Source organism: Leguminivora glycinivorella, chromosome 2, assembly GCF_023078275.1.
Source record: "Leguminivora glycinivorella isolate SPB_JAAS2020 chromosome 2, LegGlyc_1.1, whole genome shotgun sequence".
Classification (NCBI taxonomy): Eukaryota; Metazoa; Arthropoda; class Insecta; order Lepidoptera; family Tortricidae; genus Leguminivora; species Leguminivora glycinivorella.
Genome location: NC_062972.1, coordinates 3,935,318 through 4,007,406, shown reverse-complemented (window position 1 = coordinate 4,007,406; position 72,089 = coordinate 3,935,318). Strand labels below are relative to the sequence as shown.

Genomic DNA, 72,089 nt, shown 5'->3' with positions numbered 1-72,089 from the left:
TAATAAAATTATATGATGAAATTAAGTCAAAATGTGCACATTTATATTTTCGCTATATGCAACTCTGAGGCAAAAATTTACCAAAGAGTGGCAAAAATGAAAACTTTAAAATTTCAGAAAAAAAAAACGAGTTTCAATAGCTCTTTTATTCTTTTTCCCAAATAATTCACTAATACTTAGTGAAACAATTTTAAATTTGGAAATATTAACCTATTCATAAATTCAGTACAAATGACTGGTAGAAATCCGGAAAACATAAATCAGTTTATTTTGTTTATGGGTTAATTAAGTATTGTTAGTGCGAAATTGGTTCAGTATAGGTAAATATTGTGACTGTGCACGGGAAAACGTCCCATTTCGTCGATTGATATAAAGCCGCTTCGTCAGTTAATTCATATACAGATACAAGTAAATCTCGCCTTAATGGTAACCGACAAAGTGGGACGTTTTACTAAACACACTCATATTATCACAGGGCATGGAAGTTGAAAGGTTGCGTTTTACAAAGACCACTGAGCCTCGACCACGAGTTTTGAAGTTAGAATACGTTACTCGTAGGCTTGTAGGCTTAATTTTATTTCGCGGACACGTTTAACTAATATGAAATCGGGGCAGGCAAGCATGGTCGCGTGATAAACGATACAACGTCAGACCGTCCTTTTCACACTATTTGTAATATGTGCGATAGGGACGTACCGATGGAGATGGATGGATGGCTACGCCCGCAGGAGAAATATTTAAAGTTTCAATGTTTCTGGACTCCAGTAGGCCTAGCACATGATGGCCGCGGGAGTATGTCGCCGCGAGATAGATGGCACGTCTTCTTCTAACTGTATTAATGACATAAGGACGGGTAGTCTATCTCGCGGCGACATACTCCCGCGGCCATCATGTGCTAGGCCTACAGAAACATTCAACCTTTAAATATTTCTCCAGAATCTGGAGCTAATAGATTTAAATCATAAAATAAATTCTCACGTTAAACTACAATATATTTTGTAGAAAAGTATCCAGTTTTCATAACAGAAACGTTTTTTAAAATAACAATAAGGTTTACTTGCACGCGATTCTGAAAACAACGGTAACGCTTGAGTAAAGACGAGAACAGTTTTTGTTTATTCTGCAACGGGGGATAATACGCGGGTATTGTTTGACGTGATGTAAGCGGGCACAGCAGAATATGGATGGAACTTCAGGGGCTACACGGGTGTTACTGCGTTTTCACATTATCCGCTCCGATATCGGATGTAGGACCAATTTACCATTTTTTCCATTAAAATCATTTCGACAGCCGATATCGGATCGGATAATGTGAAAACGGACTTAGTCAGTGTCCCGTTTACATTTCGTTCCATAAATACACATTTTTATTTTGATAATATCATTAGATTATCATGTCCTAGGTTACTGGCTATATGCAGAGATTGATTATGAACATCATTCGCCTAATGCTGGTGCTATCATGGATCCGGCTTTCCTGAGACTGACAACTGGCTTTAGGTGTAAAAGAGAAAATGGCCTCGAAAAGACATAAATATTAGGTGTACCACGATCACCACGTAGTGAATTAAACTCGTAAAATACTAGCTCAAACTATACAGTTTTCTGTTTCATTCACTATTGTATCCTGTTTTCCAAATAATTCACTGAAAGTGAAACAATTTTAAATTTACCTTTTCATAAATTCAGTACAAATGGCTGGTTTGCGTAATAAAACACAAAATTGCTACAGAAAGGATGTTTATGGGTTAATGAAGTATCGCTACTGCTAGTACAAAATTCGTTTAGGGTAGGTAAATATTTTTCACCACACCAACTGATAAAGGCTTACTTTGCTATTCGAAAATAGATAGCAAAATTGCATTTTATCCACAAGATTGCAAAGTCATTTCATACAAATTTTAACTTGATATAAATTGTCTATAAATGATGATTTTGAATTATAAATATTGAACAAATTGATAGATTGCTGCTGATTGCTTTTGATTTAGTTTGATGTTTTATAGTCAGTATTTTGTTCGTGTTGGTGTGGTGAAAAATTTTGTGTTTCACTCGGCGGCAAAGTTTGTTTAACCTCGTGCATTGAAACCCTCGCAACGCTCAAGATTCCACTTTTTGAACCACTCGCTACGCTCGCGGTTCAATATTGGAATCTTTCACTTGCTCGGGCTTCAATATTGGCACGTGCGGTTAAACATCAACTTTGCCCCCTTGTAAAACAAATAACTGTAAAATAAATAAATAAATAAATATTGCTGACATATTGTATAGTTGAAATCTTAATTATTGCTAAAACCTTGAATGTATATTTAGTATTTAATAATTTTTTTTCTTTCTCTTTTTAATGCATGATAATGATAATATTTATATTTATATAAACTTAGTATTTAGGATGTTTTTGCAATGCCCTGACAGGGTATCATGTACCTCCTACTTTACAAATAACAACTATGTATTGTAATGTACCTGATAAAGCAAATAAATGAAACTGAAATGAAACTGAAACTAACTATTATAGAGAGGCACTTAAACGCAAGGGTTGCGTTTCTACCGTTTTCTACAGAGATCAGAGATCACCGTCAGGGAGAAGGCTCTTCAATTCACAAAACAGATTCTTTTTGGCTCATTTGTGACATTATCTGGGTAAAGGAACCTTATTGTCGATGGCGCTTACGGCGTTATGAACGATGTTCGTATACAAATACGACGCCGCGAGACGTAAATGCCGTCGGCATTAGGTATTGCCGATGGCATTTACGTCTCGCGGCGTCGTATTTGATAAGGTCCCTTTACCCAGATAACGTCTCATTTAATCTTGTCCCGACCGTTTTTCTAAACATCTTAAATCATAAATAATCCAAGCATTTCAAATCTCAAGCTATGAGGGTCATAAATGATCTTCATAATAACGATTTGGCATTTCTTAGTTAAGCTAGAAAATACAGTAAAAACTTGCTTATTATAGTATACTATACATACCTAATAATGCATTCGCACACCAGCACATTTGCCAGGTTCTGCCTCGTTCTCTCTTACATGCACAAAGCGCTTGAATACCTATGCACAAAATAGGTATTTTTTCATATCCATAATTCTTTCTAATTCCCGACTTCATACAAAGCGTACCCTTTAGTTTAATCGCTTAACACGCGTTAAGCCGAAAGTCAATAAATTAACTCGACACCACGCAATTTCTCGCTTTAAATGAAACGTACACATGCCTGAAAAATGTGACCCCGCTTATTGTGTTTGCGAATTTCACGCTTGAACGTGGCAATAAAGTTGCGAGTGGTGGTTTACGCTCGACAGCGCCGAGTGTCCAGAAGATGGGTGTTTTGGTCGAAAATTTGGTCTACTTTTTAGCTCATTGCATAGTTTTCGAATAAATTTTAAAGTGGAAAATGACTTCCTTTGGATCGATTCTACAGCGCTCTGCCGACTAAACCACCAAGACCTTTGCCAAGCCAGCGAAATTTTCCACCATATTGGTGAATAGGATCTGAAGCGACATCTACCGTAAGATAGTTTCGTTAAAATATTTAGTTACATTACATAGTAAGGTGTACTCGGGTAATTCCGAACGTCGAAAACCGTCGGCAAATTCCGAAAAGGGACCCTTATTAAATACTATGGAATCACGGGTGATTATCATTTGAATTTCGGAATTTTCCGACGGTTTTCGACGTTCGGAATTACCCGAGTACACCTTATGCCTGTTGTTTACCTCTGTAATAAAATTTATTGTAATGTGTGTGTTCCTATGTACTATCAGCTGCAAAAGTGGATGGCGAATTTATCAATGAATTCATTCATAATTTCTCCGTGCACTTTTGCAGCTGATAGTACATTTCTGAGGTTGTGCAATAAAGTGGATTTGTATTGTATTGTATTGTATTGTATAGTATGAGTCACAAAATATTTTATATTGCCATTCATGCCATGGCAAAAATCAAGAAATCAGCCTGTCTTGCAATAAACGGTCTCGCTTACCGCTCACCTTATAGACGATGAATACACATGAGAGCCAAACCAAGATGTCAAGCCAGGCACATTGTGCATTTTGTAACATTTGTTTTCGTATTAGACTCAGCGCATTTTTTGATAAAAGCTAAGTAGTTTCTTCTGTTCACGAGAATGTTCTTTACAAGTAAATGCCGAGTCTATAACATTTTGTCTATTTCTTACCCAACCTTTGTAACCATTTCTCCCGAAATTTCACTATGACCCCGTTCGGTTGAGTTTGAAGAGTTGGGCATTACCGTTTCTACTTCGGCAGAGTTTGGCTCGGCCACGCTTTGCGAAGGTGTTTCCGAGTCAATAATATTTGGCGATGACGAATCGGAACAATCGTAATCAGTACTGATCGGTGCATAATAACGTCTTAATTGATCGACATGGCGTTGACATATGCCGAGTCTGTTCACAAATACTGTATACATTCTATTTCCTAACTTATTAACAATCCTACCTAATAGCCAAGTAGGTCTTTGGGATATGTAACAACGAACCCAGACATCATCTCCCGGCTCAAACAATCTACATTTTTTTGTGGCAACGTCCGAAATTGGTATATCCAGTTTTTGTTTTGGTAAAATTAAATGCAAACGTGTACGCAAATCTCGACCAAACATCAATCTAGCCGGCGAGTCACCGGCCGCGCAGTGCGGCGTAGTACGGTATTCAAATAAGTACCTAGATAATTGCTTATTTATTTCGGTGATCGTCGAGTTAAAATTATTATGGAATATGCACTTTAACATCCGCTTACATAATTTAACATACGACTCCGCCTGGCCGTTGCTACAACTGTGATAGATAGGGAAGTTAAATGTTTTATTCCATTACACAGGCAGAATTTTTTAAATTCCTCATTACTAATCTTTGGGTCGTTATCTGATACAATTAACAGCGGAAACCCGAAAACGTAGAATAACGCAGCTAGTTTGCTGATCAAAGTCTTTGTGGATAAATCATTCATGTATATGCACTCCACCCACTTACTATAACTATCTACTACAATAAGGAACACTTTCTGTTCGTATTGACCGTAATCGATGTGTATGCGCTCCCACGGACCGGACGCGCGCGGCCAGGGGCGGATCTCGGCGCGCGCGGGCGCGGCGCGTAGCGTGCTGCACGTACTACATGCGAGAACCATGCGTTCGATTTCAGAATCGATACCCGGGAACCAAAAAATACTTCGAGCTAAATTTTTTGTTTTTACTACGCCAAAATGACCCTTATGTAACTCCCTAGTCAATTGTTCCCGATATATTTGTGGGATAACAATTCTATGCCCACGTAAGATACAACCGTCCTCTACATCCAAATCGTTTCTACAATTATAATATGGTAAAATATTTTTACACTTTATTTTACGCGGCCATCCAAAACGAATGTATTTGGATACCATCTGCAGTACTTTATCTTCCAATGTGGCCTTCTTAATATCTTCGAATAGAATCGGCAGTGTACTATCTGTAATGTGATTTAGGTATGACCCGCCCCTGCAGATATCCTGTTCGTTATCTAAGTCAACAGGTGACCTTGAGAAGTAGTCCGCGATGGCATTCTTTTCACTCGTTATATATTGGATTTTATAATTATATGCAGACAAGAAAATTGCATATCGCTGTAACCGCGAAGCCGCCATAACAGGAATCCCATTTTTTTCCAAATATGGCTAACAAGGGTTGATGGTCGGTCCTGAGAATAAAAGGTATATCGCGACCATATAGGTATTGGTGGAAATGCCTTACACCAAACACTATAGCCGCGGCCTCTTTATTGATTTGGCTATAGTTTTTTTCACTCGCCGATAAGGACCTCGAGGCAAATGCGAGCGGTCTCTCATGGCCCTCGGCGCCCTGCGCCAGCCAAGCGCCGAGGCCCCCGGGGCCCGCGTCGACTGTGAGCACCAGGCGGGCCTCGGGGTCAAAATGAGTCAGCACCCTATCAGAAGCTAATTCTCGCTTTATCGTATTAAACGCATTCTCGTGCCTATCATTCCATACCCAGGGAACGTCTTTACGAAGCAATTCGAATAACGGACTCAGTGTGGATGCAGCGCTAGGTATAAAATTACGATAATAATTTATAACTCCCAGGAACTTTTGTACATCCATTACATTTTTAGGTGTAGGCGAACCTAAAATTGCTTTAGTTTTTATTGGACACGTCCTAATACCATGCCTGTCGATGACGTAACCTAGGTACGTAACACTTGGGCGAAAAAATTCACATTTGTCTTTTTTTAACCTTAGGCCAGCGTTCCGTAATCTATTTAGCACCTCACGTAATCTAGCCATGTGTTGTTCCCTAGTGCTGCCCGTGACACACACATCGTCGATCCAACAAGACACTCCTTCGATACCGGCTAACAACGTCTCCATAGTTCTTTGGAAAATGGCCGGCGCATTGGCCAAACCATAGACGAGTCGAGTGTACTTAAATAGTCCCCGAGACGTATTTATGGTAGTTAACTCCTGAGACCGATCATCGATAGGAAACTGGTTGTATGCGTCACTGAGATCAATCTTAGTATAAGACTGGCCTCCTCCTATTTTCGCAAAAACTTCCTCGATTCGCGGCATTGGGTACCTATCCACATGCATATCTTTATTCAAGGTTACCGAGTAATCTCCTGCTATACGCACTTTGCCATTAGGTTTTAAAACGGGAACTATGGGTGTAGCATAGTTTGAAAAATGTACGGGTACCAAAATACCTAACTTAGCTAACCGTTCAATTTCGTCTTCTACCTTACTTTTTATGGCGAAAGGTACAGTTCGAGCCTTAAAAAACTTGGGTTTAGTATTTTCCTTAAGACTCAATTTAATTTTAAATTGATTGAACGTACCTAAACCATCTTCCCATAATTCGGCATACTCATTAATCAAGCTCTTTATATCAAGGTCATCATTATGCACCGACAGGTTATTTGTTTGTATTTGACGCAATTCAAAACCAAATTTGAACATAAAATCACGACCTAATAGTGGTGGCCCTCCGTTTTCAACAACATAAATATTAATCTTATTTGTAATCCCTTGATAATTAATATCAACTGTAAAATACCCTAAGGGCGCGATTTTGTGTCCATTATACACACATAACCTAATAAATGTTTCCATTAGAGGTAACTTAGAAAATTGAGCCAGATACATTTTTTTTGAAATCACAGATAGTCCAGAACCGGAATCGAGCTCCATACTAACAGCTTTATCATTTATGTTTACGCGCAAAATAATAGGAGCATAATTTTCATACCTTAGGTTAAAGAGTTCACATTCCTTACAGTCTTGACAGGTATCCGAATCTGGTCCTTGAGCTTCCACACAATTTACCCGCACTTTGCACACTTTCTTTAAATGCCCTTTTTCACCACACTTTTGGCACCGCAAGCTTTTATAGCGACACTTATCACTATCATGATTTTTCATTCCACAAACAACGCAACGAGGAACATCGCCATCGCGCTGATATCTCGAAGTGGAGCCCGCGGTCGCGCGGCCTTGCGCTCGGCGGTCGGCCCTGTCGCCACCTACCCGAAACACCGGCTCCTGCTTCACTATCACATCAGCGCCAGATGTGTCCACCTTTTTTGCCTCCCGTGCACATGCAGCCTTCTCAGCAATTTCCAGTGCTTTCGCAAACGTCAAGCCTTTATAATCTTGTTCAAATAGCTTGTCCCTTTCAGGGCCCATGCCCAACCCAAGGACGAAACGATCCAGTAGAACCATGTCTAGGGCGGTACCGAATTCGCAATAACATGCGAGACCCCTTAATCGCGCCGCCCAGTCACCTAGGGTTTCACCGGGACTTGTAGCACTATAGAACTTTGCTTTCTCGACGAACGAGCACTGCTTGGGTTTAAAATGCTTATCGAGTACTTCCACCAGTTCTTTGTAAGTTTTTTGCTCAATATCATGTGGATACACGAGGTTACGTAACAACCGGTACGACTCATCCGAAAAGTACGTTAACAGCACTGCACTTTTATTGTTATCCTCGATAGAATTCAAAGACAGGAATTTTGTTAACTTTCCCTTGAAAATCAACCAATCACCCGTTTTGTGGTCAAAAACCGATAACTTGCCTAAAATCGACATATTTTTTTACTCGCGGGTAGACTTCGCAACTCGTCCGCCAATGTTGTATTTAGGAGCGAATGATACGACCGGCTTGCTTCAGAACTGGTTTATTACTGACTGACATCTTACATACATAGAATCTATGACCGACAAATTGAAGCAAACATGACGTTTCCTTCATTTCACACGCTGCTCACGTACCGCCTAGCACGCTGCAGCAGATATTGTGAGGAATTGTGGAACTCGACGCGAATATGCTTAGCTTAAAGGGCAACCCGAGATATGCATAATTTGATTATGTGTACCGTGTTTGTATTTATCCTTTAAGGGTTGTGTTGGCAATTTTGTTTGCATGCTTATATTGAAAAATAAATTTACTACTAACAATAAGAATGAGAGAGAGACAAATCTGTTTGTCCTCCCATTTATCTTTATATTTAATGTCGTTGAACTGATTTTATCTTACTATATTAATAGTTTGTGAAAACAGATCTGGATCTATGCTATCCTGAAAATTGTCCTAAAACTAAAAGTTTATAAATAACTTCTGAATTTGTGAAAGTTAGATGATTAATTTGCTTACTTCTTATCTTTTGGGGCCCGTTTCTCGAAAGGTACAAGCTTCTGTTCTACTTATTTTTTAATGGGCCCCTGTCAAAACGTATGGGTGGTCATGGAAACACACTTGTTGCCGTTGGCGTTGTCATTCTATTATGTATTTTATTGTATTTATTCATTTATAATAATTAATAATTATCGAAATTGGTATGAACTATGCACTATTGAAATTTTTAAATCCGCAGAAATTCGTACTTTCTGGTCTTTCGTGGACACGTTGTGTAATGTAACTAAGTAGAAAAGCTCCAACAGACTACCGTAACCTACATGTGAGAGCGAGAAAAATATATTTAATTCTCGCTCTCACTTATGGGTTACCTGGCGGTCTAGCACAACTTGCGCTCTCGCCCGTGAGTCCATACTTGAAGTCGCGCTTGATGTATGGACTCGCGCGCGACAACTCACTCACACCCCAACAGGGGTGTCGAACGAAGACTCACTACAACCCCTAACTCAGGTTGTGCTAAACCGCCTGGTGTGATGAGATATGTCTGTTAGTCGCTATATAAGCTAGTCGAACTATAAAACAAGTTGAGATGTTGAAACTTGATTGCCGCTCCAAGAAAGTCTTCTAGAATTCGATACTCGTTTAATCCTCTACTCTCTTTCTGCTAGTGTATATTTTATTTTACATCGAAGAGTTACATTGTATTATTGTAGAAATGGGAACGCAACAAGACAGACAAATTAGTTCTGATGCTACGAATACGTTGCGAGTATACTTGCAGCAAATTAGATTGTTCCAAGTGCAGAGCAAAATACTTGCTTGGCTTTTAAGAAAAATACCTAAGTTTAGTCTTGTTATATAAAAGCTAAGAAGTTTCATGCTTAATATATTAGGTACCAACATACTTAGTGAAATGCAAAGCCAGTTATTTTTAAATTAAATGTAAGACATTTTTTATTTAGACAGTTTAAAAAAATGCTGTAAGTAAATATAACAAAAAAGATCTGAAACTATGTAAATATAACTTTTGTTTACTACAGAAAGCGTCACTTTAATCACTTGTCATAGAAAATAAATGGCCAAAAAGCTTCACCTAGAACCTAGACCGTCCTAGCGTGAGTCGCCTTAAAACTAGGTCTCCTATAAACGACACCGAATAGATGCCTACAACTAAGTCACAATCGTACGATGTGTCACAATGTTTACTACAGAGAAGTGCTGTTGTGTTCTTCGTCAGACGTCAACGGTAACGTCTGGACTTCTTACAAACTTTGACGTTAAGGCAGCGTTCCCACTTAAGCGTCGCGTGTCTCGGGGCGCGCGCCACGCCGCCGCCACGCCGCCTGGGGCGCGTCTTACGTCCTTCCTATACAAAAAAGGTTTAAAAAATATGAAAAAAATCACAAAGGTAGACTGAGGAGACGTTTTTTTTTTTGAATTACATTCAGGCGGCGTGGCGCGGACGTCCGTGCCGCACCTCAGGACATGCGTCTCTTAGATGTGGCCGGTCCCTAAGGTACCGTATATAAAGAGTACCTACTATCGTCCAGTACGGCCACTCCCGCCCACCCGATCTCGGTTATCACACAGTTACCCCCTGTCAAAAACGCGACCAGTCAGCCAGTTATATCTCACTCATACAAGCATGGTACTGTTATAGGGCAGCTTCCGGGGGAGTCTCTTCCAAACAAAACTCAAAATTCAATTTACACCACTTATTTATTATACCGTTCAACACCACTAAATATTACAAGGATTTTAAGAGCTAATTAAACAGCTAGACGTTACTCACTAGACTAGACTAATTTTCTTAGATACATGCTTTTATAAAATAATGCAATGACGTAAACGATGCGGCGTAAGTAGTTCACGCGTGTTACCTACATTCTAATGCTGGCGCTGAGTACAAAGGAAACTTCTGTCGTTTCGATGGAGTTAACATTATTATGAGGTTTAATTTTGCTTTCCTTATTACGCTGGTTAAATATTTGAATACAATAGTTAGATGCTGATGAACGCTTATAATTACCATTAATATAATAACACTTAAAACACTTAAATATAAAGCTTAGCATCATAAAACCAACTAAAGATAAGGTAACACTAGAATAGTATGTATCTAACCATATTTCATAAGGTGAGATTGCTGCTGTAAGTTATCTATGTCGTTTTCTAAACTGTCTAGTTTATGAGATGCGGATTTTAAATAGTCGAGATTTATAATTATTACTGAGGGAGATGGGTGTTAGTACAGGTACTGTATTATTGAACTTTCCTTTCTTACCTTACAGCAGTCATCTTCTATGATATTGAAATTTGATCGCATATTATTGGGATCAATACATTTTTAGAGGTACTGATAGCTTTGGAGTATCCAATACAAATCGTATCTTAATTTTAAAATACCAGTGCCAAATATATCATTTTTTTTATATTATCATTTATCATTACATTTTACATTAAGGTGAGGTTTTGGTTATGTAAATACATTTATTGTTATTTAGGACATGCCAAATCAATTTAATAACAATTCAATCAATTTAGAATCACATTCTTTGGGTAAAGATACTTCAGTATTTCACAACATGGGTTGTTTATGCTAGAGTAAATAGTTATTATCGGGCAAATGGAATATTCGCTACTGACTGTGGTACATGTATCTAGATTTTCAAATAGTGCGTAATGTAACTTATCATCGGTTATCGCCATGAAAGAACTAGTAGGGTGTATGAGAGAGAAGGTGTTAGGATTTTCTACTTCGTGAGGTATAGGCAGAGGGAGAGCTTTATAAACGGTGTATTTTTCGGGATAAATCAATGGGATATTTAAAACAGAAACTAGCTTTCGGTTATTTCGGTTATAGTTATTGGAACAGGAAAATCCAAGTTATGATTTAAAATTGATATAATTTTTTAATAATTCCTTATATAAAGGGTGAGAGGACTGAGGGGTGCAAAATATTCGTTTTGGAAAATAGAATTGCATTCAAGACAGAATCTAGGTAATTGGATGCCGCAATCAATGAACTCTATTACATTTACTAGGTTGTTGACGCGCGACATATAAGTCAGCTGTTCATTTATCATTGTAACTTGAGCCGGTAAGGCACGGTTCATATGCTCGAGTTTAATGTTTATTTTAAATTGGTTTGCATTTAGAGTTGAATGTATTTATGCTGAGTAGAAGTGATCGTTTAATTAGGGATGAGCGGGTTTTATTTCATTGACATGATACTTGGCATGACGGCGGTTAAGAGGGGGTAGAGCAGGGAGAATTTTCAGAATCTGTCAAATTACCCCATTACACACACAAACACCCTTCACTCACACTACCTCAATTTACTGTGAAAGGTCAGTGACCCTTAATTTTTTTCAAGAATGTTATTTTGAGTTTGTAGTCAACTACTGACCTCCTTCGAGAAATTAAAACTCTAAAAAGGGTAGCATACAAGAAGACAGAGAAAGAATACGCGTCATCTAGCTTTCCTTCTCTGTTCATGTAGATAACGTTCCTTACCCAGTTGATTGTTTACCTAGGTGTATTTCAAATTACTTTGCACTTCATTTTGCGTTACTTTTCTACATTTAGATAAAAAATCGTCAGCCTGCCTATCTCTGCAAAACATTAATCAAAGACGCGTGTGAAGGCCGATACCTCCAGGCAGACAATTATGGTCGCGTGATAAATGATAAAACATCAGGGTGTTTTATCATTTATCGCGCGACCATGATTGCCCTGCAGGTCTTCAGAGGCCTGTACGGGAAGCATGGTCGCGCGATAGACGATAAAATATCAGGCCGTCCCTATCGCACTTAGAAATAGTACGATAGGGACGGCCTGCTATTTTATCACTTATCGCGCGACCATAATTGCCTGCCTGTGCTGCGCATTACGTATATACGGGTTGTATTAAAGACTATCAGATATTTTTTCATTACTTCAATACTTTAGTTATAACATTACGTGATTCTAAAAGCCAGATAAATGGACTAGAAGTTTTGAGGTTTTTTATATTTTTCCTCTCAAAGGCAACACAGAAATTTTACCTTAAATTTAAACTATCGTAAAATTTCCATACATTCGCCATTGCTGTCAGAATTATCCTTTCGATTAGACGCCGTGAGCGGCTCATCGGAGGCAGACGTGTCGCCGGTCGCTCCGTGTTGACAATTAAATTTGACAAATATTTTGACAGAAAATAGTGTACGTACACGAAAAACCATACCAGTGTAAAACTGTGCTCAAAATAAATAGGGTAAATCAAATATGTCAGGTGGAGATCCAATCTCATTTAAAGTTTAAAGGTGCATGGCTTGTGCATAAAAAATAAATAAAAATATATCACATTATTAAAGAAAATAACGAACACAACCGAATGAGTATAAATTATTTCATTCTAGTTCGGTTAAATTGAAAAAAGTTTCATGTTTTCTTTTACTCATTGGAATACATTTTCATTACGCTGGTATTAACAGTACGTCATTTTAAAAATATATATGACAGCACCTACGTCAAATTTTGTCAACCAAACTTCACAGGTTGTATGTAAACAATTACAATTTAATTTATCCATACATATTTAGATACTTATTAATCGATTCTTACTTAGAATAGAAAAAAAGGGAATGCGAGCGGGTATAGGTATAGTGCTTCTGGTTCAAATTTAATTGTATATATAAAACAATGTCTCAATTTCATTAAAGATTTACTCTGTGCATACCGCGAACACGTAACCGTAAGTTGAAAACAATAATAAATTATAAAGTACCTAAATACATCGTTTAGAAAGCGCTTGTTTTGAATGGCACTTCTCCACTCAACTAGACCAAATATTCATGGAATACCAGCTGGTGACCAGCATAAAATGACTATGAACGGCAGTGCAAAAATATCTGATTTTCTATAGGGGGCCATAAGTATATGACGACATGTTCCCGGCAAAAATTGGTGATGCTCCGTGACCGTCAAAAACATCGTCTCTCTTTCTAGCGTCTCGCGAGCGTAGCGTCAGGCCAACTGTATGGAAAAAGCCGCCGCGTCAGCCCGGCTTAGTCATACAGTTGGCCCTACGCTACGATCGCAAGACGGTAGATGTGAGAGGGTCCTTATCCGGATAAATATCTGATCGGGTCGCTTAAAATTTTTTGATTTGATTCCTTATAAAAACCTAAATTACACTCTCATCCCCATAAATATCTATCCATTGTTAAAGCAAATATATATCTTACGGGCTAGAAATCATTAATATGTAATTAATTTGCAATAACAAACCCTACTTAGTTGCCTTACAGCCGTAAGTTGTATGAGGTGATTTGACAGTTCATGAAAACGGTGTAGACTTATTGTCATTGGATATGTCTGTCTCATCTGTTTTTAAATTATGACAAGTAAACTTATTATATTAGTCATACTTGTTATGGAGAATTTTTGGCCAAAAGCTGCACTTCTGGATGGAAGCAAGCCGCTTTGCATGGTGATAGTAGACATCATAGTAAACGATTTTTTCCGAGGATATCGAAATTTCATCCCTTAGGAAACCGAGCGTAGTGAGGTGTTTTATGAAAATAAAAAAATTCTATCTTTTTATTGTATCGTCCGATTTTGACAAAACGTATCTCAAATGAAATATATTGCTTTATATAATTAAAAAAAAAATGAAACAAAAATTATTTTAAAAAAGTAAGAAAAAATTTAAAAAAGTAAATTTACGTCTCGCACTGAATAACTTCAAATAATGACAGACAAAATGTACAATGTCGATATATGAGTTTTTTTAAATCAAAGACAGATAAATTCATAGTTGAAAACTAAAGACCACATCGAAATCGGATTAGCATTTCTTAAGATACAAGTTGCCAAAGTTGGGAAAATTTGCTTTATATGGCCACTTTGAAATTCCTTTGCCAGAAAGTCAGAAATAATATATTTTTCTTACACAGAAAAGTACATAGTGATAGTAGAACTCAAAATAATGTAAAAAATTCCGAGGATATCATAATTTCATCCCTTAGGACGACGAGCGTAGCGAGGTCTGTTACGAAAACCGAAAAAAAAATCTAATTTTTTTGTGCGTCGTCCGCTTTTGACAAAACATATTTCAATTGAAAGGTATTGCTCATATAACTTAAAAAAAAATATTGAAAAAAATTGGGAAAAAAATGTAAAAGTTTAAAAAAAAACTTAAATTTTCGTATCACACTGAATAACTGCAAAAAACGGTAGACACGATGTATAATATCGATATATGAATTTTTTAAATTTAAGACAAATAGATTCATGATTATAAACTAAAAACCGAATCGAAATGTCTATTACCAATGCATACTTATAACTGTAAGAAAAATAGAATGTTTCTGACTTTCTAGCTAAGGAATTTATAAGCGACCATAGCTGGGCACCGTTAATCAAATAGTTAACTTCGTTAATCGCTAATCCGTTACTAAAAAAGTTAACTTCGTTAATCGTTAAAGCGATACATTTCGACAAATTTAACGTAAGTTAAAGTTAATCGTTAATCCGTTAACACGTGAAAAACATGAACTTTTCTTTAAATATTTAGTTGCATCAGTATCCACTATAACGTATTATATTTCTGTAAAAGGCCGAAGTACAGCTAGCCTATTGAACTCTAGGCTGCACGTGGAAGGCAGTGATCGCCTGAGCTACTGCCAAGAGCTGTGTCAGGAGAGATGCTGGCGGTGACGGGACTGTTGTGGCACTTTGGGCGGTAGAGGCTAGGGAAGCGAATGTGGTCGTAAATAGGGCTCGAATTTGCTGCCCTATCACTACAACAGTCGCCATGGTAAAGCTTAGGATTCACCGAATCGAAGTTAGTAATAAGCAAATCCACGTGAAGAATACTTTTTTAGGCAATATTTCGGACTTTTAGCAATCGACATCGGTAAAACCTAGGATTTACCGGCAAATCATAGGATTTGCCGTACTTCGGGCTTTTATAGTAGCGTTCAGAACGTGTTTTTCGCAGCGCAGATGGCGCCTGTGCCCTACTAGATTAACGATTAACGGACTCGGAGAAATTTAACGGAAGTTAACGAGTCCGTTAACATTTTTCAAGTTAACTTAAAAGTTAATCCGTTAATCGAAATGTTAACTTCGTTAATTAACGATTAACGGATTAACGAGTTAATGCCCAGCTATCTAAGCGACCATATAAACAAACTAAGCCAACTTTGACAACTCGTATCTTAAAAACTACTGATCCGATTTCAATTCGGTTTTTAGTTTATAATCATGAATCTATTTGTCTTTAATTTAAAAAATTCATATATCGAGATTATACATCGTGTCTACCGTTTTTTGCAGTTATTCAGTGTGATACGCAAATTGAAGTTTTTTTTCAATATTTTTTTTAAGTTACATAAAGCAATACCTTTCAATTGAAATATGTTTTGTCAAAATCGGACGACGTACAAAAAAAATTGATTTTTTTTCGGTTTTCGTAACAGACCTCGCTACGCTCGTCGTCCTAAGGGATGAAATTATGATATCCTCGGAATTTTTTATTTTATTTTGAGTTCTGCTGTCACTATGTAATTTTCTGTGTAAGAAAAATATATTATTTCTGAGTTTCTGGCAAAGGAATTTCAAAGTGGCCATATAAAGCAAATTTTCCCAACTTTGGCAACTTGTATCTTAAAAAATGCTAATCCGATTTCGATGCGGTTTTTAGTTTTCAACTACGAATTTATCTGTCTTTGATTTAAGAAAACTCATATATCGACATTGTACATTTCGTCTGTCATTCTTTGAAGTTATTCAGTGCGAGACGTAAATTTACTTTTTTTATTTTTTTTTCTTACTTTTTATAATTTTTTTTTTAATTTTTTTTTAATTACATAAAGCCAAGCAATTACATTACCTTTCATTTGAGACACGTTTTGTCAAAATCGGACGATACAATAAAAAGATAGAATTTTTTTCATTTTCATAAAACACCTCGCTACGCTCGGCTTCCTAAGGAATGAAATTTCGATTTCCTCGGAAAATATCGTTTACTAAGACGTCTACTATCACCATGCAAAGCGGCTTGCTTCCATCTAAAAGTGCAGCTTTTTTTTTTTTAACTAGTATGAGTATATTGCAAATCTAGTATCAGAAGCCTTTATACAAGTTTTTATTCAACGTGCCTTGTTAGTAGGTATGTTAGTTTGAGTCAAAACGTAGAAGCTAAATTTGACCCACTTTCCGGTTTCCGATTGAGCTGAAATTTTGCACACATATGTAAATCAAGTGACAATGCAATATTATGGTATCATGGAGCTAATCTGATGATGGAGCAGAAAGGTGATCATAGGAACTCTGTTATGAAACGTCGTATCCCCATTGAGTCAGGATTTTTAGAAATGTCTCGGAGAGCAATAGATGATTGTTGAATGAAAGGTAAAGTCGGCGATAATAGCTTGTGCCAAAAATGAAATTTTTGCAAAAAAAACTTATTATAAATTGGGAGGTGTAATTTTTTATTATCTCTTAAATAGCATTAAGAAGAAAAACCGATCAAGAACGCGTCAGTGTAGGGTTCCGTAGTTTCCGACATTTTACATAATGACAATTTAATAAATACCGTAATTTGGGGTGAAAAGGGTTCCGGGGGTATATAATGTTATTATATTTCTAATGTATATAATGTTACATATTCCTTCTATTTTCCGCAATCAAAGTAGGAAAATAATATATTTACAGTTTCATGTCTGTCAAAGTTGACGTTCAAATTTATTGGATTTTTACTTATTTTAATCGTTCATTATCCTTTTGAATGTGTATACACTTCTAAAGTTTATGTATAACAGAAAATCATAAGACATATTTTCATTTTTATAATGGTTCTCATGAAGAAAGCGATGCAACTGTGTTGGGTAATTTTTACGGGATGAATAAATATCCGCGGCCTGAGGGGTGAATGGGATCAGGAATGGGGGGAATCGGGTCGCAAAGGGGGTGAATAGGTTTACGAAGGGGGGGATTAGGGTCGGATGAGGGGTGAATTGGGATGTATGGTATGGTCAATGCTTGTCACATTGTATAAAAGATATATAACTTGTTACCTAAAGTGATATTTTTATGAATGACCTCTCTGTATATGGACGCAATTTATACGTCAATGTATTGCTTCGTAGTTAGACTAGATACAATAAATTAACACTTAGAAATATTAATCACACTTCTGTCAACCTCAACGTTTCTACTTAAGTCCGCAAAAATCACCCATGGTTGCTATAATATAAACGGATTACTTTAAAATAAAAATCATAAGTATGAAACTATACAACTAGGGAAGAAATAAAATTATTTTTAACCGATTTCAAAAAAGGAGGAGGTTCTCAATTCGACTGAATGTTTTTTTTTTGTATGTATGTTACTCGATATCTCCGAGAATTGTGGACCGATTTGCAAAATTTTTTTTTTGATCGTACGGGTATAATCCCGAGATGGTCCTATTGGCACCAAGTCGGGGTCTGATGATGGGATCCTGGAGAAATCGAGGGAAATCTTCAAATGTTATAGGCACATGTAATGTTTTTAGTGTATTTTTCAAAGGTACACTAGTATTTACGCCTGATGGTAATAATTTTATGTGGCTGAGCTGATGATGGAAGGTCAACTCCTCAATGGCTAGGAGTTAAAGGATAATTCTTTCACTAGTGTGCATATATTCGGACTGATACATATAATATCAATAGGAACCACTAAAAATCAACAAATAAATAAACTTTTTACCAAAAAAAAATAAAACCGCCTTCAAAAATAAGCGTGTTACAAAACACGTAGAAACTAAAAAGCCAAAAATAATAAACCTTTGAATTCAGATTTCTTATCGTATTGCAATAATCTAAACATCCAAATTATAAACAAATCAATTATTTTTGGAGTCGGTACCAGCCTGTGTATGGTTGGGTGGGGCAAACAGGCAATAGCAAGGCGACGAACAGGTCTGGTACCGACTACAAAAATAATTGATTTGTTTATAATTTGGATGTTTAGATTATTGCAATACGATAAGAAATCTGATTTCAAAGGTTTATTATTTTTTGCTTTTTAGTTTCTCCGTGTTTTGTAACGCGCTTATTTTTGAAGGCGGTTTTTTTTTGTTAAAAAGTTTATTTTATTGAATAATTTTTGATTTGTTCTTTTTCAAGTTCATATAAATAATAAATTTTAAATTCGCTCAAAGGTTGGATGAGATCCCTTATAGGGATAAGATCGCCTTTGTACGTCATAACTATACTGTATTTTTATGTCCTAACTTGTCTTATGTACAATAAAGTGTCCACATACATACATACATATATTTAAATAGATATCATACACGAAAGAAAAAAACGACAAGGCCCACGGTGGCTGAGCCGGAAATCGAACCCGGGCCTTCAGCTTACGCAGCTAACGTTATTACCACTAGGCCACCAGGCCTGGTTAAAAAAACCGGCCAAATGAGAATCTATTTTCGCACAATTGTAAAACTAAATTATTTTTACTAGTTACCTCCAAAATACCAATTAAAATTGGGCTACATAGTACATCGTTTTCTGAAGATTTTGGGTTCATGGGGTCGGAACGGGTATAAACTAACGTAATTTATAGTGAATATGGCCAAAACCGACTTTTGAACGTCGATAGCAGTTTTTTTATATGTGCCATGCTAATTTTTTACACAAAAAAATCTTCCGACAGTGTGAACTTTGGTTTGTCTTTGAAAATATGACGTTTTATTTAGTCATTTTCGCTCACCCTAACGTTGGGGTGAATAGGGTCGGGAAGGGGGTGAATAGGGAAAAGTGCTAGGGTTGACTCTTTCGGATTGCGAACAAAATATCACGTGTCATATGTCACGAGCATATTATATTTATTTGACCAAAAAAATAAAGGATTTAATATGTTATGAGTAGTCGGTAATGACTCATCTCTCTCACTCTACACATATCATAACGCTTAACCAACCTCTATAGTTCATGGTGCTCTGAAGCGGTGAATAAGTAAGTATGATCGTGGGCAGTGCGGATAACGTGTCAAAATAAAAGCATAGTTTGTTGCTATTTTTCATGTTTAAATAAACTTCTAAACTAACGAAGTGGGTATTAAAGTAAAAGGTTCACAGTGAATATTAGCTTGCCAGAAATGTGTTTATCTATACCATTGTATTGAATTTTGTATCATAAAGTCAAACTAGGTATTTACTACTAATGATTTACTCTGATCACTTGCATGGGGTAACATTGACCATAATGATACATAGTTGATTATTGTCTGATTATGTCACGGTACTTGTTGAGTTGAGGCTGATAATTGGATCTCTTCTTATGATAAATATTGAAACAATTGCAAATAAAGTTGGTTTTTTGAAGATGGTAATTTTTATTCTTGATCAAAGTAACCTCAAAATAGCGTTAAAGAGTTGTAATATTTGACTTTGCGAACCATTTTTTTTATCTTTTCTTGAGATAAAATACTTTTGTAAGGAATTACATTCGATTATCATTAAAAAAAATATAGTGTATCAAAGTAACCCCAATGTCAGTTTAAGTTTGATCACATCTTTTTTTTTTCTGCGTACATTATTTTATTTATTTATTTATTCTTCATTGCACATAAAACACTAAGTACAAATAGTGGACTTAATGCCTTAAGGCCTTCTCTACCAGTCAACCACTGGGTTAAAAAGAAACATTTGATACGTGCAGGCATCATGACAGAAAACAATAATCCTGATATCACTTATTTTGTTACCTTTTTAGATTTTTAGCAGGAAAAGACTTAAAAAGTTGATGGTCCCATTTTTTTTCTTTCTTAGTTACGTTACGTTGACCAATTTTGGAATTTATAGTTCTCTTACTCCTACATTTAATGGGTAAAAATACCCATTAAATGTAGAAACTAGAGAAGTTTAAATTCCCAAATCGGTCAATGTAACCCCAGTTTACGGTAGACACCGTCAACCTATTCTAATAATTATCTTTTTATTTGAAAGAAAATTCGTTACGATACTAAAATATGCAATCTAAGATAAAAATGCTTTTCATATAGTTAGAAACTTAGTTCAGATTTTTTTTGTACAACTTTTAAAAATTGTTCTACATATCAAGTTCAAAATAATTTTCCTAGAAAGTCTTATTAAAATTCTGCTTTTGAGATTTTTTCATATTTGAGAAAATAGCCCTTATGGCCTGAAATACGGCATACGGCAGTGATATTGACATTGACATATGCTTTTTCGTATTTTGATGGTATTTTGACTGCACTGTATGTTTTGCCATGCTAATTTGAACCTTATCTTTGAGCGATGTTTTTTAATTTTCAGTTACATCACAGATGTTTATGACATGACATCTAGGTATTTAGCCATTTAAAAGAAACTACAAGGGGCTTTACAGACGTGGCGACTGCAACTGGTACAGGGCCTAAGCCATAATTTAAAATTATATTGTGATTTTTATATGTATTTGTGTTTTATTTAATACTAAGTATGAGTTTCAACATTTTCAACTCAAGGAACTGAAATTAAGAGAAGAGACTCGGAAATTGGGTAAGATCAAGAGTCTGATGCAGATGGCGATGGCGGTATCGGTATTGGATAAGATATGCGATACTAGCTCTGTACTCTATTCATTAGGTTTAATTTTATACACATGCTTTATTTTTGTATTAAAATAAATGATAAAAAACCTAACGACCAAAAAGAATAAAGAAAATATCTGATAGTCTTTAATACAACCCGTATATACGTAATGCGCAGCACAGGCAGGCAATTATGGTCGCGCGATAAGTGATAAAATATCAGGCCGTCCCTATCGCACTTAGAAATAGTACGATAGGGACGGCCTGCTATTTTATCACTTATCGCGCGACCATAATTGCCTGCCTGTGCTGCGCATTACGTATATACGGGTTGTATTAAAGACTATCAGATATTTTCTTTATTCTTTTTGGTCGTTAGGTTTTTTATCATTTATTTTAATACAAAAATAAAGCATGTGTATAAAATTAAACCTAATGAATAGAGTACAGAGCTAGTATCGCATATCTTATCCAATACCGATACCGCCATCGCCATCTGCATCAGACTCTTGATCTTACCCAATTTCCGAGTCTCTTCTCTTAATTTCAGTTCCTTGAGTTGAAAATGTTGAAACTCATACTTAGTATTAAATAAAACACAAATACATATAAAAATCACAATATAATTTTAAATTATGGCTTAGGCCCTGTACCAGTTGCAGTCGCCACGTCTGTAAAGCCCCTTGTAGTTTCTTTTAAATGGCTAAATACCTAGATGTCATGTCATAAACATCTGTGATGTAACTGAAAATTAAAAAACATCGCTCAAAGATAAGGTTCAAATTAGCATGGCAAAACATACAGTGCAGTCAAAATACCATCAAAATACGAAAAAGCATATGTCAATGTCAATATCACTGCCGTATGCCGTATTTCAGGCCATAAGGGCTATTTTCTCAAATATGAAAAAATCTCAAAAGCAGAATTTTAATAAGACTTTCTAGGAAAATTATTTTGAACTTGATATGTAGAACAATTTTTAAAAGTTGTACAAAAAAAATCTGAACTAAGTTTCTAACTATATGAAAAGCATTTTTATCTTAGATTGCATATTTTAGTATCGTAACGAATTTTCTTTCAAATAAAAAGATAATTATTAGAATAGGTTGACGGTGTCTACCGTAAACTGGGGTTACATTGACCGATTTGGGAATTTAAACTTCTCTAGTTTCTACATTTAATGGGTATTTTTACCCATTAAATGTAGGAGTAAGAGAACTATAAATTCCAAAATTGGTCAACGTAACGTAACTAAGAAAAAAAAAAATGGGACCATCAACTTTTTAAGTCTTTTCCTGCTAAAAATCTAAAAAGGTAACAAAATAAGTGATATCAGGATTATTGTTTTCTGTCATGATGCCTGCACGTATCAAATGTTTCTTTTTAACCCAGTGGTTGACTGGTAGAGAAGGCCTTAAGGCATTAAGTCCACTATTTGTACTTAGTGTTTTATGTGCAATGAAGAATAAATAAATAAATAAAATAATGTACGCAGAAAAAAAAAAAAAGATGTGATCAAACTTAAACTGACATTGGGGTTACTTTGATACACTATATTTTTTTTAATGATAATCGAATGTAATTCCTTACAAAAGTATTTTATCTCAAGAAAATATAAAAAAAATGGTTCGCAAAGTCAAATATTACAACTCTTTAACGCTATTTTGAGGTTACTTTGATCAAGAATAAAAATTACCATCTTCAAAAAACCAACTTTATTTGCAATTGTTTCAATATTTATCATAAGAAGAGATCCAATTATCAGCCTCAACTCAACAAGTACCGTGACATAATCAGACAATAATCAACTATGTATCATTATGGTCAATGTTACCCCATGCAAGTGATCAGAGTAAATCATTAGTAGTAAATACCTAGTTTGACTTTATGATACAAAATTCAATACAATGGTATAGATAAACACATTTCTGGCAAGCTAATATTCACTGTGAACCTTTTACTTTAATACCCACTTCGTTAGTTTAGAAGTTTATTTAAACATGAAAAATAGCAACAAACTATGCTTTTATTTTGACACGTTATCCGCACTGCCCACGATCATACTTACTTATTCACCGCTTCAGAGCACCATGAACTATAGAGGTTGGTTAAGCGTTATGATATGTGTAGAGTGAGAGAGATGAGTCATTACCGACTACTCATAACATATTAAATCCTTATTTTTTTGGTCAAATAAATATAATATGCTCGTGACATATGACACGTGATATTTTGTTCGCAATCCGAAAGAGTCAACCCTAGCACTTTTCCCTATTCACCCCCTTCCCGACCCTATTCACCCCAACGTTAGGGTGAGCGAAAATGACTAAATAAAACGTCATATTTTCAAAGACAAACCAAAGTTCACACTGTCGGAAGATTTTTTTGTGTAAAAAATTAGCATGGCACATATAAAAAAACTGCTATCGACGTTCAAAAGTCGGTTTTGGCCATATTCACTATAAATTACGTTAGTTTATACCCGTTCCGACCCCATGAACCCAAAATCTTCAGAAAACGATGTACTATGTAGCCCAATTTTAATTGGTATTTTGGAGGTAACTAGTAAAAATAATTTAGTTTTACAATTGTGCGAAAATAGATTCTCATTTGGCCGGTTTTTTTAACCAGGCCTGGTGGCCTAGTGGTAATAACGTTAGCTGCGTAAGCTGAAGGCCCGGGTTCGATTTCCGGCTCAGCCACCGTGGGCCTTGTCGTTTTTTTCTTTCGTGTATGATATCTATTTAAATATATGTATGTATGTATGTGGACACTTTATTGTACATAAGACAAGTTAGGACATAAAAATACAGTATAGTTATGACGTACAAAGGCGATCTTATCCCTATAAGGGATCTCATCCAACCTTTGAGCGAATTTAAAATTTATTATTTATATGAACTTGAAAAAGAACAAATCAAAAATTATTCAATAAAATAAACTTTTTAACAAAAAAAAACCGCCTTCAAAAATAAGCGCGTTACAAAACACGGAGAAACTAAAAAGCAAAAAATAATAAACCTTTGAAATCAGATTTCTTATCGTATTGCAATAATCTAAACATCCAAATTATAAACAAATCAATTATTTTTGTAGTCGGTACCAGACCTGTTCGTCGCCTTGCTATTGCCTGTTTGCCCCACCCAACCATACACAGGCTGGTACCGACTCCAAAAATAATTGATTTGTTTATAATTTGGATGTTTAGATTATTGCAATACGATAAGAAATCTGAATTCAAAGGTTTATTATTTTTGGCTTTTTAGTTTCTACGTGTTTTGTAACACGCTTATTTTTGAAGGCGGTTTTATTTTTTTTTGGTAAAAAGTTTATTTATTTGTTGATTTTTAGTGGTTCCTATTGATATTATATGTATCAGTCCGAATATATGCACACTAGTGAAAGAATTATCCTTTAACTCCTAGCCATTGAGGAGTTGACCTTCCATCATCAGCTCAGCCACATAAAATTATTACCATCAGGCGTAAATACTAGTGTACCTTTGAAAAATACACTAAAAACATTACATGTGCCTATAACATTTGAAGATTTCCCTCGATTTCTCCAGGATCCCATCATCAGACCCCGACTTGGTGCCAATAGGACCATCTCGGGATTATACCCGTACGATCAAAAAAAAAAAATTTTGCAAATCGGTCCACAATTCTCGGAGATATCGAGTAACATACATACAAAAAAAAAAACATTCAGTCGAATTGAGAACCTCCTCCTTTTTTGAAATCGGTTAAAAATAATTTTATTTCTTCCCTAGTTGTATAGTTTCATACTTATGATTTTTATTTTAAAGTAATCCGTTTATATTATAGCAACCATGGGTGATTTTTGCGGACTTAAGTAGAAACGTTGAGGTTGACAGAAGTGTGATTAATATTTCTAAGTGTTAATTTATTGTATCTAGTCTAACTACGAAGCAATACATTGACGTATAAATTGCGTCCATATACAGAGAGGTCATTCATAAAAATATCACTTTAGGTAACAAGTTATATATCTTTTATACAATGTGACAAGCATTGACCATACCATACATCCCAATTCACCCCTCATCCGACCCTAATCCCCCCTTCGTAAACCTATTCACCCCTTTGCGACCCGATTCCCCCCATTCCTGATCCCATTCACCCCTCAGGCCGCGGATATTTATTCATCCCGTAAAAATTACCCAACACAGTTGCATCGCTTTCTTCATGAGAACCATTATAAAAATGAAAATATGTCTTATGATTTTCTGTTATACATAAACTTTAGAAGTGTATACACATTCAAAAGGATAATGAACGATTAAAATAAGTAAAAATCCAATAAATTTGAACGTCAACTTTGACAGACATGAAACTGTAAATATATTATTTTCCTACTTTGATTGCGGAAAATAGAAGGAATATGTAACATTATATACATTAGAAATATAATAACATTATATACCCCCGAACCCTTTTCACCCCAAATTACGGTATTTATTAAATTGTCATTATGTAAAATGTCGGAAACTACGGAACCCTACACTGACGCGTTCTTGATCGGTTTTTCTTCTTAATGCTATTTAAGAGATAATAAAAAATTACACCTCCCAATTTATAATAAGTTTTTTTTGCAAAAATTTCATTTTTGGCACAAGCTATTATCGCCGACTTTACCTTTCATTCAACAATCATCTATTGCTCTCCGAGACATTTCTAAAAAATCCTGACTCAATGGGGATACGACGTTTCATAACAGAGTTCCTATGATCACCTTTCTGCTCCATCATCAGATTAGCTCCATGATACCATAATATTGCATTGTCACTTGATTTACATATGTGTGCAAAATTTCAGCTCAATCGGAAACCGGAAAGTGGGTCAAATTTAGCTTCTACGTTTTGACTCAAACTAACATACCTACTAACAAGGCACGTTGAATAAAAACTTGTATAAAGGCTTCTGATACTAGATTTGCAATATACTCATACTAATTAAAAAAAAAAAAGCTGCACTTTTAGATGGAAGCAAGCCGCTTTGCATGGTGATAGTAGACGTCTTAGTAAACGATATTTTCCGAGGAAATCGAAATTTCATTCCTTAGGAAGCCGAGCGTAGCGAGGTGTTTTATGAAAATGAAAAAAATTCTATCTTTTTATTGTATCGTCCGATTTTGACAAAACGTGTCTCAAATGAAAGGTAATGTAATTGCTTGGCTTTATGTAATTAAAAAAAAATTAAAAAAAAAATTATAAAAAGTAAGAAAAAAAATAAAAAAAGTAAATTTACGTCTCGCACTGAATAACTTCAAAGAATGACAGACGAAATGTACAATGTCGATATATGAGTTTTCTTAAATCAAAGACAGATAAATTCGTAGTTGAAAACTAAAAACCGCATCGAAATCGGATTAGCATTTTTTAAGATACAAGTTGCCAAAGTTGGGAAAATTTGCTTTATATGGCCACTTTGAAATTCCTTTGCCAGAAACTCAGAAATAATATATTTTTCTTACACAGAAAATTACATAGTGACAGCAGAACTCAAAATAAAATAAAAAATTCCGAGGATATCATAATTTCATCCCTTAGGACGACGAGCGTAGCGAGGTCTGTTACGAAAACCGAAAAAAAATCAATTTTTTTTGTACGTCGTCCGATTTTGACAAAACATATTTCAATTGAAAGGTATTGCTTTATGTAACTTAAAAAAAATATTGAAAAAAAACTTCAATTTGCGTATCACACTGAATAACTGCAAAAAACGGTAGACACGATGTATAATCTCGATATATGAATTTTTTAAATTAAAGACAAATAGATTCATGATTATAAACTAAAAACCGAATTGAAATCGGATCAGTAGTTTTTAAGATACGAGTTGTCAAAGTTGGCTTAGTTTGTTTATATGGTCGCTTAGATAGCTGGGCATTAACTCGTTAATCCGTTAATCGTTAATTAACGAAGTTAACATTTCGATTAACGGATTAACTTTTAAGTTAACTTGAAAAAATGTTAACGGACTCGTTAACTTCCGTTAAATTTCTCCGAGTCCGTTAATCGTTAATCTAGTAGGGCACAGGCGCCATCTGCGCTGCGAAAAACACGTTCTGAACGCTACTATAAAAGCCCGAAGTACGGCAAATCCTATGATTTGCCGGTAAATCCTAGGTTTTACCGATGTCGATTGCTAAAAGTCCGAAATATTGCCTAAAAAAGTATTCTTCACGTGGATTTGCTTATTACTAACTTCGATTCGGTGAATCCTAAGCTTTACCATGGCGACTGTTGTAGTGATAGGGCAGCAAATTCGAGCCCTATTTACGACCACATTCGCTTCCCTAGCCTCTACCGCCCAAAGTGCCACAACAGTCCCGTCACCGCCAGCATCTCTCCTGACACAGCTCTTGGCAGTAGCTCAGGCGATCACTGCCTTCCACGTGCAGCCTAGAGTTCAATAGGCTAGCTGTACTTCGGCCTTTTACAGAAATATAATACGTTATAGTGGATACTGATGCAACTAAATATTTAAAGAAAAGTTCATGTTTTTCACGTGTTAACGGATTAACGATTAACTTTAACTTACGTTAAATTTGTCGAAATGTATCGCTTTAACGATTAACGAAGTTAACTTTTTTAGTAACGGATTAGCGATTAACGAAGTTAACTATTTGATTAACGGTGCCCAGCTATGGTCGCTTATAAATTCCTTAGCTAGAAAGTCAGAAACATTCTATTTTTCTTACAGTTATAAGTATGCATTGGTAATAGACATTTCGATTCGGTTTTTAGTTTATAATCATGAATCTATTTGTCTTAAATTTAAAAAATTCATATATCGATATTATACATCGTGTCTACCGTTTTTTGCAGTTATTCAGTGTGATACGAAAATTTAAGTTTTTTTTTTAAACTTTTACATTTTTTTCCCAATTTTTTTCAATATTTTTTTTTAAGTTATATGAGCAATACCTTTCAATTGAAATATGTTTTGTCAAAAGCGGACGACGCACAAAAAAATTAGATTTTTTTTCGGTTTTCGTAACAGACCTCGCTACGCTCGTCGTCCTAAGGGATGAAATTATGATATCCTCGGAATTTTTTACATTATTTTGAGTTCTACTATCACTATGTACTTTTCTGTGTAAGAAAAATATATTATTTCTGACTTTCTGGCAAAGGAATTTCAAAGTGGCCATATAAAGCAAATTTTCCCAACTTTGGCAACTTGTATCTTAAGAAATGCTAATCCGATTTCGATGTGGTCTTTAGTTTTCAACTATGAATTTATCTGTCTTTGATTTAAAAAAACTCATATATCGACATTGTACATTTTGTCTGTCATTATTTGAAGTTATTCAGTGCGAGACGTAAATTTACTTTTTTAATTTTTTTTCTTACTTTTTTAAAATAATTTTTGTTTCATTTTTTTTTTAATTATATAAAGCAATATATTTCATTTGAGATACGTTTTGTCAAAATCGGACGATACAATAAAAAGATAGAATTTTTTTTATTTTCATAAAACACCTCACTACGCTCGGTTTCCTAAGGGATGAAATTTCGATATCCTCGGAAAAAATCGTTTACTATGATGTCTACTATCACCATGCAAAGCGGCTTGCTTCCATCCAGAAGTGCAGCTTTTGGCCAAAAATTCTCCATAACAAGTATGACTAATATAATAAGTTTACTTGTCATAATTTAAAAACAGATGAGACAGACATATCCAATGACAATAAGTCTACACCGTTTTCATGAACTGTCAAATCACCTCATACAACTTACGGCTGTAAGGCAACTAAGTAGGGTTTGTTATTGCAAATTAATTACATATTAATGATTTCTAGCCCGTAAGATATATATTTGCTTTAACAATGGATAGATATTTATGGGGATGAGAGTGTAATTTAGGTTTTTATAAGGAATCAAATCAAAAAATTTTAAGCGACCCGATCAGATATTTATCCGGATAAGGACCCTCTCACATCTACCGTCTTGCGATCGTAGCGTAGGGCCAACTGTATGACTAAGCCGGGCTGACGCGGCGGCTTTTTCCATACAGTTGGCCTGACGCTACGCTCGCGAGACGCTAGAAAGAGAGACGATGTTTTTGACGGTCACGGAGCATCACCAATTTTTGCCGGGAACATGTCGTCATATACTTATGGCCCCCTATAGAAAATCAGATATTTTTGCACTGCCGTTCATAGTCATTTTATGCTGGTCACCAGCTGGTATTCCATGAATATTTGGTCTAGTTGAGTGGAGAAGTGCCATTCAAAACAAGCGCTTTCTAAACGATGTATTTAGGTACTTTATAATTTATTATTGTTTTCAACTTACGGTTACGTGTTCGCGGTATGCACAGAGTAAATCTTTAATGAAATTGAGACATTGTTTTATATATACAATTAAATTTGAACCAGAAGCACTATACCTATACCCGCTCGCATTCCCTTTTTTTCTATTCTAAGTAAGAATCGATTAATAAGTATCTAAATATGTATGGATAAATTAAATTGTAATTGTTTACATACAACCTGTGAAGTTTGGTTGACAAAATTTGACGTAGGTGCTGTCATATATATTTTTAAAATGACGTACTGTTAATACCAGCGTAATGAAAATGTATTCCAATGAGTAAAAGAAAACATGAAACTTTTTTCAATTTAACCGAACTAGAATGAAATAATTTATACTCATTCGGTTGTGTTCGTTATTTTCTTTAATAATGTGATATATTTTTATTTATTTTTTATGCACAAGCCATGCACCTTTAAACTTTAAATGAGATTGGATCTCCACCTGACATATTTGATTTACCCTATTTATTTTGAGCACAGTTTTACACTGGTATGGTTTTTCGTGTACGTACACTATTTTCTGTCAAAATATTTGTCAAATTTAATTGTCAACACGGAGCGACCGGCGACACGTCTGCCTCCGATGAGCCGCTCACGGCGTCTAATCGAAAGGATAATTCTGACAGCAATGGCGAATGTATGGAAATTTTACGATAGTTTAAATTTAAGGTAAAATTTCTGTGTTGCCTTTGAGAGGAAAAATATAAAAAACCTCAAAACTTCTAGTCCATTTATCTGGCTTTTAGAATCACGTAATGTTATAACTAAAGTATTGAATTTTTTTAACAAAGTTTACTAAACGGCGACATACGTTTTTCTCATTTTGGGTCAACTTTGCGTGGGTTTATTTATTATACCCTTAATAATTAGAGATTCTGAATAGTCAAAAGTTGTAGACACACTCTTTAAGATAATAACTACATTTATTTTATTCCATTTTATTGAGAAATGTGAGCAGCATTTGTTAAACGCCGAATGCTCTTTTCGAGGATTTCATACGACCCCCTCTTAATACAAAGAGTGACGTTATGTTTGTTATTGATTTTGATTATTTTGTAAGGGCCTTTCCACACTGGGGATAGAGCCTTGCGAAGTCTATGATGTTGTTTTAAATAGATAAGATCACCAGTTTTATACGATATTTCGCGAGATGGAGAGTCGTAATATTGTTTAGAAATTTCTTTGCTTTTAAGGATATGCTCTAAGGCTTTTTCACGGCTAAAGCGCATACGATATTGAAGGGCTCGTACATACTCATTGTAAGTCAGATTATCACTTGTTTCATACAGAGAATTAGGAATGTGAGGTTTGTGTCCGTAGAGAAGTTCGTAAGGTGTGTATTGAGTTACACTATGAGGAGTGGTGTTGTAGCAAAGGATAGCTGTAAATATATAGCAGTGCCAATCATTCTGATTTTCATTCACAAACGATTTCAAGTATTCTTTCAAGGTCCCGTTATTTCGTTCAAGGGCACCGTTTGTCTGTGGGTGATAGGGTGTAGAAAAAAGTGATTTTATCTTAAAGATATTGTTAATCTGTTTAAAAAGGTCAGAAGTGAAACAGGTGCCCAGATCGGTTAAAACCATTTTTGGGATACCGAATAGGGCCATGAAATGTACAAGGCTACGAGCTACTTCTTCACTTGTAGCTGTGACTTGTGGGTATGCGCATGAGAATTTGGTGAGATCATCTTGGATGGTTAAGATAAATTTGAATTTCTGAGGTCCGGCTTCCGGAAGGGGACCTACTATGTCGAGTGCTAAACGTTCAAATGGTTGTGTACTGGACGAAGTTATCACCATAGGAGCCTTATTGCATTTTCTTAGTGGCTTATTGATTTGACATAGTTTACAGGATTTAACGTAATTTTCGATGTCCATGCGCATTGTTTTCCAATAGTATGAGGCTTTTATTCGATTAAGCATACGGTTCATTCCGGGGTGTCCGGCGATGGTGGAATCGTGATTTTCTTTAAGAATTTGAGGGACTTCGGCTGGGGTAGGGTATATCGTTTTGTTCTTGTATATGTGTATTTTTATGTTTGTATTATGGAAGATAAAGGAAATCATGTTATATATTTTGCTGTAAGATATTTTTGTGAATGGCTCTGTGAAATCTGATATCGCTAAGTCGGTGAGTGTGGGATTGTTTTGAGATTTAGAACGACTCAACTGCAGTCTGTGTGGTTGAGATGAACAAGGAATAGTAGGACTCCGAATTTGTGGTGATGTAAGCTTAGCATTGGATTTAGTAAGACTCAACTGCATTCTATGTGGTTGAGATGAATAAGGAATAGTAGGACTCCGAATTTGTGGAGATGTAGGCTTGGTATTGGATTTAGTAAGACTCAACTGCATTCTATGTGGTTGAGATGAATAAGGAATAGTAGGACTCCGAATTTGTGGAGATGTGGGCTTGGTATTGGATTTAGTATGACTCAACTGCATTCTATGTGGTTGAGATGAATAAGGAATAGTAAGACTCCGATTTTCAGGAGATGTGAGATTGGTATACAAATTTGGGAAACAGCGAGAGACAGTGGTCGTGTCCTTTAATGAAGGTGATCTCGGCAGACACGCGACCGGGATCTTATTTAGTTTAAATGATCATCATAATTAGTTTCTAATTGCACTTCGCAATAATGCGTATTGACCTGGTTACCCGGTGTGTTTGAACTTTGAGCACCGGCATTAGCTGCTGACGCGGAATTTGAAGCGCCGCCGCCGTTAAGGCGCATATTATTAATGTATTGTCTCTTGCGACACTCATTTATTGTATGTCCTATATTTTTACAATAGGCACAGACCTTTGATTTATTTGGAAATTGATTTGGAGGATAATCTGAGTTTGTAGGGGGCCTGTTGAAAGAATCGGGATGCTGACGAGGTTTTATGTAGTAGGAATAACGTTCCTTTTTAGAATGGAAACATTCAGATGAGGTATGGCCCGGTTTGCGACAAACGTTGCATGTTTTAGGTGTTTTAGGAGTGCTACGGTTAAGATTAAATATCTTTTCTTCCTCAATCGCGTAACTGATTCCTTCATTAAGGGTAGAAGGGTTTTGACTTCGGACAATGTGTGAGAAATCGGGGTTTAGACCGAGAAGGAAGGTATTAAGGGCAAGATCTTCCATGGCGGCTATGCGACCCGGCAGTTGTTTTGCATCTTGACAAGAGTATTGAATATCGGCTAAAATTCTAGTTAAACATGACTCGACACGCAGCGAATAATCTGTGACTGATTCAGTAATAAGTTGCTTACATTTTTGAAGTTCTAAAAGTAAATGTATGGAATGTTTCTTTTCACCAAATGTAGTTTTAAGAAAGGATTTTATTTCGGCCCATGATGTGAAGGTTTTTAGGCAACACGCTAGTTGAGCTTTGCCTTCTAATTGTGACACAATATATTTACATAATACATTCTGTTGTTCTGTACTGGCTAGGCTTATGGCGTTTTCGCAATTTGTTAAAAACGCCGGAAGTGATTCGCGATCCCCGTTATAGGGTTTGATGAATTTGGTCAAAACAGATAGAGTTACTTTGTCACTCATTTTGATTTTTGAAATTTCTGGTACTTGTTTAATTTCGTTTTCGGTGTCAGATGAACTATCTGTGGAAAACGAACTCGATTTTTCAGACTTGAATTTGTCTTCAGATTGTTCTTCTTTCACTAATGACATTAAAGTTAGTTATGCATGTACAGGACAACAGGTGTAAGTCTTAAATTATAGATATAGGTAAGTACTAATTAAATTATGTAAAATTAAGTTTAACGGCGAGTATACGTTGAGCACTTATTCACTTGAACTTGGTTTTCTTTTGAAACTTAAGTACTTTCACTGATAATAATGAAATTGACTCACAGGAAGATGATTAGGCGCAGGAACATCCTTGGCGATGTCAGTAACTGGATGCTTTGAGGTTTTGCCGTGAAGCGTTGCGTTAGGTGTGGTGCGGGCTCGTCTGTGTACGAGGCTGATCGTCGACCTGGTGTGGGCTGAACGGGGGTGTTCCGAATGCGGGCTCAGCAAGGATGCTGAGACTGACCGTCGATCCGGGGCTGAGATGCGGGCTTGGCGGAGATGCTAAGGCTGACCGTCGATCTCGTTATGATGCGGGCTCAGCGAGAGGCTGAGACTAACCGTCGATCTGGAAGCTGGCCTTGGATTCGGAATAACGCGACGCGACTCTACGAGTTGTCTCTTTGCGTTATCCCACCGCTGCCACCAATTTGTTATAGGGCAGCTTCCGGGGGAGTCTCTTCCAAACAAAACTCAAAATTCAATTTACACCACTTATTTATTATACCGTTCAACACCACTAAATATTACAAGGATTTTAAGAGCTAATTAAACAGCTAGACGTTACTCACTAGACTAGACTAATTTTCTTAGATACATGCTTTTATAAAATAATGCAATGACGTAAACGATGCGGCGTAAGTAGTTCACGCGTGTTACCTACATTCTAATGCTGGCGCTGCATATAACAGTACGCGTTCGCCTACACGAGCTTAGACTGTAAGCGTAGGAACGCGCCTCTTTCATATATTTGATCGCCGTTGTCCGAGGTGTGGTTATGGTCAGACGTTGCGTATAGCAATAATAGAAAATCCTATCCTTAGAGGCTCGTTCAGAGAGTGGTTCAAGAACTCTGATGCAAGTTTCATTAAATGGCGGTATTTGAATTGTCGGCTGTATTGCATATCGTCACTACTTTAAAAAAATCTCGTATCTCACGCTGTTCCTCAAAGTTAAAACGCAGTAAGTCTATATGCATTCTATACATACTTACCACAACTTTCTTTTCCTTGACAGACGAAGATACAAGTTTTTTTAAAAGTAGTGACGATATGTAATCTAACCTTATTGGCAATGCACCTAAAACCGCATGCAAGTATGCGCTCCATCTAAATGGGCCTTTAAACTACTTATCTGAAACACCGCTTAATATCCAGGGAAAGTAGTTCAAGTTGCCAACTATCAGGCCGAACTCCCGCTAACTAAAATTAGGACATAAATTAACTCTGGCACATTAGAGGGGGGAATTTTGTGAACTGCGGCATAGTTGTGGACTTAAATTAAAACTTTGGGTGCCTCGGTACATCTGGGTTTGATTTTAAAAATAAAGAACAATATGAGCTGCTTCAGAAGTTGTTGAAAACTTTTGAACGTAATAGAACAGTGCGATTAACTTATGCCACCAGATTTTCTCGTATTTAGTTTCGATCCAAAAAAATGTATTTTTATTTTTTCTAACCGGTTAGATCATTGTGATAGTAACTATTTTTTTTTTGTTAGGATTGGCTTTTGCTGCCAGGGCACTTTGCCTAGTAACTATTATTTGTCAAAGCTCTTTTAACAAAAAGCTGTCAAATAAATGTATTTAATTTTCATGCATAGTCTGATGTCCTTCTTTGGATGGTGACTTTATATAATTTGTTAATTGAAAATATAAATGAGTGGTAAATCTAGGCAGTAATGGTAGCTTCAAAGGTACTCTTGCATTAAGTCTTCATCTCAGCAACCATTATTTAAAAGTGGAATTTGTTATATTCTTAAGAGACCCGCCTTTTGGAAACTTTAAACACATTTCACTTTAAATTCAACTTCGCTAAATACTGTATTTTATTACAAATTAGTTTTAAGACGTCTAAATTTGCAAATATTAAGTAGGTACTTTATCTATTTTATGGCGACATATTACGTTTAATACTCCTACGTGAATAGGAAAATAAAATTATTCGCCAATAAATAATTAAGTGCCATCAATTTCATTATTAATGATTATAGCTTCGCTCCAAAGTCATTATCATCATGATTACGCTAAAAATTATGTGGATAATTCTGATCCTTATACTTTGAACATAATCCATCCAAATTATGCATCATTACACTTTACTGGGCCATTATTCAAAATCATTTTGATAACAAGGGATGTGGCGTTATAGGAATAATTTTGAGTCCGGGATAATATTGTTTATATTAATAATTCACGGTATTTAACAGTATGGGCAGAACCTTAATTAAGAATTTATTTATTTTATTTTATCCTCCTGAGGTTCAATGTCCTAATATTCGGAAATATTACCTACGATGAAATTTGAATCTACGTTCAAAGGAATTTGGGGAGCTTTTGTTTGGATTCGTTCGATTTTCAAACAAATGAAATTCAGCCCCGTTTTCTAGTACCATTGATTAATTAATTGGCAAAATTTTTGTATGGTGGGTCGCTAGAGGTTATTTATTTGGATCTTTAATTTTCATCTTTCTTAGCGTTCTTAAACATGCACAAAAATATGCGTCTTATCAATTATAAAAGACCACAGTATGCATTAAAATATGGAAAAATAATACAGATTAAAAATATTGTACACATAGTTTTCACAAAACTAATAGGTATTGAAAACTTTATTTTCACAAATCCAGAATCGATAGCACTCTACACTTTTTTTGCCGTCAGGATTCAATCTGCTAGTGGTTTTGAGCTCAACAAACCCAAAAATATCAGGCTCTGTGAGAATCAAGTATTCTCTCTCTCTCTTTAAATATACAAGAGGTAGTACAGCAGGCGCTGCAATGTTTAAATTTTGTTGATCGGATGATTTTAATACACCGAAGCTACTATCGATATCAGATAGGACAATATAAAATATTCTAAAACCACGTCCCAACACTGAGGGCATTAAATCGCGCAGAAGAGTGCCATTTTGTGGTAATATTGCTCATTTTGTTGATCGGATGATTTTAATACACCGAAGCTATTATCGATATCAGATAGGACAATATAAAATATTCTAAAACCACGTCCCAACACTGAGGGCATTAAATCGCGCAGAAGAGTGCCATTTTGTGGTAATATTGCTCATTCGAATGATACCCAATGCAATATAATAGATGAAATCGCATTGTACTTAGATTAATGTTTTCGCTTTCTGTGATTTTGAGACTAAACGTCGCACTGAGTTCGACAGAGAGTTTTTAGGGTTCCGTACCAAAAAGGTATAGAAAGTATGGTGCGACTCTGTCCGTCTCTCTGTCACATTAATTATACACATAGTGTGCTCACATGCGCTAAATGTGTTCGAATTAAAATGCCTACTCCAGAACGTACCTTGTCTGCTTTCCATCAGATCAGACCGATTGTTTGTTTGACACCGATTTATTACAAAAAAAATATGTGTAGCTTAAAATTTGACAAACATGCCAGTCAAAGCTCTATTGAATGTTAATTATAAATAGTTCACTTGTTTAAAAGTGAAATTCATTATCAGGCCCTTTGGCTAGTACGCGAATACCTAACTTAAACATGATTTGGGCCTCGTAAAGGGTTCAAAAGTAATTAAAAAGTTTCAGATAAAAAAGTGATTGTGTCGCCTCAGCTTCTTGATTTAAAAGTTAGTGAGGGCTTTTGTTTTAAAGTTCAAAAAATATTCAATTACCTTAAGAATTATTTTAAATCAATTTAAGTGTGCAAGTTTAAATTTCATCTATGAAACTTTTTATTACGTATCTACAATCCCTACTCGTTTAAAGATCATCATCATCATCATTTTAGCCTTTAAACGCCAACTGCCGAACTTAGGCTTCCATTAGTGTACACCATTTATCCCGGTCCTGGGTTAATATCATCCAGAGGTAACAACATGCTTAGTTATAATATGGATGATAAAAATACAATTATGCTGACACTACTAATTTATATTATTTTAGGAACACCCAAAATTAGTTCGTTATTCCGTTTATAAAAGTAAATAACAATAAATAATAAAATATTATAGGACATTCTTATACAGATTGACTGAGACCCACGGTAAGCTCAAGAAGGCTTGTGTTGTGGGTACTCAGACAACGATATATATAATAAACAAATACTTATATATCACACAAATAAATGCCCTTATCGATTCGAACCGCGGCGTAGCAGGCAGGGTCACTATCGACTGCGCCAGACCGGTCGTCGGATGGTACTATTTATCCTAAAATTACATTAAAAATAAAAGAACTACTGAACTTCACTCCCAAAAACCATCTACGCAATGAAGTTCAGCCATTTCCAAGAAAGATTGAATAAAGGCGCAATAAAATTAGCCCGCACAGTTATCCTAGATTTATTAGATCGGAGAAAACCGGCCAAGAGCGTGTCGGGCCACGCTCAGTGTAGGGTTCCGTAGTTTTCCGTATTTTTCTCAAAAACTATTGAACCTATCAAGTTCAAAACAATTTTCCTAGAAAGTCTTTATAAAGTTCTACTTTTGTGATTTTTTTCATATTTTTTAAACTTATGGTTCAAAAGTTAAAGGGGGGGGGGCGCGCTTTTTTTCCTTTAGGAGCGATTATTTCCAAAAATATTAATATTATCAAAAAACGATCTTAGTAAACCCTTATTAATTTTTAAATATCTATCCAACAATATATCACACGTTGGGAATGGAATGAAAAAAAATATCAGCACCCATTTTACATGTAGGGGGGGTACCCTAATAAAACATTTTTTTCCATTTTTTATTTTTGCACTTTGTTGGCGTGATTGATATACATTTTGATACCAAATTTCAGCTTTCTAGTGCTAACGGTTACTGAGATTATCCGCGGACGGACAGACAGACATGGCGAAACTATAAGGGTTCCTAGTTGACTACGGAACCCTAAAAACGGCTAGAAATGCGTAAGCGCTAACCGACTAATGGGGTTCAGTTAGGACCCATTAAACTTTACGTCGTGGAAGTGTCTGCTGATTTATCCGGGGCGTAAACTTGGTGGTTCGTTTTTAAATTTTACTTTGTAGTGCCGGGACAAGATCGGATTGGGTTTAAGATCGATAACTAGTTGAAATTAAAAATTGTATTATTTTTTTTTGTGAAAACGAAAATCAGTGCCACTAATTATTTTAAATGATATCTCATTTGACATAGTTACTAAGACTTTGGAATTTTGCATTTGAAATCATTGAAATCAAATAAGAGCTATTTTGAAACCAACTTATCTTCTATATCTTCGAACTGAATTTTTTGTGACCAGATTTCTCTACATTTTCGGTAACAAAAAGGAAAGTTTCATACAAACTACCTGGGGCATTTTGGAAAAACCTGGTGGAAAGCTCTGGCCTCGTAGCCGAATGGCATTTCTCCGACGCCAAACGAAAGCGATACGCCGCTGGCTCTGTCGCGCCAATACGCAAGCGCGATAGAGATAGATATCTACTAGCGCTTCGTTTCGTGAGCGTTTCGTGAGCGATTGTGCCATTCGGCTAGCCACCCTGTTATCACTATTAAAGTATTCGTATGTACAAACTTTTTGGGAATTGCTGAAAAATGTCCACATAACCAAAGATGATCGAGTATTATAGAGAGTTACTGTCAAAGTAAAATATGTAATCACAGTCCATAGACTGCCATCTCTCGACACAAGCTTAAAATTTGAACCTCAGTTTTGACAATTTGGCCCATATTGTCAAACTTGACATGTGTTAAAATGGCAAATATTAATATTAGCGCCATCTAGTCGAGCGTTCCCTAAAGGTGTAACACCATCTAGGTCACCGTACCTTTTTCTATATCTCCGTATAGACTTTATCCGTCTATATGGAGTTACATATGTCTTTGACATAACTTACTCCAATTCAACCTTGAACTATTCATCCCGTCGACATCCTTACTGCGAGGGCAGCAAATCTGTCTACATTACTCCTGTCTGCAAACTTTAAGTAAACTCTCAGTCGATTCTGAGTTTTGAAGTTTCGAAGATTTCTATGAATGTATATACCTACTTAGCAGTGGCGGCTGGTGAAAATTTCTGCTAGGCAACACTGAGCAAAAATAAACCTACTATAACATTAGGTACATTACTAGTAATCAATTTTAGGCAAGCCGGTGGGAATCGGCTTGTATGGACCAGCCGCTGCTGATACTTAGTGCCCTTATATATCGTTGTCTAAGAAACTAGGAAGTAAAACAACCTCATTGAGCTGATTGTTAACATGACATTATAGATTGCCAACTAAAACTTCATATTTTTAATTAAGTAATTAGTATTTAAAGTATACAATTAATACTTATAGTAGGGTGTTTCATATTTGTATGGGAAAAATAAAATTGTGATATTTTTTCTGACTTCGCTCGGCTTTCCGTTCTAGCTCATCTTAAACGCCTATATACCAAATTTCAAGTGATTTGGACGTTGTTTAGAGGTCGCGCTTGATGAACAGTTTCAAAGAAAGTCACTAAAAATTAATATTACTCAATTTTATTACCAAAGAGTAGTTGTAAATCATTTAAAAGTAAAAGTAAGCTTATTAGACTTAAAATACAACAGTTATAACATCCATTCTTTATAAAAGAAAGTCATCATCATCATAATTTAGCTTACAAATGTAAGCCGCAACCTTATCTTCTGTTCGCTTAAGTAGTAGGTAAGTAGCAACGCATTTTCTGTGATGTTCGACGCCTTTTAGCAAGAACTGTTTTGCTCTTCATCTTTGACTGGAGCGTTAATTTTTATTATTAAATGCATTCTCCTCTTTACGGTATCATAGACTATTGTCAGCTTATCGACCAAGTCTCTGGTGTTAGGGCTACAATAATCGCTACCATCCTGGACATTAAATAGTTCGAAGACAAAAATTAAAAAGGTAAGTATGAGTCTATATCCCGGTAAATATACTTAAGTCAAAGAATGATCTTGTTTTCTTCTTTGTCGTCACACTCTTGGCAGTCTTGGCAGAGTGGTAGTCGTCACATCAGGGGTGGTAGCAAGCTTAACAATGCATCGACATTCTTTACGAATTCGTAGAGTGGGCCACTGAGTGTAGCATTGACTTGGCCGGTCCATCGCATCTGAACCTAGTTTTTTTCTGCAGCACCACATTTCTAGAACATCTATCTTCTTTTCCCTCGAAGTCTACGTCTCAGCACCGTAAAGAAGTATGGGAAAATTGGGAGATTCTAATGCCCTGACAAGTCGCATTTTAGTGGCATTTGTGATGTTTCTGTTTCTCCATATTTTCCTGAGCCGGTCCATGGCGGACCCGGTGATAGCCATGTGTCGCTTGATTTCTTCCACCTATCCTGTTATCAGTGCCCTGAGAGGGCCGAGAGACCACTGCTTCATGCCAAAAACAGGACAAAAACTCATCAAAACTTGTTACTTAGAAGGAAGTCGAGCGTCCAAAAAATGACCATAAGGAACCTTGCCTTGAAACTAAATGTCACGTCTTACTACTCATTTTTAAAAAAGAACTTGCTTCAATATAAAAACTACTCATTAAAATCACTTTTAAACCACCTCCTACAAAAAGTTACATAAGTTTTGTTTCTAGCCTCTCCTGCGCCCATACTAACTTCTTCAGACAAAAGTTGCCACAGAGCGCGACCTCTAAATATTGTCCGATTTCCCTGATTTTTGGTATATGGGCTCTGTATAGGTGTAGAACAAAGAAGAAAAGCGAAGTCAAAGATAAATCAACATTTTGGAAAAATGAAACACCCTAACTTATAGTACATAATTAGCTTACCTATTCAAATTCCAGTTATCATTAGCAGCCGTGTCCGTAAAATTTCACATTGCCCCATCAATTATTCTTAATTACTCAGTGAGCCTTTAAACCGGGTTGTGAAATAAGCCCAGGCCCCTAACCTATAAAAATAAAACCGAATGACGCGTAAAGCTGCAACAGCCACTCAATCACTCGGAACACCTGCCGACATATTGTCCTTTCAGCGGAGACACAGATTACTTAATCATAGATTTTACACATACCCATACTTATTTAACTGGCTCAGCGACCCAAAAAGAGGTCTTCCGACACAAGAGATCGCCAATCTGCCGTATTAAATAAATTAAATTAAAAACCATTTATTGCCATGATTCACATGCAATACACGAACTAAGTAGGAACATTATATTTAACATTTTAAACAAAATACAATTAAAATAAACTTAAACTTTACTAAACATAATATTACCTCTAGTATACTATGATTAATTTACATTACATTTGTTTATAACTTATCCTGCGCCACTTCACCCATACTACAAATAAGTTTTTGATCGCTTCCCTCAACGCTCTTACCAGTCACACCCTAGAACCTGAACAGTGGCGCATTATGCGAAAGAGAAATTTCATCCTTGGAAAGGTTTTAGCGAAAGACGTGTTGCCAACGAGCAGGGGGTCACATTTGACAGCTGATAAATAGATTATATTATATCCATAATGAAGACAGACCACATCTTAAATACCGTGAAGTTATCGGTACACAATATTTTTGGTCATCTACTGAGGTGTAGGTACACACACACATACGTACTTAGACCACTCACGAAGAATAGGTATGTAGGTTGCATCAGCTAACCTTGGCCTATAATAAAATATAATAATTAATTGAATATTTCCAATAACCTTGTAATACACTTGCATCTGTAATCCGATATACCTGTAACTTGATGTTGATGTTATATTCATTTAATTATAATTCTATTTTCCATTTTCTATGTCAAGGTCAATCTTACACATAACTGCACATGAACAAAGAACTTACATAATATATAAGGGAAACCGTTGTACTTCAATAAAAGGATTTACACGTCTTTCACTACTCTCCAACGTAACGCCTCCAACGCCGTACACTTTTTTTTTTTAATAAATAAATTTTTTTTTACACAGATTGACTGAGGCCCACGGTAAGCTCAAGAAGGCTTGTGTTGTGGGTACTCAGACAACGATTTATAATATATAACAAGAAACTTATCAGACAACGATATATAATATATAAATACCATACAAACAAATTTTACAAGACACAATTCCCTTACCAAACTGAGGACAGTTTGTTGCAGCAGGGTCATACCGACTGCGCCAGACCGGTCGTCAAAACCTTGACAACAGACTTGCTCGAGTGTAGCGATGTTTCGTCTAGTGTACAAGCGATCTGTGAGCGGAGGTGTGTGAACATTTCCGTTACATAACACATCGCAACCGTTTTTTTTACCGAAAACGTTTCAAACTAACTCTCTTCATCATTCAGGTGAAATTTACGGCCTGATTCGGACTTTTGAATTGGCTCTGGATGAGATATGTCAGTGTTAATAGAGACTTTTCTTCCAACTAAAACGTCACATTTTACACATCCGATTCATATCGTATCAAGAGCTAACTTTAAGGTATATTAATGTTCGAATTAGGCTGATAGATAACGCTGTCGTAGAGAAGTCGTTATCCATGATTTTAAGGTATTTGGAAATTTTGGAACTTTTTCTTTACTATTATGATATTACTGTTGCGCCATCACCGATATTTCTATATGAATATTAGTCAATATTTTTGACAGAAGAGGACAGTAGCTGCCACTTCACTGTCGCAATTAATTATTATGACTTTTATTTCGGTATTCATTATACCAATTGTTGACAATTGACATACACTACACAGCAGTGGCGGAGCGTGAAAATTTTCCTCGGGAAAGCCGGAGGGGGTTTTGGAATCAGTTTTGTATGGAATTCTACAGATACTAGAGGAAGAGAATTTTAGGGAACCCGTTGGGAATCGAGTTGTATCGACGCCCCGCCACTGCTACACGTAATGTTACAAAATTAACTACTCGTAGTTGCAGCTGCAGTTCAGATTTCACGAATAGACTATAGTAGCATTGGCACCGTTTATTTTTTAAATCGCTATCCGTATGCAAACAAAACATTTTAAATTTTGTAACATTTCCCAAAAAGGTTATCCTAGTATCCTGTCCAACGGGCGACACACTTTATAGCGACAGCATTATGCAAATAGACCCGAGCGAATCTGCAGAACCGGTACTCCGGATGGAGTCCTATTTCGTATTTATAAGGGTCAGGTTTATTTTAGGGTTTACGGAAATTCATCAGATGGCACTTGAAGGTCAGGTCGCGTAGACAACTGGCCAATGGGTCACGTTTCGTATCGTATAGTAGAATCTCTCTATCGAGCATCCGTATTAGCTCGATATGAATAATACGTTACAGAGCGTATTGGCTACTGGTGTATACGCTATGGTATTTGAAGGACCTTTTTTTTTTTTCGTTGGGGAAATGCATTTACGCATGCCATCTGGTCCGGGGGACCAGGGGCGATGACGGACTAACCAGAATAGGACTACCGTCTAAAACCACCAACGAATTCCGTCTCCGCCTTGGGTGGAGTGTCGCAGGGTCACTCTAAGCATTCCACCACGTACAAGGTATTTTAAGTACCTACCTAGGTTATAAGTAGGAACATGTACCTTTACGCAAATAGATACATTTTTGGCTATAATTATATCTATGCTGTACTTTCCTTCTAGTCAGGAAAAAGCTCTGAAAAATGAATTCAAAAGCGAATCATTTATTGAAACCGATGAAATCTTTCGCGCCCGTTGAAAGCTCTAGGCAAACTACTTACATACAGTTAACGGCGATAAAGATTGCACATCGGTCTTTGGAAAGAGACAATTAAACGTCACATAAGCAAGAAAGAGACACCGCTATACGAAGACGAAAAAACGATGTGCAATCATTGTCGCCGGGTACTGTAGTTTACTAATTCTTAGTCACAGTTCCTTTCACTGAAACCTAAATTGCGGATATTTTAACTTCTCATTAGATTTGCATGATTTCTAAAGATAATATATTTTTAAGGATATAATTAGAAATATCTTACGTACCTACATGGACGAAATTTAGCTCTATTATTCTATAATCGTTGTGTAAGTGATCCAAAGTTGGTGTCATACAACAAAATAATGCTATTAATAAGCCCTTTCAAACGAGCTATGTCCCACCTACACTCATGGGATAAAATGCCCATTCTCCTTTCGTCCACATATTCAGTATGCCAATGGCTTAATACATGTTATGTAGGTAGAGGAATATTGTTTGGACAATAAGGAACGCACAGTATCTAAAGGGTAGTATAGAATGAAACAATATTGAAACCAAAGTAAAATTCGTTAAGATTTTATCAGTGGCTTTAGAAAACTCCGGCCATTGTAACTCGGAACTTGGTCCACCGCGGAGTAAGTTTCCGGAATAAACGTACGGTTTTACTTTTTTATGCTTAACTTTGTGGAGCTCATTAAATCTAAAATATTATTGTATTAGCTGGCACGAGTACGGTTTGCAGACACAAGTTAAATTTCATCCTTATGGTAAGCGACAATGTGGAATATACGGTCAAGTATTATTTATATAGAATTTACATACTTCATACTAAGAATCGTACCTCAATTTTTAGCGCCACCTATTAAATACTATCATAACTACACTGATGATGCAAACAAATTTTTTTTTTTTCAAAATGTGTATTGACGTGATATCATGATTTTAAAATAAAGAAATATGTCATTTGTTTTTATACAACATAAAAACACGCTAAAATATTTGGGGAAAATATGATTTTGGCCATTTCCAAGCTGCGAACAGCGCCATCTAGTTTTAAGCCTAAAAGGGGTACGCATTTTTGTATGGGCTTTGTCATTCCAGTATTAAATCGCTCTTGGTACGGTCAACCAATTTGAATCCTAGGTCTCTCTAGAACCCTGTCTTGTAGACTTAATGACATCGTGATTTATCTGCCATATAAATTCACTTCGACGTTTACAGTGAAAAGGTTCTATAGAATACTAGTATTCAATTTGGTTGTAGTTTGTCATACATTTTGCTCTTGGAGTTGATTCTGATTCAATTTTTTTGTAAGGTTTAGATATTGTATATGCGTTTGATATATTGCGAGCCATTATGGTGCTAGTATGATAATCATGAATTTAGTTGCAATTTGGTAAAATGACTTTTTTTATGATACCCATTGTACACTCCTTTTTTGAAGAACCCCATACTGTAGTTCATCGGGAATATCTCGGCAGGGAGCTCATGTGAGTTAGATACCTACTTTGATGTTTTTAAGAGCGCTTTCAAAAAATCTGCTTGCTCGCATCATGAATTTAGTTGGAAGCCTTTGAAATGTGGGTTTACAGAAGAGTCCTGAGAATATCATGGACGGATAGAGTGACTAACGAACAGGTTTTGCAGTTAGTAGATAAAGAGGTCGAGATTTTAAAATCAGTTAAAAAACGCAAACTACAGTATTTTGGTCATATCATGCGAAACGAGAAGTATGAACTCCTTCAACTCATAATCCAGGGAAAGTTCCAAGGGAAACGATCATCCGGACGACGACGTAACTCATGGCTTTAAAAATCTACGAACATGGTTTAATCAAAGCACTCGCTCATTATTCCGCGCGGCTGCATCTAAAGTCCGTATAGCCCTTATGATAGCCAACCTCCGGTAGACAAAATAACTTCGCGATCGTCGAGCCGCGTGCGGAGCGGACTAACATACGTCCTGCCTCTAAGATGGCACTGGAAGAAGAAGAAGTATTAAATTGAATTAATAGAAAACTTTTGCAGAAGTTGCAATTTGGTAAAATGACTTTTTTGTGAGTTAGATACCTACTTTGATGTTTTACAACAGTAATCAAGATTGAAAATAGGGAAATGTAAATACCTAACTTCTAATGAAAATGAATCTGTAGTTTAGCGTAGCTAAAAAAGAAGCCTTTTTCAACAAAGCATGCTGCTTAGCCCGATGTCTTAGAGATAAAAGCTTATTAAAATGTTATCTTAGGAGTACCCTGGGGCATCCTAGTTCTGCTTTAAGTAAAACTATTACTTAGTTACAGGAAGTACCTACATAAATATGCCTGTTTTTTTAGCATCTTACAGGATTTAAATGATTCACTTTAAGTTGATGTATTAAAATGCCGTGTGAATATAATAGGTATATTGTATACATGTACTTGAAAATGGTAACTTCATAAATTGAAAGATGGTTAACGAAAATTGTGAATATTGTTGAATCCATATAATATTGGTTTTATATTGAATATTTAATATTGACTTTAATATTCACAATAGCTTACCTTAGACTGTGTGGTGACGGATTAAGAATTTCACCACCCCCTTTCTTCCCGTGGGTGTCGTAGAAGGCGACTATGGGCTATGGGTTAAATTGTGGCGTAGGCGAGAGGCTGGCAACCTGTCACTGCAATGCCACAGTTTCGTTTTCTTTTAACCCCTTATTTGCCAAGAGTGGCCCTGAAGCTTTAGTAGTTTCGTGTGCTCTGCCTACCTCTTTATAGGACACAGGCGTGATTGTATGTATGTATGTATTTAATATTCACAGTACATACACTGGATATCCATTTTTACTTTATGTTATTGTTTAACAATACATTGTAACATCCACCATACATAGAAAATAGAAATAATTTATTATGAATAACATAAGTGTACAGTGGTTTTTCTTAAAGACTAAGAATTTTATAAGGGATGATTTATACAAATGCCTGAGCTAGGATAGTTCCTGTGTTTCAGGCAATAACAAGGACTTAATTGGTAAATTATTATTAATTATTCACTATAATAAAGCTAATTATTTATGTAAATAGATTGCACGAAGCGCAAATTTAACCGAAATAATTTTCCTAGATTATCTTTTACTAGCTTTTGCCCGCGGCTTGGCTCGCGCTAAATTCAAAAATTGCGGAATGCTTCATACAAACCCACCTTTTTTAGGGAAGAGGGGGGTCAGAAAAGGACAAAAAGTAGCCTATGTCACTCTCCATCCCTTCAACTATTTCCACTTAAAAAATCACGTCAATTCGTCGCTCCGTTTTGCCGTGAAAGACGGACAAAAACAGACACACACACTTTCCCATTTATAATATTAGGTAGTATGGATATAGAATTTACAATCTTCATACTAAAAATTATACATCGATTTTTTAGTGCCACCTATTAAATACTATCATAACTATTAACTACACTGATGACGCCTACAATTTTATTTCAAAAAGTATATTGACGTGATATTATGATATTAAAATAAAGAAATAAGTCATTTTCTCTTATAAAAAAAAACGCAAAAATATTTGAAGAAAATGTGATTTAGGCTACTTCCAGCGCCATCTAGTTTTAAGCCTAAAAACCCATTTATTTCAGGGGTTTTTTTGTCAGTCCAGTATTATATCGTTCTTGATTGCGGGTAAATGGTTTTTAAATGGTTTGACATTGACATGTATACAATATTGTATTTGTCAAGTTCGAATAGGGCCAGCTGCATAACTGATTTTTGGCAGTTGGATTGCACGATGAAATAAACAAAATATCTGATAAAACTTACATAACAATTGTTTGACATATTACATTTTAATCACATGCTCCTACTTATTATTACGAAATCACATTCACATGTATGAAAACGGAATTCTAAAAGCGTTTTTAACATTCATCAATGCGATTCCTTTTGAGCAAGGAAACGAGTTTCTCACAAAGCGTGGAAAAATAATTGGATAGAATATATTACAAGGGAGCCGAACGATGAAAAGTTGGGCTGATTCACCGTGACACTTCAGAACGGTGGATTTATTGTCTACGGATACTTAAATTACATGTCAGTTTTACAAATGTAATGGAAAAAGTAACGAAAATCACAGTCATGTAATGAACTGCAATTTAAAAGGACGGACTCAATGAACTTCGTACAGTCAACCAATTGGAACCCTAGGCCACTGTAGAACTATGTCATAGTGACGTTATAAATGAGATTGTATAACAAATCTCTTACTGCTTGTCATTTTGACATGGTTGTAGAGTGGCCTAGGGTTCCAATTGGTTGACTGTACATTGACCAGCCGCATTGCTATTTCTATCGCACGTGCATAATACATACACACAACAATAGATTCACGCTTGTGTTCTCAAAATTAGGTTTTCTGGATAATTTTCTTTTTCTCTCAAAAAGTGGTATGAACCGCTGGTACTATCATGCGTATGTGAACAATCTAGGTAGGAACAACCGGGTCAATACGAAATTCTTTGTGCTTAGCACCCTTACTTATATACCCTTAGTTATTTTTACATAAATATTATTTATAATCACTTCACATACAGTGGCGATTTAATCAAGTGTATCGATACAGCAAGATTAAACTATTTCAAATTATCCGTCGAAATTAGTCTAGTATATTAAGAAAATCTTGAGTCATAAAAACCAAGCTACTTAGCTTTTGCAACGATTTTGATAGCATTACCTGTGCAAAGGTTAAAGTAAACGTCATAATCGAAGATCGACATTTAAAATAACATTCTTTCGCCTATCATAATCGGTCCTAACTTACCTCGATAGGTATGACTGGACTACATTGTAGACCACAGCGCAGGTATCTTTTTCACTCGATTTTGACATTTGCCGGTACATTTAGCTTAGCATTTGTGAGGCATATTCTTAATTTCCCCAGAGACAGCCTAATTGCCAGGTGTATTTATAGGTATTGGACTTTTTGTAGGCATGTAGATAAAATCACAATTTATTAGGTCTTGATCATTTATTCGTTTAGGCTTTTTTATTTATTTGAACAATTTAAGCAGATATAGGAAGGTGGTGATGTTTTTAAAGGTATGTAGCCCCATTAAAAAGTAAGTAAATTTAAAAATATATAAATTTTGTCTTCGGTTACCGCGATAGTTACTCATGAAATAAAACTATGGAAACGGATTAAATCGCAAGGCAAGGATTAAGGCTGTGAGGCATTTGTGTTGTATGGTGTTGGACATTTGCAGTTTGTTTCTTTGTCAATTTTGTGTAGATTAATTGGTTAATTATTTTTTAACAGAGTAATGGTAAAATGTTTTAATATTGTATAACTGGCTTTATTAATAGTGTGTGAACCTGCCTTAGAAATCTATATTATTTGTGGTCATGGTTCGTTAATATTTCTTGTCAGTGGGTAGCTTTTGCACATTTTAATTTTTCCTCAGTCACCCGTTGACCACGAACGCTGTAAAGAGTTCGAAACGTCGGGATGTATTTTAAATTCATTATACGCGATTTAATCCGTTTCCATAGTTTTATTTCATATATAAATTTTACTAAACATCCTTCAAAGGAGTTGTAATTTTCCTTGACAAACCTACGTCTAAAACACAAAAAAATCAATGCGAATAAAATAAAGACGCATAAACTAGTCGTTCCGATTCCGTGCCGATCTGTATCACCGTGTACTTTCATTCCGCTCGGTTTACGACTGAAATAAAGTAGCATGCATGAATGCCAGTCTGCTTCGTTTTATGCTCCAAAATCAACAGGCTACGTACGGTCGGTTATGAAGCTCGTATTTGGCACAAGTTGAAATGTCGACTCGGATTTATAAAACTGTTGATACTGCACAGTTAAGTAAAATACCTACTTACATATTTTCACAGGTAAGTATATCGAAAATTTATATAATTACCTCTAGTGACCTTGGCTGCATTAGTTATTGCAATTGCCGTGATTATGACGTTGATTCCGTCACAAATTTCAACATTGAAAGACACAGCAGTGGTAACAATGACACCACAAAAGCTATGCAGCTGTGTGAGATCCGATGTAACTTGAAAATATTATAAATATATCGTTGTACTTACCGTTAAGCTTAATTTTTAATATCATAAAATTGATAAGTGTTTCTGTTGAAATGGTACTTTTTCAGCATGTGCGCGGGGGATTTTATAATAAAATACCGTGAGTAAAAATTGGGACAGTAATTTGAGCCTAAATTAGTAAAGGTGCCGAAGAATGCCTTTGGTCTGAAAAGGCATTCTTCGGTAGCCAAAATTACACAGAACATATTTCTTATAACCAAATCCAAAGCTTACCTTTAATTGATATTCTGAGTAATTTAAAGCCCTTAACCCTACGATTCCATCCAGAAAATAAAATGAAACGGCTTTTGTTCTGCTAAACAATAAATTTTAATTGGGAACGTGAGTCGACTCCGAGGTAACTCTGGGTTTTCGCTGACTCTCTATTTATTAGATCGGTGCCCAAAGGTGGTATTAGATTTTATGGCTAAAGTTTTATGTACGCTGACCAACCGTTTGGAATTATAATGGTTGTACGTTAAAGTGTGGGCAATTTTGAGCGACTTTGTAATGTAATGGCAATTTATTTTGAAATTTACGAGACTGCAGATTGACCTTTCCATTAGAATGTAAAGTGACACCTGCCTAAAGGACTACTGACGGTCCAATACTACAGAGTGGCTAGGCCAGGACCGGGATGTGCTGGGTGATAGGAGGCTGACATGATGATGATGATGATTTTATCGTTAGCCCGCAATCTTATTTTATTTGATTTGATTGTATCGGAATAAATTCTGTGATTTGTAAACGTGTAGTACATGCTTTTATTTTATTTAAGTACACACCTGTATATCACGATGAGTAGAGATGATGATAATAATGAAAGTGATAATGCTAATGCTCGTGACATGTTATTAAATGATGACAAACGTTCCGCTGAGCCTCTTGATGCTTCTTTAAAATATAACTTTCAGTCACAAAAATTAAAATTCGTCACTTTCATAGTTTAGGAAAAAATAAATAGAACAGTTTTGGGGTTAATGGTGTGTTTTTCACCCCAGGAACACAGGGATGAAACTTTGTGCAGGGTACCTCAAAGGGCGTATTTTGATTATACGTATAGTTTCGAGACAAACACGCTGGGGGCAATTTTTCTTAGGTTATGCTTATTTATACCCTTTCAGCCGTAAATAAAGTTTACAGATAAAATAAAAAGCTTGTCAATTTTGGCAGTATTTTATTAAAAATAGTTAACCACAAAATTTTAAGAAATACAACATAGTTTTAATTAATTTAGAATGTCCTTTCAAACTGAAGCAACATTGGAAATGTTGTTTACTCGTGGATTCAGAACAAGCTATGTTGGTAGCGATTGTGATAGGGCGGATTTAACAAAGGAATTTTATAATTTTGAAATTTTGTAGTATATAATTTTACCCTTAGATGCGTATATGGTGCCAAAAACGATAATATCGAAATAACATAACTAGACAGATTGACATCAATTTTGAACGTTGATACGACTACTTTATCTCATATTGACGTTAATCTGATGGCTAGTTGTGTCATTTCGATTGTATAGTTTTTGATACCCTGAGCGACTAAAGGTTAACGCAACCATTTTGAAAGCACAATCTGTGGTTTCAAAATTCTTGCGTTGGTGTGGTTGCAAAACTTAGCTATAATAAGTTGATATTTATTTGTAAGCAAACAGTTACTAATTTTAATTTGATTCACAAAAACGAGTCATAAAAATACTAATAAGTGGTATAAAAAGTACAAAATTGTATTATTATTTACGATGATTGACAACTGTCGATTCAATATTTTACTTAAGCCTGATTTAGACGGCGTGCGAACTCGCATGCGATTTTAGTTACATTGCGGGCTGTTGGTGTGGTTGCAAAACTTAGCTTAGCCAGACTAGATAATAAGGTCCCTATAATAAGTTGATATTTATTTGTAAGCAAATAGTTACTAATTTTAATTTGATTCACAAAAACGAGTCTTAAAAATACTAAGTGGTATAAAAAGTACAAAATTGTATTATTATTTACGATGATTGACAACTGTCGATTCAATATTTTACTTAAGCCTGATTTAGACGGCGTGCGAACTCTCATGCGATTTTAGTTACATTGCGGGCTGTTGAGGTTACAATTTTGCACAAACCATCAAATACCGCAATGTAATAAAACTCGTATGCGAGTTCTCGTACCGTCTAAATGGGCCCTGTAGAGAGTCAAGAGTCGCATTTCATTTCTGAAACTTTCTTTATTTCCTAATATTTTGCCGGATCCGCCAGACCGGTTTGCAATCCCAAGAAGTATTCCCTAATCTCTATATTGGCAAAATCACATAATTTCATCTACCCATTCTTCGTCCTCGTCACACAGCATCTTGCCTATCATCTCTTCTCCTAAATCTTGCAGGGCTAGCACGATGTCTCCTGTTTTCGTCATCTGTGGTGACCTGGTGACAAAATACATTATACATAACTAGACAGATTCTGCAAATTTTGTCTTTGTAATACAATGGTAAAAGGTTGTAATGTCTAAGTCGAATTTGGAGCTTTTTGTCTCACGTTTTTTGTAGAATTTTGAAATATGAGGACGTATTAATTATTATTCTGAAATTGACCAAGAGAAGACTAGATCTTGTCTCAAAGGGTTATTTCTGCCCGTGACTTAGGAAGCAGGAAAGTGTGTACAGTCTCTTCATCTTCGTACTAGACAATAGTTTCGCTAACGACGGGTGATGGAAGCAAGAGGCGACATGCAGGTTCTGCCAGGAAACCGAGGAGACTGCAATGCACATCCTCTGTTCCTGCGAACCACAAAGAGAAGTACCTACTTAGGGCAGCATGTACTGCAACCCTATGAGGTACACACGACCTTACAGTCCAAAGAATCTGGAACTTCCTGAACTCAACGGGCATAAGTAAGGATATTAAATCACAAAGATCACTTCTGGTCGACGTGACGCGGAAAGGCCCACAATAACCCCCCAATAATAATATTTATTACGACGGGTGAGTGGTCAAACCCCATAAATCAAAATTATTTTTAGTTAAAATAAGAATGTTGAGGAAATTGCATTAAAGTTCGAATTTTAAAAAAGAAATTGGTTCAATTTATTGGGTTTGACCACTCACGCCTCGCAGTAAAGTATTAGTGTCTCCTGAAAAAGATGAGAGGTAGGAGACGCCGTCCGTTATCAAGGTGGACCAGCATGACCCAACTAACTAATAATTTACCCAACCCGACAACCCTCGACTGAATCTCGTGGCGAAAATAATAAGGAGAGCCTCCATCTAAAGTGGGATGAAGCAAGGAAGAAGAAGAAGAGAAGAGAACTAAAGTAACTGTAACAGTGCCTGACCTTGTAAACACCACCACTTCTCCGGTCACGCAATCACGAAGAAGCACCAGGTTCCGCAGCATCAGCCACTGGTCAGGGTCTTCTTCTTGAAGCAAAAACTCGCCTGTAAGCGGTAAAGTTGGTTATAAACACCTTTTCTCAAACATGCAATGAAATTTTCTTATAATAGTTATAATGGACTTGGAAGTATCGCTTACTAGGCGCAACAACTAGAGGCCTGAAAAGGGATTTGATACTATTTTTCAGGCCTTGCAAAGTATTAATTTTTTATTTTTACAACATTGTAGTTGACTAGTTTGACAAAAAGCAGATTTTGTTTTAAAGGTTGGTTGTCACATTTGGTGTGGAGCATTTATTTATTTCATTTGCATTTGAGAAAAGCACTCTATACAGTTTCAAAAATGACGTTTTTTGTAGAAATGTCACTTTTTGATGCTGGAAAATCGGTATTAAAATCGTAGTGAAATCTTACTCATTGTCAGATCATCACCATTGCTCGAATACAGCAGACACTTACAGCTTTGCAACCGCAAGACGAATATCCGTAAGCCATTAACAGTACATACCACGTTGTACATTTGATACGGAGGATTATCGGAATGTCGGCTGCAAATAACCGCAAACATGCCCCAGGAGTATACGAATATATGCAATATACGAAGCGGTGGTAAGACCGTTAATGTTTATACCGCGCCGTGGGGAGATCCAATGGACACAAAAACGGCCAAGAGCAGGGTTCCGTAGATTTTCGTATTTTTCTCGAAAACTACTAAACCTATCAAGTTCAAAACCTTTTCTAGAAAGTGTTTATAAAGTTCTACTTTTGTGATTTTTTGAACATATGGTTCAAGAGTTAGAGGGGGGGGGGGGGGCACTTTTTTTTCCTTTAGCAGCGATTATTTCCCAAAATATTAATATTATCAAAAAACGATTTTAGTAAACCCTTATTCATTTTTATACCTATCCGACAATATATCACACGTTGGGGTTGGAATGAAAAAAAAAAAATCCCCACTTTACATGTAGGTGGACCCTAACAAAGCATTTTTTTCCACTTTTTATTTTACCACTTTGTTGGCGTGATTGATATACATATTGGTACCAAATTTCAACTTTCTAGTGCTAACGGTCACTAAGATTATCCGCGGACGGACGGACGGAAGGACGGACGGACGGACAGACAAACAGACATGGCGAAACTGTAAGGGTTCCTAGTTGACTACGGAACCCTAACTAGTTGACTACCCCCCTAAAAAAGTATTGTGAAAGAGTTGGTAGTATGTTTAGACGTAAAGTTTTGTTGTGTTCGAATTTTTTTTTATACTTCGTCGGTGGCAAACAAGCTACGGCTCGCCTGATGGAAAACGGTCACCGTAATAACCTATGGATGCTACAACTCAAGAGTTATTTACTTTGTCACGTAATGCAACCGATTGCCGAATACGAACCCAATAGAAACCTGTACCGAATATTCCCCATTTTTTACATTGTTCACAGCAAAAAGGAGTGTACAAGTTCCAAGGAGGCCAGCTTGCGGATGACTCAAAGGACAATAGACGGAACAAATTAGTTCCGTAGGTCCGGCAGGAACACAACACTATGAGTCTAGTGCTATTTGGCTGTGGTCTCCTGTAATGCGGAGGTACTTTCCCAGTTCGGCTATACTCTAGATTCGAGCCAGATGATATCCGCTGTGCTGTGCTCTACCACACAAAGTGGAATATCATTCGCTATGATAAATAAAAGGGAACTGTCGATGTCGATTTTACTTCCAAAACAAAAAAAATTCCGAAAATAACAATAAAAATTGGGCACAGTCAGATTTAGGTAACTAAGCAAGCTATGCTGGCGCCATCTGCTAAATACTTCGAACAGCTAACTCCATTAAAGTTACAAGAATAAGGCAGTATTGAGTGATTGATGAATGCCTAATTGTACCACCCCGAAATTTAAATTAAGTTGTGGCAAATTGTTCAACTCTTCCATCTGGGCCAACCAACGAGGTCTCCTTACTAAACACCCTAATGAAACGCGCAAAATCGTAACTGTGAAAATTATCGGTCAAATTCACAAACAAAGTCTATACGAAAGCTTTTTGCCTCTGTCTATGAGCATGAATAATTAAATGTGACATTCTCTATAATAAAAACATAATCCGTATCAACGAGAACGTGCGTATAGTAACCACCAACGTGTTGCCATTTGCTTGTGAATAACACAAATATTTAGAACGTCTAAACAATTAAACGCGTATCTTTGCACTTACGCACTACACACCTAACGTTGCGTCTTCATTTCTCAAAAATGTCGTATATTATGCAATCTTTTTACATTTAAAGTTTGAGTTTCCTAGGATAGCGATGTCGATCCACCCAGGGTAAACCTAGATATAGTAGATATTTGCGTCTGGTGGGATTAAAGTATCTTTTGAAGATATCTTCTAAACGGAACATTTTAAAACTTTACCACCACCATGGCCACCAAACCTTAAATTGATATAGTCATTTTAGAACATATCTTCAACAGATGCATTTACTCCTTTAGACGCATATACCGTGGTTGAACTTATAGGTATCTATATTTTATATGGAGATGGCCGTTTTGATGGCTCTTTTTGATCCTAGGAAACTCAAGCATCTCTTCTGAAAGTTCAACATACCGTTTTCATCCGTCACGACAAGAAAGTTCCTCATCACCCCCTTATCATTCTCGTCGCCTACAAGGAAGTGTCTCATCCCGGTGATGTAGTCCGGTGGCTTGATCTCGAAGTGACACCGCGCCCAGTCCATCTTCCCGCCGAAGCTACCGTACATTATTGCGTAGCGATTTCGTTGCTGAAAATAAGAAAAATGTTCCCTTTACTCCGATTTTATTTGGATTATAAATTTTATGTTCTCAAAAGTACGTAGTGCTAAGTTTTTTCTTCCAATATGAAATCCGAGTTCTATGCGCTGATATAATGTCGAATACAAATTATTGTACCGCAATTTTTGGCGTCATGACCCGTATTTCGGAAGTTTCAAACGAATCATTTTAATAATCATTACGATTTAAAAATTTCTAACCTTTAATATTATATCGAGGTCTCCTAAAGATCAGACCTGGTCGCGCGATAAATTAAAACATCTGTTATCGACTTACTAATATGCGATCGTTTTTATCGTCTATCGTGGATACGATATCGTTGGGTGGACGACATTAGAAAAACTGCGGGCACTTCTGGGTGAGATTAGCCCAGGACCGGGATAAGTGGCGTACACGAAGGGAGGCCTATAATCAGCAGTGAGCGATTAATGGCTGAAATGATGATGATGATGATGATTGATATAGAGTCATCATAATCCTCCTTCCGTTATCCTTGCATTCGCCACGACTCATGGGAACCTTTTAGAGTATTATACATATATACTATCTATATTTGAATCGCACTCACGACATGCGTCTGGCGACATTATGCGCCCTGTGATAGGTACATACATACAATGTCGCCAGACATGTCATGTCAAGCGAAGTTACTTGCCCTTGCTTGCCTTCATTTACTTACGTACGGCTTGATACTTGCCATCTTGGACCACACGTGAATGCAACTACTAAACTACAACACAAACATTCGGCACATTAAACATTTACACTTACTGCTTCAGACAGTCTTATCACAGTTATCCTAAAACAAGTCAAAGTTTCCTTCATATTATAAAACTTTGGCCAAAAAACGTCAGCCATGTTATCCATTTGGAAACCTTCATTAGGCACAAAATATGGGCAGGTTTTGCTTAAAGTGTCATTTACACCGGAGTACTTTTCTGGTTTATTCCTTATTTTAATCTCAAGTTCATGATTTTTTCTCTTTTCCATTGTCATAGGTTTTTCAGTTGTACGCAGTGGTGTGTTTTTAGAACAATTACAGTGACAATTATTTTTATTTGTTGAAACTAACAGCATTTTCGTCAAGATGTATTTGATTTCCTTCTCGCCGATTGTTCGAATTTTTAAGTTCCGTTTTGTCGTTGATTCAGTGGTTGTTGTTGTTTGCTCAGTTCTCTGTTCAGTAGTAGTGATTTCCGTCTGAAATTCCTCTTCTAAAAATCCAGATTTTTCTACCTTCCCGTTGTTAACAACACCACTATTTGAAATAAGTAAATATAAATATAGGATATAAGGCAATAACGTATTCATTTTAAATTTCTATCATTGTATCCTCTTTTCACGAAATTCACATGACAAGAGTAGTAACGGCAGCTAGAAGTGGACTGGCTCGTGTGGAATCTTCGTCTGTAGAATTACAATAACATCACTACCGTGTTTAGTAAACATGATCTTTTCATCTGTTATCATATGTTGTTTGTGTTGTGCGTAATGCTTTTGTTACTTCGTTTTTGTTACACGTTATTACATCAGTATATAGATAAAATTACGTGTGTTTTATAATACCTGTCCATTCAAGTAATAGCTTTTAAATCTTTAACTGCAATCCAAAGTGAGATTAGGCTTAATGGCCGGGTGCGCGCCAGCCCCAACATCGTCATGAAGATGATAGGGGACAGGTTGGACTCCCCCTTTTTGCTACGCTGCAGTCGGCTACATGTGCCGTACTCAGAAAAAAGAAAATGTACATAGTTATAGTTAAGTATTCTTAGGCTTAAGCACTAACACATACCTTAGAATTCAGTTATTTTTTTTTTTACTAACAAATATTGTCAGTGTAACTTGCTCGAAATAAATGATTTATTATATATATATTATTATTAATTTACGACATAATATTGTAATATCTTATTTCGTTCTAACTTGTATGTCAAGTCGGTCTCAGCTTAATATTATACTTATTATGACTTAAACCGAAGAAAGCGAAAGAAATACGCTTTTCAACTCATTATAATGCAGAATTAATTCACAAATCTACATATATTATATTATAATCTAAACTTCTACAAACATTTCAATAGAAGCCGATAGAAGGCATGCAAAGGGTTTCCCGGTCAGTTTATTAAGCACGCCGGTCTCTGGACAACCCGGTAACTTCGCCAATATCGGACCCTGCAAACTGCCGGTCGACAATAAGTAGTTAAACGTATGAACTGAAACTTTGTCTTTATATGGCCGCGGCCACAGGATAGGGAAAAGCAGTAGACTTCTTAGAAATATATTTTTCTCAAACATGCAATGAAATATTGTCTTTACGTTCCTTAAAATGGGCTGGGAAGTATCGCTTTTTGGGCGCAACAACTCGAGAGGACTGTAAATGAAAATGAAATGAAAATGAAAATAAATTTATTGGTAAAGAGTGTATGCGTGTCTTGCGTGTGTATGGTTGCTACATATTAACCAAATTAAATTAAATTAAATTAAATTGTATTTATTGTTTTTGTAGAAGTGCTTCTGTTTCCTCGTAATCAATTTTTTTTATCCATTCAAGTATAACTTTTTTACAATTGTATAAATGCAAAGGGTATATAGAAATAATTTTATTTATGCTATTATATAGATGAACAGATTGGTTTGTAAATTGTTTTCTGGCATATAACGATTTAGTACACAGAAAAAAATGGTTTTTTGAAACAAGAACCAGATGTGTTTCACCTAATATTTCTTGAACTCAAATATATATATCTTGAAATAAGATAATCTCACTAACGTTTCAAAAAATTAAAATTCTTCATATTCAAGATCGAAAATCTTGGATGAAAGCAAATATTATTTGAGTCAAAATTTATATCTCAAATCGAAACTAATTTATTTCTCACCTTAAGAATGATTAAGCAGATTTGATTTAAGAATTAATTCTTGTGCCGATGTAGAGTCAAACTTGGCTCAAGATTACATTCAATTCTCAAATGAACAATTTAAAAGTATTTAAGCAAGTAATATGTTACTTGATAGGAGATATTATTTAGTTCACCCAAGAATTATTGAAATATTCAGCCAAGAATTTAGACATTCTTAAAGCAAATAATATATTTCTTGGTAAAAGATATTACTAATTTCATTCAAGATCTAGTTAAATTTATAATCAAGAATTAGAACAATCTAAAAGCAAGTAATATAATTCTCGGTAGAAGATATTACTAGTTTCATTCAAGATTCAGCTAAATTAACAATCAAGAATTGAAACAATCTAAAAGCAAGTAATATATTTCTTGGTAAAAGATATTACTTGTTTCATTCAAGATCCAGTTAAATTTACAATCAAGAATTAAAACAATCTTAAAGCAAATAATATATTTCTCGATAAAAGATATTACTAGTTTCATTCAAGATTCGGTTAAATTAACAATCAAGAATTAAGACAATCTAAAAGCAAGTAATATATTTCTCGGGAGAAGATATTACTAGTTTCATTCAAGATTCAGTTAAATTAACAACCAAGAATTAAGACAATCTAAAAGCAAGTAATATATTTCTCGGTAAAAGATATTACTAGTTTCATTCAAGATTCAATTAAATTAACAAACAAGAATTTAGACATTCTAAAAGCAAGTAATATGTTTCTCGGTAGAAGATATTACTAGTTTCATTCAAGATTCAGTTAAATTGACAATCAAGAATTAAGACAATCTAAAAGCAAGTAATATATTTCTCGGTAGAAGATATTACTAGTTTCATTCAAGATTCAGTTAAATTAACAACCAATAATTTAGACATTCTAATAGCAAGTAATATATTTCTCGGTAGAAGATATTACTAGTTTTATTCAAGATTCACTTAAATTAACAATCAAAAATTAAGACAATCTAAAAGCAAGTAATATATATTTCTCGGTGAAAGATATTACTAGTTTCATTCAAGATTCAGTTACATTAACAATCAAGAATTAGAAATCCTAAAAGTAAGTACCTAATATATTTCTCGGTAGAAGATATTACTAGTTTCACTCAAGATTCAGTTAAATTAACAATGAAGAATGTATTATAATATAATATGACTAAGGACTATACATTTGTATGATAAGAAGCAAATAATTCCAAATATTGACGAAACATTACAATATTCGTTTGTCACGGGTTTTAGTAATGTTTGCTGGAAAAAGAATTAGTACTGGAAAGAATCGAAGTATCGGGAATTCCCGGTACCACGCAGGTACCGGAATTTTTAGTCCTGGTACTGAAGAGGGTACCGGTACCGCAATCTATATACCTAAATATTGGCTTATAAGCATTGTACAAACTATAGCTAGGATTAAATACTGCATCTGATTGCATGTAATTGTATTGTATAGGTACCTAGTACCTATCTTACGGAAAAATTCGTTTTTGTCTCAAGACAGTCGAAATTTTTGAATCTTGAATCAAGACCTTCGAAAACAAAAGCATTATTGCTCCAAGATATTATTTCTTGCTAGTTCTTGCAACAAAATTTACAAATCTTGTCTCAAGAAATTGCATTTTTTGCTATGAGCAGTGTTGCTGTATTCATTTTTTACCCGATAATCTTGGAAAATGGTTTAGCGAACAATCTCCACACAATACCACGCTTTTGATATGTTTTTGAAATAATTGTAAAAGGCATGAAAAATAAACCATTTTATAAAAGAACAAAGGCATAGAGCTACTTAGCGTGTTGTTACTTAGTTTTGCATAGGTACTTATAAATTTCGAAAATTTCTTTAGCGTTTTTCAAAATAATGCGTATTTGGGCCAGAGTAAAATATAGTAGTATTTGCGGCAAAATATAATAAAATCTGTTTTTGTTTTGTATGAAACCAAAAAGTAGGTATCTTATTTCAAGGAAACCTTGGGCGATCCCGCCTTCTAACCGTTTGGGCTCTTATTTATTATTATTTGATAGGAGACAAACGAGATGTAAATGAAGAAAAAATGTTTTTTTTTTTTTTTTTTTTAGTATAGATAGGTAGACGTTTGACCTCGTTTATTTATTAGTTTAGTTTAGACAGTCAAGCAAAACGTGAGAGTAAAAAATCGGCCAAAAGCGTATATATCGGGCCCCGCTCAGTGTAGGGTCCGTAGTTTTCCGTATTTTTCTCCTAAACTACTGAACCTATCAAGTCCAAAACAATTTTCCTAGTAAGTCTTTATAATGTTCTACTTTTGTGATTTTTTTTCAGATTTTTTAAACATATGGTTCAAAAGTTAGAGTTAGATTTCCGAAAATATTAATATTATCAAAAAATAATTTTAGTAAACCCTTATTCATTTTTAAATACCTATCCAACAATATAACGTTGAGGTTGGAATGAAAAAAAAATCAGTCCCCACTTTACACTTTTTATTTTTTCACTTTGTCGGAGTGACTGATATAGGTACATATATTGGTACCAAATTTCAGCTTTCTAGTGCTAACGGACGGACGGACGGACGGACGGACGGACAGACAGACATGGCGAAACTATAAGGGTTCCTAGTTGACTACGGAACCCTAAAAATGGTGGCAAATTTGAAAAATGTATGGGCGCGGGTTTAACGTCCCATGAAAAAATTGAATTTCGCGCGTTTTTTTACTCTCACGATTTGCTACAATTTATTGTATTTTTCGCATAATTTAAAACATGAGTATGAAAAATAACCATACAACGAACAATTGACATTTAGATATAAAAAAGTTAAGCCTTAACGCATTGAATTTTAAGTATAGGTATGTACCTCTACCAAGAAAGACACGTTTCAACTTTCAAATCATACAAGTGCAATCACACACACACGACCGGTCTGGCTCAGTCGGTACTGACCTTGCCTGCTAAGTCACGGTCCTGGGTTCGAATCCCGGTAAAGGCATTTATTTGTGTGATGAGCACAGATAATTTGTTCCTGAGTCATGGATGTTTTTCTATGTATATAAGTATGTATTTATCTATTTTAGGATGTATATCGTCGCTTAGCATCCATAGTACAAGCTTTGCTTAGTTTGGGGCTAAGTTGATCTGTGTAAGGTGTCCCCAATATTTATTTATTACATACTGATTATCTATCATGAAGTTATGTTTACTCATAAAAAGTAATATTTCTAAATTAAACATATTTTTGGAGTTTGCTTACAGGTTAAAAATGTCGTTTTTTTATAGAAATGTCGATCATTTGTCGTACCTGCACTTTATTACTATTGATGTATATGTACAGTACATTTAAAAATTTGCAAAAACACAAAGATCTTTGCCTTCCTTAAAAAAAAAACGCCACCTCCAGAAGTAAGGCCGGCAACAGACGAGTCTTAATTTTCATAATCTTAAAAAAAAATTGTATGCAAACTGACACTGACAGATCTGTCAGTGTTAGTTTGAACTGTCAATTTGCATACAATTTTTTTTAAGATTATGAATTTTTAAGACTGTTGCCGGGGTAACTCTTGCATGATTTTATACTTTTGACAAGTAGGAAAATAAAGCACAAAAGGTTAGAAGGCGGGATCGCCCAAGGTTTTCTTGAAATAAGGTACCTATTTTTTGGTTTCATACAAAACAAAAACAGATTTTATTATATCCTGCCTCAAATACGCATTATTTTGAAAAACACTACATGACAACTTTTATTTCTTACATAATTTGCCGTCGAATAGCATTTTTAAAAATAGTTTATCCAAAAAAAGCATCACATGTTGATCCACTGTGCGACGTATCGCGCCGTGCAATAACATTAAGACGTAAAGAGACTTCGTGCCTCTACTCTTTCCCATATTACAGCTTGGCAAAAAAGAGTAGAAATGGAACTAATTTTTACACCACTTACTGTTTTCATACAAAAGATAGTTGGAATATGCAAGACGTTTTACATAGACAGTGGCGCCCCTATTATTTTCTACTTTTTTTGCCCGACTGTAATATAGACGGTCAAGCAAATATTATGAGAGCAAAATTCAAATTTTCTATGGGACGATATTAATGTATGGGCACATTATTCAAATTTGCCGCCATTTTTTACTCTCATGATTTGCTTGACCGTCTGTAGTTACATTATCTAGGTTATTAACATGACAAGTAAGTGCCTTACTTGTTATGGCTGATGTATTTATTGGGTAAAATAAAAATCTGGTACTGGCAACATTTTCAAGTTGTCATCCAACAAACCAAATGCTAACGGCCGAATGTGATGCTCGTGTGTTCTTTTTCTTTTCGCTCCTTTTTTGCGTCGTTGTCATTGCAGTGAAAGTGTTTCATTTGAAAATTAACTTAGTGATCGCGATCGCAAGTATACCTACTAAAATAATGGAAGAGGATACAGAAAACATATTGGTATCCTGGGATGTGCCGTCAGAAGTCGTCGAGAACTTCAAAAGTAAGTTGTGAATTTTCTAGTATATCGCTGGCAGATCAGAAGGTAGTGGTCAGGGAGCGGTAAAATAGTTTTCAGTACAGATTGTGTTTTTTTTACGCACTAGTGCGAGAAGTGGTTCATTATATGCTAGGTCGAAACTTTGGAGGCTCATCTGTACAAGATATTTGTTAAATGTTAGGTTAAACAAAATTACCTACATCCATTGAGGTAAAATGTACGTTAGTAAATAGTAATTCAATGCATTTGCTTGATATATTTGTATGTTACTAAACTATTAAAAACTTATTATCTCATCAAAACGAGACAATGGGCATTTTGACACATCAATGTAAATAAAAAAAGTTATATTAATACTCGATCAAGTCCCATTTTGGTCAAATAATGTGTGAAAATCGTGAATGTTTAAATCAAAATAACATGACTGTGCTTGATGCAACTGCCATACATCTCCGGGGTTGATCAAGATGTTCATTTGTCTTCTGAAGTGTAACAAATTTAATGTGTAGTTGATCATTTAAGTTGTCAAGAGGCTCAACTTTCCATAAAACTAAAGGTTAAGGACAGATTGTTAGTAGGTACATAATTAGTATCATCATCAGTAGTCTATAAACCGCTCACATATCACATATTGTTGGTAACTACGAGTAGATGGGTAGCAGCCTGTTCTATAGTTCTATTTTATGTCAAGTATTTTGAATTTCAAATAGATTTTGTCACCATGTCGCAGTGGAAGACTTTGATTCAGTCTCTCTTCGACCACAACACTTAAGATATTTATTCTTTTTTGATGCATGTTTCGTTCATTTCCCATTTAAATATACATAGGAGAGGTCCTCGATAGCTATCAAATATGCAATTATTTAAGTTAATTTTTTTTACAGAAAATGATATAAGCAAGGAACAGTTCAAATATTTGGTTTCAAATGATACTTACTTGAAAGAGCTTTGCCCACACATTGGGCACCGAATAAAACTAAAAAGTAAACTACAAGATTACTTAGACTCAGTTACTGATACTGAAACTGCATCTTCCTTCAATGCAGATTTAATGGTTATTAAAGCAAACTATCCAGAAGTGATGCAAATTGATCAAGACGAGTCAGTTATTCTAACAGACATTACATTGGATTTGGATTCCTACTTAAATATACCTAGTAGGCTTTCACTGCCAGAATTTGATTTGAAGACTATCCTCCAATCTACTCCACAAGGAAATAGTGTTCTAAATTATTATCAAAAATACAAACAATTGAACTCGCAAAAAGAAACATCATTGTTGATGTTTTGGTGAAATATCACTACACATTTATTGTTAACAAGTAATTATTGAACCACTTATAATTATGTTTGCCCGTTGTAGAACTGATGTAGTGTTAGTTTTTTATGTAGGCAGATAGATATTTTTGACAAGGGGTTTATTACATGTGGTCATAGGCATAGGTTATCTAATGTTTGCCTGAATTACATTTGCCATAAGTTAAGTTCTTAGCCAGAGCAGCTAAATACTTATTTTGTTATTTATTTTATTTTGTTACTTCTAGGATACCACAAGTAATTTATCCTATACCTTAGTAGTAGGTTAAGTAGCTATAGTAGTATAGTTACCTGTAGAAATTATATATACAGTAATCATCATGTAGTAGTATCCAATGTAGATTAGTGTAATATAAGCTTATATATATATGCCGCTCAAGTACTTAGCTCATGGATTGTAGGAGACCAGACAGCAGTAGTTTCAGGCTTGGTACAGTCACCTGCGATAATATCTTACACAATGAAGGCCTCAAAAATATCTGATACGCTCTTACAATGTCTCATAAGGCAATTTGATGTATTATATCACAAATAAGGTACTAGTGGCAGATATTTTTGCAGCCTTCGTTGCGTAAGATATTACATATTATAGGTTACAGGTGACTGTACTTGCATGTCAATCCAGATGGATTGACGCCTAGTGCAAGTTAAATATTCTTTCGAGTTAAATATTCTTTCACGGGTAGCAAAATTATGCATTTACGTCAAGGGTGGTTGTGATGGTTTTCTGTCTGGTTTCTATAATTAGTATTAATACCTACTTAAATATGAATGAAGATTATCCAAAATATTTTTTTCTCAGCAACATCAAACCAGAAGAGTTCAATTTGCTAGCTGCAAAAATTGTTTCTCTTTTCCCAACTGAAAGTATATATATCTACTATATGAAAGCTGTGCCAACATGCAAATCTGCTTCAAGAAAATATGTGCCCGCTAAAGGCAAATTAGTGGACAAGGTTCGAAATCTCCTGTACATATCAGGAGCAAAGCGCAGGAGCATTAAATCCACTTGCTCTAATAAGGATTCGGATACAGATGTAGAGTCTGTGGAAAATAATCAAGGTAAAATCTATACTTATTCCGTACTAATAGGTAATATAAATGCGAAATTAACTCTTGTCTGTCTGTTGTCTTTCTTCCTTTAGATTTTCACAAAGTATGGTTTCGATACAATTTTAGGGTTCCGTAGTCAACTATCCGTCCGCGGATAATCTCAGTGACCGTTAGCACTAGAAAGCTGAAATTTGGTACCAATATGTATGTATATCAATCACGCCGACAAAGTGGAAATAGTTATTTGTTTTACAAGGGGGCAAAGTTGTTTAACCGCACGTGCCAATATTGATATCCGAGCAAGCGAAAGATTCCAATATTGAACCGCGAGCGTAGCGAGTGGTTCAAAAAGTGGAATCTTGAGCGTTGCGAGGGTTTCAAGGCACGAAGGTTAAACAAACTTTGCCACCGAGTGAAACACAAAATTTTTCACCACACCAACACGAACAAAATACTGACTATAAAACATCAAACTAAATCAAATCCATCAATCTATTCAATATTTATGATTCAAAATCATCATTTGGTAAATTCTACCAGCCAGCTTAAGACATAAAGTTATAATTTGTTTGAAATTACTTTGCACTCTTGTGAATAAAATGCAATTTTGCTATCTGTTTTCGAATAGCAAAGTAAGCCTTTACCATTTGGTGTGGTGAAAAAAATGTTTTATTAGGGTACCACCCCCCTGCATGTAAAGTGGGGACTGGTTTTTTTTTTCATTCGAACCCCAACGTGTGATATATTGTAGGATAGGTATTTAAAAATGAATAAGGGTTTAGGTACTCCAATAGTTTTTTGATAATATTAATATTTTCGGAAATAATCGCTCCTAAAGGAAAAAAAAAACTGTGTCCCCTCCCCCTCTAACTTTTGAACATTATGTTTAAAAAAATATGAAAAAGATCACAAAAGTAGAACTTTATAAAGACTTTCTAGGAAAATTGTTTTGAACTTGATAGGTTCAGTAGTTTTTGAGAAAAATACAGAACTACGGAACCCTACACTGAGCGTGGCCCGATACGCTTTCGGCCGGTTTTTTATTTGTTTTATTTCAGAGACTGCCTCAAATGACGACGCTATTTGGCTGAAACATAACAATGAGCCATGGGACCAAGTTTGTGAAAGGTGGAATAACACCTTTGAATTAAGACACAAACAAAAATTTGAAACTGTACATGATTTTCTCGAAACCTGGGCCATTTTAAAAGACGGCAAAGCAGATACTCTGGTAAGACATTCCTAATAAAATAACTAGCCACCTTATATTAATAATAAATTATATACATATTATATAAATAGAATTGATTTTAGTATAAGATTTCTATTACTGGCCATGTTATACTAAAATGAATTCTGTAACCTACGAGTATGACTTACTACACTAAATACATAAAAAATAATATCAAGATAAATGCCATATTTCCTTTAGAACACTTCAAATCATCAATCAAAGTGTCTTATAATTCCCACATTTCCCATACTGATCAGGTGGGAAATCATTTGGAATGATAACTGTGTATTCATATGTAACTCTGTTTCAGATGAAATATACATTACTTAATATACAGGGTGCATTTTGACAGCGGGTCAGTGAGGGCAACTATCAGATCCCGTGGTGCTATTGCTATCTAAGGAGACTATCCCTCGATTTCAAATTGATGGAAATAGTGTTTACAGATTTTGGAAAAAACATACAGGGTGCGAGAAAAAGGTCATTTTTGAGAAACTTTCAAAAGCTTGTATGGGACCAAAAAATATTTCCGTCTAGAAAAGTCACAAATCGCGAAAAACTCTTCCCATACAATTTGTATAAATAATAAATATTATAAAAAAAAAATTACACGGTGATTTTTTGATGCCAATCGATTCCATTCTTAATAGTATTAATAGTTTCTAACGGGTCAACTTACGGTAATGTACCAAAAAGCCATAAACCAATACATTTTACTATGGTGAATAAGTAGAAAAAGTTTTCTTTAATTTGTGGCTCTTAAGTACATTATCGCAAGTTGAGCCCTAAGAAACTATCGATACTGAATAGGAATAGAATCGATTGGCATCAAAAAATCAGCATGTAATTTTTTTTATATTCATAAAAATGGTATGGGAAAAGTTCTTCGCGATTTGTGACTTTTCTAGCCGGATTTTTTTCAGTCCCTTACAAGCTTTTGATCCTGGATAAGAATTAGATCGATTGGCGTCAGAAAAAATGTTTGTCAAAAATGCCCCTCTTCTCGCACCCTATATGGTTTTTTTTCCAAAATCTGTAAATGCCAATTTGCATCAATTCGAAATCGAGGGAAATTCTCCTTAGACCATTTTCGCCAAGGACCACGGGATCTCATGGCTTACTGACCCGCTATCAAAATATACCCTGTATAATTAATAATCCAAAACAAAAACTGAATTAAGTAATATTCATACATACATACATACAATCACGCCTGTTTTCCAGAGGGGTAGGCAGAGATCACGGATTTCCATTTACTACGATCCTGACAAAGCACTTTCGCTTCACACACATTCAATTACGTTTCTCATACACGCGCGCTCGTCGGTTTCGAGTACTTTTGACCTTTATAATATTCCTAGAACCTAAACTACTTACTTATACATAAATTTAACTTAAAAAGTAAAACGTATACAAATATCCCGCTTCCTTCCTTGCCCAAAGGTGCCCACGATGCTTGCGGCAGTTCCGCGTGGGATAGTGATATAATAATTAATACTGTCACTGTTTTGTTATTGTTACAGATACTTTTGGATTTTGAGAAACAGTTTAAAGAGAAGTCGCTTAACTTCTTTAAAAACTGGGAACTATTTTTCTCGAAACTTTTGAAGCTTAGAGAAAGTGTCGTGACAAATGATAATGCAAAAGCATTAATTGAAGGATTAGGGAATATCATTGACGATGGTAAGTACCTACTTGTTTACCTATAGAATGTGTTGTAAGACTTGTAAGTACCCAAATCTTGACTGTTTTCCACTCGTATAATGCGAGTATAGTTTATAAGTTTTTATAGTGTCCATATCGGTATATCATCGTCATAGTTTAGTAGATGCATTCATACTTGATCATTTTATAAAATATGTGTAATTTTCATATATATTTCTTTTATTTCAGACAAAAAAATTCCGGTGCAGATTTACCTGCTAGGTTTTTTAATACCACCCAAAGGCCGAAAATCTAGGAAAGTCAAGTTCTCAACCACTGAATCAATCCAGGGCTTATTAGTTCAGATAGATGTAAGTATTGTATGCATCCAATCAAAATTTAAGTTTTATTCTCTTTATTTTATTATTAATATACATTTATATTATTACCTATAAAAGTTGTGTAATTGTTCAGTTAATGTTTTACTATTTTACTCTTCGAGTCAAGCGAGTTCAATATATTTCATTTAGTTTTATTGCAAAATAATGTTTCTAGCATTATTTATTTTTTAGCATACGTATATAAAATATATCCACAATCACAATTGATAAGTTTTCAAAATATGTAATTATGCTAAATTGAATTATTTTTGGTAAATATGTTCCATTTAATTTTTCCCACTCAATTTTTATGATAATCATTATTACGTATGTAAACTGTAAGGCATGCAAAGTTGCCAAAGAGCCACCATAATGAAGTTACATTTTACTTAACATTTTTAGAATTCGTTACTTCTTACTTCTTGAATGAAATACTTTTGAATGAAAATTACAATTAAGGGAAAAATCAAAAAACTTTGTGTACATTAAAATTCCATTTTCTATCTGACTAAGTCTCTGTCTCTTAAAAGGAATCTTCTACTTTTGTAGTGGAGCCTCTGCTGAGCAGTGGGATATTCCTGGGAACTATGGCATTACTTTTAAATTATGTTTTTAATGCAGGACGCCGGAGATATCGACAGCGTAATCGCAGCCCAGAAAGCTAAGGCTGCAGCCCGGAAGGATACCGTTCAACCCTTCGTGCTCATACAAGGACCGCTACAAAACTTCGCCCAGATATACATCGTTATTGATGATATCAAATACCACGTGCATTCAGCTGCAAAGGCGTTCGACTTATTGTTTAAGATTTATCACGTTTTCCACGCCAAGTATCCCCAAGTGTGTGAGCACCTCCACATAATTATTCAAAAAAAGTGTATCAAATCCATACAGCGTATGATACAGTACCACCGTATATAGTTGACGTTTTAAACTTAGATGTGTAAAATTTGGTCTTCGTTTTTTATAAAAGTTCTTGAAATGTAAAAATATACTAAGGTATAGAAATTTCTTTGGTCTTATGTACCCACTTAAAAAGTATTTCATTGTGTAAGGTATTTGCACCATCTACAATTGACGTGATTTGTTCTAAGTTTGTCTTGTAGAGAATACTCTGTGGCGTCAACTACGCCTATCATTCGAAAAAAGTTAAATAAATTCATAAAATGCTTTGTTCCGAGTGCAAACTCGATCTTGGTACTTTTAAAAAATACATTTTACATTTGGAACTTATTCATAAAATAAAAACTAATTATCAATGTCCTATTGAAAATTGCCAGAGAACGTATTGTACAAAGTATTCTTTAAAAGATCATTTGACATTTTTTCATAAATTGTTTGATAATCGCCGACTTGATAGTAAGCCAATAGAAAAAACATCGCATCCGAATTCTCCAATGTGTACTAATATATCGATCAATAAAACTATAACACATGATCCTATAGAGTTAAACAGTTCTACTAAACTTAAATCTAATAGTGAGAACTGTAGCCAAGACAGTGAAAATATAACAATGCAATTTAAAAAAGATCTTCACTTATCTGTTATACTTCTTATATCGAAATTATACAGTAATTTAAACATGCCAAGAAATCAAATACAAAACATAATCGATATTTTTAAAAGTTTCCTTACTGATTCAGTTTCTTACATAGAAAGTCAAATTCCAGTGCTTGGAAATATTAATAGTAATAACATTAGTAACGACATATTGCCAATGAAGAACTTAAGTTTGTGCTTGGACATATTTAAAAACTGTTTTCAAGCAATTGACACCGAACATAGACTAATAAATTTGTTTAATGCGAGTGGTAAGTTAGTTAAACCAATTAAGAAAAAAATCGGTGTCTCGAAGGCACCAAAACGAGTAGATTCTAAAGTGATTATGACTTTAAAGGATGAATACGTTCATTTGGTGCCTTTGAGAAATAGTTTAAAGCTGTTTTTAGAATTACCACAAGTCCTGCAGACCATACTAGACTATCAAAGATATCTTAGCAGCACAGAAAATGTATTGCTAAACGTTGTTAATGGGGTATTATGGAAACTAAAAGCTGAACATGAACATTGCTCAGATATTTCTATTCCTATATATATTTACTATGATGATTTCGAAAATGGTAATCCATTAGGCAGTCATGCCGGTAAACATAAAATTGGCGCTGTTTATTGTAGTATTGCGACTATTCCACCGCAGTTTGCTAGTCGCCTGGAAAATATTTTCTTGGCTCTACTTTTTTATTCCAACCAGAGAGTAAATTTTGGCAATAAAGCGGTTTTTCAACCATTACTTGATGAATTGAATTTTTTGGAAAATTGTGGTATAGACATACTCTCTAATAATGAAAAACTAAAAGTAAAATTCTATTTGATTGCTTTATCAGGAGATAATTTAGGGCTTAATTCAATTATGGGTTACATGGAAAGTTTTTCCGCCAGTAATTACTGTAGAATTTGTACTATGAATAAACAAGAATGCCAAACTGCCATTTCAGAAAGTGAAGAAAAATACGGTCACGAGCTAATTATAACCATTGTTTAGCCAATAACATTGGCGTAAAAGAACTCTGTGTATGGAACAGTCTAGACAGCTTCCATGCTTGTGAAAATACCAGTGTAGACGTCATGCATGATTTATGTGAAGGTGTTCATAGATATAGTATGGCATCAATAATACAATCATTTATAAACAAAAAGGTTTTTACCTTGGACCAATTAAATTCCAGAACGAAATACTTCACATATACTAGATCCGAGCATAATCATCCCCCACCTGTAACTAAGCAGCATTTATGTAATGGTATCATCATGTTTTCAGCGTCGGAGATGTTATGCTTTGTAAGAAATTTCCGTTACTTTGTCGGTGACTTCGTTGACGA

The 72,089-nt window shown here is 35.3% G+C and overlaps 2 protein-coding genes across 2 annotated transcripts; one reads left to right on the top strand and one right to left on the bottom strand.

Annotated features, from left to right (window-relative positions):
* Window positions 1-52,334: 52,334 nt before the first annotated feature.
* On the bottom strand, window positions 52,335-56,174 carry LOC125234926. Its single transcript, XM_048141352.1, has 3 exons — window positions 56,021-56,174; window positions 53,362-53,464; window positions 52,335-52,452 (listed from the first exon to the last, which is right to left on the bottom strand). Exons 1-3 carry the CDS (start codon window positions 56,172-56,174, stop codon window positions 52,335-52,337), a joined length of 375 nt encoding a protein of 124 aa, XP_047997309.1.
* Window positions 56,175-63,190: 7,016 nt separating this feature from the next.
* Window positions 63,191-70,140, top strand: LOC125242237. The gene is made up of 6 exons (XM_048150974.1): window positions 63,191-63,584; window positions 65,701-65,960; window positions 67,010-67,182; window positions 68,709-68,868; window positions 69,079-69,200; window positions 69,831-70,140. The coding sequence occupies exons 2-6, from the start codon at window positions 65,783-65,785 to the stop codon at window positions 70,128-70,130; spliced, it is 933 nt and encodes a 310-aa protein (XP_048006931.1). The 5' UTR covers window positions 63,191-63,584; window positions 65,701-65,782; the 3' UTR covers window positions 70,131-70,140.
* Window positions 70,141-72,089: the final 1,949 nt, after the last annotated feature.

Bases quoted from the DNA above. Each gene is read 5' to 3' on its own strand.
- LOC125242237 (XM_048150974.1), top strand. From the start codon at position 65,783: ATGAAAGCTGTGCCAACATGCAAATCTGCTTCAAGAAAATATGTGCCC. The intron at 68,869-69,078 runs GTAAGTACCTAC...CTTTTATTTCAG, and splicing joins AGGGAATATCATTGACGATG to ACAAAAAAATTCCGGTGCAG. The intron at 69,201-69,830 runs GTAAGTATTGTA...TTTTTAATGCAG, and splicing joins GCTTATTAGTTCAGATAGAT to GACGCCGGAGATATCGACAG.
- LOC125234926 (XM_048141352.1), bottom strand. From the start codon at position 56,174: ATGTACGGTAGCTTCGGCGGGAAGATGGACTGGGCGCGGTGTCACTTC. The intron at 53,465-56,020 runs GTATGTTGAACT...TACCGCTTACAG, and splicing joins TGTCGTGACGGATGAAAACG to GCGAGTTTTTGCTTCAAGAA. The intron at 52,453-53,361 runs GTCAGGCACTGT...TTTTGTCACCAG, and splicing joins GAAGTGGTGGTGTTTACAAG to GTCACCACAGATGACGAAAA.